The following is a 72,089-nucleotide window of genomic DNA, read 5'->3' as shown; positions in this document are numbered from 1 at the left end:
AATTAGACATATCCAAAAATTTGAGCATTGGGGATGGGAAACTCTAAATGGGCGTGTACTGAATGCAGAGAGATCTGATAACTTGACCACTCTTCAGGTGATTGACCTTTTGTTCCATTACTTATGGTAATGCACACTGCTTTGCTGAATGTTTAAGCAGCATCCTTGCTTTGCTGAATGTTTAATGGAACATCCAATTAAGTTTCCCATGTATCAGGGCTGAAGCTAGAACATTTTAAGTTTTTCACATGTTAAGACTGAAGCCTGCGCTTTATAATTTTTATGCAAAAACAATTCAAGAACTTTTAGACAATTCATTCTTTTCTTGAATGTTAATAAATAGGCACTTCCTTTTGCAGTTAAAACTTCTAATAAATGGTTTTAGGCTATTAAGAGTTGGGGGTTCACTGGTCTACAGCACTTGCAGGTATGTTTTCTAGAAAAATCCCCACGGCTTGCAAGAACATATGCATAAAGACACTCAAAGTCAGTTTTCATTTTATCTAAATCAGCTACTTGATTTTCAGTTTGACAGTTTCCCAGAATGAAAATGTGGTCGAGTGGTTTCTCAAAGAAAACTCTTCTGCTGGTAAGGTTACTATGGTCCTCCGTGTAGTGAAGATCATGAGTTGTTTATTTTATTAATTTATTGATTTTGTTGTATTTTTTTTGGAAATTCTATTAAGACCATGCTGTGGTTCCATGATTTCATGAAGCACATTGGATTTATGTAGAGCCTTAGTATTTTGACAATCAATGTACCCCAAATGCCTTCCAAATTACCACCACTTTTCCTGGATATTCAAGTCACATATCCCTGAATCTTCTTTTTGAGTTGTGTGATTGCCCTGAATGCTCAATAAGAAAATTATTTTAGGGGAACCCTGAAGAAAAATGAGATGGGATTTCGTAACTCTCTCCAATAGTGCTTGTAAGTTTTAAGTCTTAGTTGCTCGATGCTGCAACTGTGTATGACTGTAAAATCCAATTTCACTGATGCTCTTTAGTTTTGCTGGGCCATTCATAAACAAATATGGTTGTTTAATCTTTGTGAGAATTTTTTTTTAATTACCATCTAAAGCCATATTTTTTATTTATTTATTATGGCAAGCCTTATCTTCTCAACTTTTTAAGTGCAGTAGACAGGGATCGCGAAGTTGATATTTTATGTTTGCAGTATAGTGATAGTTCCATTATCTCACAGCATTGCAGGAGATAGATGCTGCCAAAGACTGGCCATGCAAGAGTGGACAGATACCCAAGACCTTGCGCTTTGATCCAGTGACATCAAAAACTAGTGGACTTTTTGTAGCGAAGTTCACAAAACTGGCTGTTTAGTCAAGAACATGACCTGAAAATGCCAATAAATTCAAGGTTAGTAGTTTCATGGTCAATGAATATGCTGTTTCTAGTTATACTGAGTTCTCTCGGTAAATCATTGCCTTTAGCGGCACAAGGAAGAACTTTCAATTTGTTGTGATGCAGAATTTAGTTTGATGTCATCTTTGGGAAAATACTGGTTTTCAGGCAAAATTCAATTACGAAACAAATTGCGTAGTGAAGTATGCTATCAAAGGCCAAAAGTGGCAACATATTATTTATTTGGTGGCGGTTCATGCTGCTTAGTTACTTCTCCATCAAGCAGGCATGAGGAACCCCACAAGGCTGAACATTCTTTGTCAAACGAGTGGACCTTCTCCAGATTTAAATTAGATTGCACTGCTGAGACAAACAAAGAGTTGAACATTGTATAAGGTATTGTGTTTTATAAATGAATTTAAAGACCAATGCCGATTTCATCCCCTTCAATCACTGTCTTTGTTGTTTCCTCCGATTAGCAGGATTTTCACAAGAACTGCCTCCTGTAATGCCCATCCACCGGATTTGTATAATTTTCCGTTTGCCTATTCTTTTCAAGTTCAAGAAAACAATGTCACTTAATTTTTTTTGAAAAAAGAAGTTTGGACAACATCGTCTTATGGATTTTTTTCATATCAGGTTTCGTAAGAATGTTATTTTACTTCTCGAATATGTATGAACAATGAGTTTCTATTTTACCTATGATATTTCCCCTAAATAAAAACATCATTAATAGGTCTTTGGAACTCTTGGAATTGAATTCCAAAGTTTAAATTAATTTATGTGTTTGGAATTCAATTATAAAAAATAGACAAAAGAAAATTAGAGGGGAAACCCTAAAATGTTTTTTTTTTTTATAAAAAAAATTCTGATTTAGGAGCAAAATAATCAAGATTACTAATTTAATTTAATTTCCAGAATATTCTAAACATAATTAAATTTAATTTTTTAGTTAAGTATTTTAATAATAATAAAAAAAGAATGGTATCTATTGAATTGGAATTGAATTGAAAAATATATCTAGTCTTGAAATCAATGGACAGTTCCCACACACAAGTGCCATCTATATTGGATAATTTTCTACTTTTCTTCTGAATTTTTTCCCTTGAACATAAATATCATTAAGGCTGTGTTTTTTGAAAAATAATTTTTGAAAAACTATTTTTTTATGTTTGTTTATCATTAAAAAAGTTGGTCAACGAAAAATATTTTTTAGATAAAGAAAAATTTGGCATGGTTTCCAAAAAAGTTTTTTCTTTTTATTTGGACGGAAAACACTTTTTTGAAGTTTTGAAAAATTTAAAAATATCATATTATTTGTTGATTATATCAAATTTGATCCTCAAATTTTTTATTGCTATATATATTTTGTTTGGAATATTTGTTTTTCAATTTTATCCCTTAGAATTTAATTTTTATATTAATTTTGGTCCTCATTTTTATAATTATTATTTGTTTTTTCCTTATTATTTTTTAATTGAAATTTTTTATTTATCAAATTTGATTCTTATTCTTTTGATTGTTACTTATTTTATTTGAAATAATTTATAAAATGTTAATTATTATTATTTTAATTTCTTCATCTTTCAATTTTTTTTTATTTTTTAGATTTGATCTCTATTATTTTGATTATTATTTATTTTATTTGAGATAATTTATAAAATTATATTTTTTTTCAATTTCAATTTCATTCTTATTCAACTTTTTAATTTGTAAGATTTGTTTTTTATTATTTTAATAAACTTGAAAAAAATAAAACATTAATAAATTATTTTCTAACTTATTTTTCATGACATAACCAAATACTAGAAAGTGTTTTCCAATTTATTTTTCATTATATTATCAAAAATCAAAAAATATTTTATTTTTCAGAAATTTATTTTTTAAAAAAAATTTTATTTTTCGGCAAACAAAGAAATGTATGCAGTCCTGAAATCAACCCAGATACGTGGTCACTGACCTCCAGGCATCGGCGCATGGGACATCCCAAGTTTAGGTGTACAATTTGTCGTCACATACTTTATTTCAACTAGTCAACAAAATAAAATATCATCGCTGATGCAATTGAAAGATGCTTTAAAAATAAAAAAATTGGAATCCATTGTCATTTAAAAATAGAAAATAGAAAGTTGGAATCCATTATCATCATCTTCAAGCTCTTCATAGAATTTAAGGGATATTTTACTGGCTTTTCAAGTTTGAAAATGTAGCCCATGTAATTCGTGAGAAGAAACTATAGAGAGTTCAACACGAAATCTAACCTTGCAGCAGAGAAGGTTGGAAGCTTGTGTTGACTTTTCAAGTCTATAAACTAAAACTAAGGGCTTTTGTCCACAGATTTGCGAGTGCTTAGTATTAATCAATGCTGATCTCTTGGTTTAGCCGTGGTGATTTCGATCTTTTTATTCAGTATTTAAGTTTAATTCTTACCATAGATGGGGTTAGTGTCATCTCTTCTCAGACATAGATGCTGTGGACTCCCTTGAATAATGAGTCTAGTCCTTCATGTAAGATCCAGATTTCTTGTAATTTATTCATAGCTGTTGGATATTAAGAGCAGAAAACTAATAAGAGTGGAGGAGATGACTGATACCGAAGAAATCACAACTCCTCTAAGTAAGACTCTCACTCTCTCTTCTTCTTCCTTTTCCCTCATATATTCCCTCTTTTTCTCTCTAACTTTCCCTCTCTCCAAACACCCCAACAGTTCATCAACACAACAAGCAGCCCTCTTCCAGTGTTGCCAATTCCTCCTCCACTTCAGCGGACTCCAAGGAGAACTCTCCAATCGAGCAAGTTGCACTTACTGTACCAACAACAGATGATCCTACTCTCCCTGCTGTCACCTTTCGCACATGGACACTTGGCTCTCTCGCCTGCATCCTCCTCTCCTTCCTCAACCAGTTCTTCTGGTACCGCCGCGAACCACTCTCCATCACCTCCATCTGTGCACAGATCGCAGTGGTCCCTCTTGGCCACCTCATGGCTTCCACCATAACCAATAAGACATTCTTCATAGGAAAAAAATGGGAGTTCACGTTAAACCCCGGACCGTTTAATGTGAAGGAGCATGTGTTGATCACCATATTTGCTAATTCGGGTGCTGGAAATGTTTATGCCATTCACATTGTTAGTGCTGTCAAGTTATTTTACAAGAAGGAGTTGACGTTTTTTGTGGCGTTGCTAGTAGTTTTAACGACGCAGATGCTGGGGTTCGGATGGGCTGGTTTGTTTAGAAGGTACTTGGTAGAGCCTGCTTCTATGTGGTGGCCGCAGAATCTTGTTCAAGTTTCCCTCTTCAGGTATGCATTTTGATTGGGTTTGATAAATGTTAGCATTAAAGTAGTTCTGTTTCATTTTGACAGTGTGTGCATGTTTAAGAATATAAAAAATATGAGACAATTTGTGGTAAGAAAATGGTTACACGCACTTTCCCCTTAGTCTATAGTCTATATCACAAGTCTGCTGGCCATAAGGATTTAGAATTTGCTAGTAGTTTTAGTCTATAGTCTATATCATTTATTTTTTTGATGAATTAAAAATATAAAAGCTGTACAAGTAATGCAAAAAAAGAAGGAAAGAACAAATCTGTACAAGAGACAATGCAACTACAACTATGATCTGAATCCTACTGCAACTAGAAAGAAAACTTGGAAACTGCAGTGATCAATCCCCTATTGCGTTGCTGATGATATTCACATGCTGCTGCATTTCTATAACTGACTGCAAAATTCTAGTCTTTAACAGTCTGCAATGAACTAACATTTTAATTGATTCCACATTCTAGTAAAGTAAGCCTATCATCTGATTTCTCTCCATTTAATGTAACTGAACCAAGCTAATTACGTAATACCTGAAATGAAACTTCGCTTCTACAAGCTCAGCGTGTGAATTTCTTCTAGACTTTATTGCCTTGGTTTGCTACCAAAATAGCAGCTATTTAAGTTCTACTGCTTAAATATACTGTTTGTATCTACTAACATGAAATTGCAGGGCATTGCATGAGAAAGAGGAAAGGCATAAAGATGGATTAACAAGGAATCAGTTCTTCATCATTGCCTTCATTTGCAGCTTCGCCTATTATGCCTTTCCGGGCTATCTTTTCCCCAAGTTAACCTCTATATCATGGCTTTGTTGGATATTCCCTTCTTCCATCCTAGCTCATCAGCTAGGATCAGGACTCCATGGTCTTGGGATTGGTGCCTTTGGATTTGATTGGGCCACCATATCCTCTTACCTTGGGAGTCCCCTAGCCAGTCCATGGTTTGCAACTGCCAATATTGCTGCTGGTTTTGTGCTTCTTATGTATGTTATTGCTCCAATTGCATATTGGCTCAATATTTACGAGGCCAAGAACTTTCCCATATTCTCAGATGGCCTGTTCACCTCCACTGGCCAGAGTTACAATATCTCAGCTATCATAGACCCAAAATTCCATATTGACTTGGATGCATATGACCGTCAAGGCCCTCTCTACCTCAGCACTATCTTCGCTATGATTTATGGTCTCAATTTTGCCTGCCTGACAGCCACCGTAGTTCATGTTTTCCTCTTCCATGGCAGGTAAGTCATGTATATTCATGTCAAATTGTTGCAATCAGAAGCTTGGATACCTTCTGTTTATTTTGATATGCATATATTTGTTAAGCTAAGTTGTAGTTGCCAAGTTCATGGTTATACTCGAGCAAATTGTGAACCCCTTTTTGTTATGTTAAACCGCATATAAACTCTATTATTTTCTTTGCATTCCAACTATCCTCTAGTATCAAACCATAACTACAATCAAGATTGGGCAATTAGAGGCAGGTTTTGTTCTGCAACTGATATCTTGCGTTGCATATTGATATCTATATCATGTTCTTTTAAGTTGAACTCACATTTTTTTTTTTTTTTTGAGGATGCAGAGATATATGGCAACTAAGCAAGTCTGCTTTCAGATACAAGAAAATGGATGTGCATACAAAGCTAATGAGGAAATATAATCAAGTCCCTGAATGGTGGTTCTTGTGCATCCTTTTCCTAAACATAGCAGCAACCATATTTATATGTGAGTACTACAATGAGCAACTCCAATTACCATGGTGGGGTGTCTTGCTAGCCTGTGGTATTGCCGTATTTTTCACCCTTCCTGTTGGAGTGATCACTGCTACAACAAATAAGGTACACTTGTACGTTATTTTTCTGATCAACTCTTTCTTCTGTAATTATGTGAAATATGTTGTAGACGTGGGGATGCCTCTACATTCTGCCATGTTTCCGCTGTCATCATTTTCAGCTTAAAATTTCTTAGATGACAAATCCTTTAAGAGCTTCCAATAAGTATAGGCAAGTTTAATTCCAATGGCGGAATGCTTTCAGCATTTGTTTGAGCTTCTTGTTTTCTAACATGATGTTTTCTTTTGCAAGCAGACACCAGGCCTAAATGTGATAACAGAATATGTCATTGGCTACTTGTACCCAGGATTTCCTGTTGCTAACATATGCTTTAAAGTGTACGGATACATTAGCATGAAACAAGGTATCACCTTCTTGGAAGATTTCAAGCTTGGTCATTACATGAAGATTCCTCCGAGAGCCATGTTCATGGCACAGGTTAGCTCCACTTATGTTCCTCTTCCCCATATAACATTAGCAAAAGGAAATTGCTCATCTTCATGGTTTTTTTTTATTCATTGAGTTTCTTGCATACATTTATGATTTTCAAATTCGTTAATTATACCCATCTATGGTCCTTGCTGCTTTTTATGAGATGATATTTGTTTTATCCAGGTGGTTGGTACTATAATATCTGCGTTGGTACATCTAGGAACTGCATGGTGGCTGATGGAAACCATCCCAAATATATGTGATCGTGAATTGCTTTCACCAGGAAGCCCATGGACTTGCCCAAGCGACCATTTGTTCTATGATGCATCTGTGATCTGGGGTCTTATTGGTCCTCGCAGAGTTTTTGGAGATCTTGGCCATTATTCAGCCACCAACTGGTTTTTCTTAGGCGGGGCAATAGCTCCTATCCTAGTCTGGCTGGCACACAAGGCCTTCCCTAACAAGGATTGGATTGGACTTATCTCCATACCAGTACTCTTAAGTGCTACACTCAACATGCTGCCAGCTACCGCCGTGAACTACACTACGTGGGTTGTAGTCGGATTCGCTTCAGGCTTTATTGCTTATAGGTACTATCGCGACTGGTGGAGCCGCCATAATTATGTGCTGTCAGGGGCGTTGGATGCTGGATTGGCCTTCATGGCTGTATTCCTTTACTTGTGCTTGGGAATGTGGCATGTTAGCCTCGAGTGGTGGGGAAGCGAGTCGGAAGGATGCCCGTTAGCTTCTTGCCCAACAGCACCGGGGGTTTTTGTTAGAGGTTGCCCAATTCTTGAAGGAGAAGTTTAAAAGAAAGAAGCGTGAAGAAGTAGTGGTCTGCATGCTTTCATCCACAGCAAACTTGCAGAATAATTTTTTTTTTAAAAAAAAAAACTAAAAGGCATCAAGGTTTTTCACTAGCAAATGCTTTTCGGAATTCAAACTCTGAAAAACAAAAAAAAACTAGATTTAATTGTATTTGTGTATTATTTGAACACGATAATATTTGTTTTGTAGAAAAAGATATGATTTCAAGAAAAGTCATTAAAAATAAGAAACAAGAATTACATTTAATTACTCTTAAATTTAACTATAAATAGAAAATGTTGAAGGTTGTTCAAAAAATTTTTAGGGGGTGTGGGACCTCAATAATTCACTTTTTTTTTTTTTTTGTTGTAGTTATTGATCTTTCTTCTGCTTTGATTAAGTCCTTTTATGGTCAATTGCTTATAATTTGTTAACGAAGAATAAGGTGAAAAAATTGGAAATCAAAGTGAAAAAAAGAAGATACCGGTTTCAAATTGGAGCACAAAGATTTCTTTAGTCCTTCTACTTTTCTAATTATCACTTTTCAAACCCTTAGTTTTAAAATTTTGATTTTAATCTAAAACTTTTTTTTCTTTATTTTTAATTTGTGATTTGAGAGAAGAGAGAGAAAGTCGCTGAATTTAGTGGTGGAGAAAGAAATAGTTGTTGGCATTAATTTTAGCCACGAAAAGATCATTCTTTATATTAGCTAGTTTTATTTGGTGAGTAGAATTTTACTGAGGTGTTTTTTAGCATTTCCATCACCTGAGATGACAAATATGAGTTCAAGAAATATTTTGAATTCAATTGATTTTGTTTTTTATTTATCCATTTTAGGGTCATTTAAGATCATAAATGGATTTATAAAGGTTTATATGTGTTTTGAGGTCAAAACATAGTTGAAAATATGAGTTTTTGCCATAAAATACCCATGGCCTAATTTTTTGTTGACAAAATAGTTGGAAACTAGACTAATAGATGACATGTCATTTATAATATTTTGTTTTTTTTTTAAATTAAAGGCAAACAATAAAACATTCACCATTTAATATTAAAAAAAATATTAAAAGACTTGACATGCTGGTTCAAGTCTTTTTTTAAAAGGCCACGAGTGCAGGTCCATACATGTTTGACCTGTATTGTTTATTTTTTTTTGTTTTTTGTTTTTTGTTTTTTTTCCATGTATTTTACACTTTGATCAACGAAAATAAATGGCCTAAAAATAATTTGATTTTTTTTATTGAAAACTATTGGAATTAATTTTTTATGAAATCATAGCATTTGTTTTTATTTAGATTGAAAAAAATTGTGTTGATCTTTATTTTCTCAGTCCAACATGCTTGTCAAATTTTTTTCTTTCTTTAAAGAATTTTTTTATTTGATAAAAAAAAAAAGAATATCATGTGCTTGGTTGTCATATGACTAAATAGAGAATAATATAAAAAAATAAAAAGTTATTAAATCAAATGGGTTTTATGATCATGGTCAATGTTTGATAAGTTAACTCGGGTTTATTCTGTTTTTTTTCTTTTTAATTGAATATTTTGATTTATGATTTCTTTCTTCTACATTAGATTGATTGAGAGTCAAACATTTGTTTTTAGTATTTTTTATAGGGTTATCATAATCTCATGATTTAAATTGCGAATATGATTGGTCAACCTAGACTAACCAATGTCAATCTAATATATTGTTATCTTAATATGTTGTCATCTCAAATTTTTTAAAAATATGTTGTCCAATATGCATCCTATTTTGAATTTATGATTAAAAATCAATGTCACCGTCTCAATATTTATATATATATATATATATATATATATATATATATATATATATATATATAAAATAAATGTTGTTTTGAATTTGTTTTAGTCAAGTCATGTTTTTTACTAATATTTTGTGTTTTTTTTAGATCCAATAAATAGATGTCAATGTCAGCCGAAAACATCCTATTTTGAATTTATGATTAAAAATCAATGTCACCGTCTCAATATTTATATATATAAAAAATAGATGTTTTGAATTTGTTTTAGTCAAGTCATGTTTTTTACTAATATTTTGTGTTTTTTTTAGATCCAATAAATGAATTGGGTCTTACCAGGTCAACCCTCTCATGATTTTTTTTATAACCTGGGCTAGGAATGAATTCAATTCAAAAGATTTCAAGTATGACTAATTGAGCTAGGTTTGATGGCACTTGTGAGGAGTGCCCTTTAACAATGTGTATTGTATTATTCCTTAAGTTTTTTAAATACACCAAATTAAATTATTAGGGTTTCTTTTTTTAAATTGAAATTTGATTTAGAGATCATTTTTAAGAATTTGTTTGTTTGTATTTTTTTCTAAAAACATGCTTGCATGCCTAAATAGGTTTTTTATATTTAAAAAACAATTGATGTAGCTTGTAGTTTAGCAAAAGCGTAATATAATTAATTTAATTGTATTTTTTTTATTGATTATTAGTATGAGTGATGATGCTGTAACATTGTAAATGTGCTTATTTGGTTATCATTATTAATAGTGATTCTTTTATATTGTATTATGCTTCAGCCGAAAACAGGAAAAAAAAATTCTCTCTCTCTCTCTCAATGATAATCAAAGACTAAGAAATGGGGGGGGGGGGGGGGGTGCAAATCTAGATAGAAAGTAATAAATTTGAGCTAAAATTGCCGAATTAGCGTTGATTATGAAACAATAGCATTTTTATAAAAAATTTATATTTTTCTTAATTAATTTTTATGTTTTCTTATTTTGATTTTTTGACTTGAAGAAAATAGTTTTCCTAGATATTTTTTTCTATTCAATATTATTAGAGGTTTCTAGGATTTTTTTTTTCTATATAAAAAGTTATGATAGTTTTTTGGCAATGCTAATTGTGATGGATAAAAATAAAATATTTTGATAGTTTTGACTTGTAACAAATTTTTATTCTTCATTTCCATACGCATCAATTGGTATCAAAGTCCAACAATTATTAGTGATTTTAGTTATAGGTCTTTGAGGACATGTATCATATCTTATTGGTTCTTGGTGATTGGTTATTGTGTTTTGTTGATTAACTATACTTGGAAGAGATCACAGACCGAACATGCTTGTGTTGGAGGGGATGGAAAGGTTCCCCTCAAACAAAAAATATCCTGGATTTAGTGTATTGTTTCCATCTACATCAATTGTTGTTATTGAAAACCCTAATTACGGGATCCACGGTGGAGCGATTTGCATAAATGTGTTGTGTTAGAAATTCACAATGGGTGACATGCACAAATGTGTTATGTTAAAGATCCTTAACGAGGTGACATGCACAAAGTTGTTAGGAATTCATGATGGGGTGACCATATATAAAAGGATGTTTATGATGTATGACGGTTTGTGACTGATGTCTAAATTCGAGGATGAGTTTCTTCTAACTCGAGACTAATGTAGGAGCTTTTTTTAGAAAAATAAATATTTTTCTTGGTTAATTTTATATTTTTCTATTTTGATTTTTCTATTTTGTATTATGTGATGTTTTTCTATTTTTCCTCAATTTAAAAGAAATAGTTTTTCTAGTTTATTTTTCTCATTCAATATTATTAGAGTTTTATAGTGTTTTGTTTTTATATGATTTGATTGTTAAATTTGGTGCAGGTTGTGTGAGGAAGTAATGGTGTTGTCTAGGTTTTGGAGTGATGGTTTTTTTTACCTGGACAATCAATTTTATTGGTTGGTGGATGAAAGAGGGGTTGCTGTGGTTGGTAATGGTAATGGATGAAGAGGAAAATGGGTGGATGTTGGATTCTTGGTTTTTGGTCTTACTATTCTTGAGAGATTGTAATAGAAAAAAAATAACTAGAAAATATATTGGTTGGTATTGAATGAGTTATTGTCTCTATTATGAGTGTTGGAGGAATTATTGGCCCATATTGGAACTCTTATTTATGGGAACAACTGAAAATATCTACTTTGATACAAAGCAGATGTAAAAAAAAAAAAGCTTTAAAGAAAATATAAGGTAGGAAAGGGAGAAAAAAGAGGAAGAAGAAGAAGCTTGAAAAAAAAAAGATATGAAGAAGAGAAGAGAAAGATGAAAAAGGAGTAGAAATCCATATATTTTTCTTAATTCATTATAAAACTAAGTATAACGTAACATAATAATACATATAAATAGTGAAACCTTATATAACAAACAATTAGACAAAAGACCTACTAAAAATAAAATAAAATCTAAAATAGAATAACATTAATCTCAATAATAAAACTCAAATAAATGTCTTAAGTTCGATAATAAACATAAACCTGATGTCCTAACTAAAGAGTGATGGGTCTAGCTCGTGGATTCATTAATGTATTTTTTTTGTTCTCTCACCAATATTTTATGGATTTTTCTAATGTATTATATCTTGTCTAGAATCAGAACACTTACTCTAGTATATTGTTTTTACTTTTTTTCACTCTCCATTGTAGTTCTTGATTGCCTCATATTTCAGTATCACTTCACATCCATTATGTTATTTGCAGGAAATTTAGGACACCAAGACCTCTATGGATTGCAGCTTCTCAAGTCCTAATGACACAGGATTTGCCATCATGGCATTGGTTTTGGCTACTGAGACCTATTTGATCTCAAGTATTATGACTTGTTATACAACACCCTTGTTCTCAATCTTTCATTTGGTTCCTTCCTCTTCTCTGGCATGCTTTCTGGTTATCTTTATGATGCTCAAGCTACTAGTAGTCCTGCCGGTGCTTGTATTGGCCCTGATTGTTATTTTCCCGTCTTTAAGATAATGGCTTTTACCTGTGTTGTTAGGCTTGGATTGGATGTGTTATTGGAAATTTGAATAAATAAGGTATACCCCAAGATCTACATAAACAAGAAATTTAGTGCAGCAGTAGAAGTTGCTTAGGATTTTGCTCATCGAAAGCTTATTCGTTAAGGACCTGAAATTAGAGTAGCTGACTAATGCTGGTAGAGTTTGATGTCTGCTACTGCTGTGCTCTCATATCATAGTTGTTGGTGTAAAACACTTGATTTTTGTGTCTCTTTTGATCATATAAAAATTCCAACTATTCAATCGTTTGAAAGAGATTTTATTGATCAATGTTCATTTCTATAACAAAAATATGCATTTCTATAACAAAAGATTAAGGGATGGAGTAAATATGATAACAATATCACGTTAACTGTATAAGAACAATATCAAAGCTTATTAAAATATATAAATAGAATCTTGAAAGGTATAACTTAACTGGTCAGGTGAGGTTGTTTTATAAAAATTATCTATTTGAATTCTATAAATCTCAGGATCATTAGAGATTTAAATAATCATTAATTTCAGGGCTCGTAGAATTAGTTAAGGTGTGCAAGTTAACATAAACACCTACATTAATAATAATAAAAAATAGACATATTTTTTCATGTTTTTATAAGAAAACATCGATTTTTATTAAAAATATTAGTTTAGAGAGATAGAAAGTCAACATCACCAAATGATAAGTTAAAGTTGGAGTCCTCAAATAAAACAACATATAAAATCAAAGGATTAGAAGAATGAAATCCTGCAATAAAACCATGGAGCCATCTGGACTTGAAACGTGAATCAGATGGAAGCCAAAACAAATACAAAACCATCTTCTCTCAGATGGGCAATCTTACGCCAAGCCCTTCTTCGCAAAACTCGTGAAAGTCTCGGTACTTCCTTAATCTCTTCTAACACATCAACTAAAACATAATTTTGGAACATCATTAGTTTTTTTGTAGAATGAATGTTAACTTGGGCCGATGTCAAAAACCAATTATCTTGCAGATAATCAATCACCAAGTGCTATCAAGCGCATTTCAAGAAAAACCCATCAAGGATTTAACTTGATACCAGGCCAAGTGGTTGAAGATCATGTTAACGAAGAATCAAACTTTAGAGATGTTTGCATTTGCTACACTTTGCCTGTTGATGGAACTCCCAAAATTCTTGTCAAGTAAGTTATGTTGCTTTTTCTTTCAGTCATTTTATCGAGCAGGTAGTGTCATTTATGAGATTTGAATTGAAATCTGATATGGGTTTTTTGGTGATTGATTTGCATGAGTGGGATTTTGTGCAGGCAAAGAGTAAATAATGGTGTTGATTTGAGTGATTTTGAGGTTTCTGATAGATACAATGTCGATCACACTGGCCTAGTGTGTAAGTTCTGCTTGTCATTCTTGAGTTTCTTGTATCAAGTTGTTTGCTTTATCTTTTTGTAAGAAAAAAGTATATAAGGCAACTGAGTACTTGAAAGAAAGATTTTATTTTGATGAACATTTTGGATATCTCTAGTCAACAAATAGATAGCACTTTTCTTACTATTCCTTTGATTTTAAGATATGTATCTTATATGTGAAGCTCATCATTTATTCAGTTTTCGCAAGAATGTTGACTTAAGATTGTCTTAACCCAATCTTCAATTCATTCATTCATTTCTTATATATATATATATCGCGTCGTAGATAAGTTTATCATTTATACAGATTCTGGAGGACACTTTTGTAAGAACATGGTTGTATGGTTAAATATGAATTCATAATGGCAGTTGGTAAATGCACCACGATCATTAGTTGTTTAACGTGGTTTTTGATTGGAAGGAGGACTGAAACTTGAATGCTTCTGGGAAGAAACTTAAATGGTATAAACTTTAGATTGGTTATCTTTGTTACTTTCATTATAATGTTGTTGTTATATACAGGTCAGTGGCCATCTGAAGATGTCCTTGCATATTTTTGCTTGTCACATGCAGACATGTTCAGGTTTGTGAATAATTTTAACTATGTGCTTTTGGTGATTCTATTCACTCTTGAAAAATAATTAATCAGCTGTAATTGTCTGTATTCTGGTTGTTTTGCTGGTGTTATTTTGAAATCTTCTTTGAATCTGTGCTACTTATTTGATTTGTGCACACTTGTTTAATTTTTCAGGTCTAAAAGAGTTATTGAGCTTGGATCGGGATATGGCTTAGCTGGATTAGTTATTGCAGCAACAACTGAGGCATTGGAAGTTGTAATCTCAGATGGAAATCCAGTAGTAGTAGATTGTATCCTTTTGATTAGCTAATTTTAGTTTTTAACATGTCTACAAATTAATGATTATCAGTCACATTTAAAAGCAAAATGAAGCTAAAGTTTTAAGCTTTGAAGAATCTATCAATATCCTTTTCCCCTTATGCATTTGCAATGTGAAGAAATATACTATGATGTGCTGAGAAAAGTAAAGAATTTTTACTTTGAAATGCTGTCTGTTGGCAGATAAGACCTGCACTTCACGACGTGCAAAACCAGGATAAATTGTTCAGTCAACTGTTTCTAGAGACCCTTTTCATTCAATGTCATGAACTGAGAGTGATTCTGAGTTTTCTAGTTCCCAGACAATTGTTCTGATAGTTGGGATAACTTGGTAAGACATGGTGTGAAAAGTTTAAATTTTTGAAACTTTTCTACGACATGGGCAGTGACTAGCTAGTGTCTGATTGGGATTATTCATTGTAGAAGAGTTATGAGAAGATTTTATATCTACAATATTGAAAAAGTGACATGTCAATGGGAAGCATGCACCTAGATTGTGAGTTTGAAGTCTATTTGCATTCTCTTACTAGAACTTCCAGTTGCTTGTGGCTCCTTATTCACTTGTTTAGAATTTCAGTTAATGTTAAGCTCTAAATTTCTCAAATTGCTAGTGATGGGCGGTTTTAAGGGTGACTCTGGTAATGAGAATATGAATCAGGTTGGAAGTCTTCAGCTTGTGCTATCCTTGCTTGCTTTCATCTTCCTTATGATTGGAAATTACTCTAAACACCCTTCTTTGTTGGATAAACTTGTTTGCTTAGCTTCTGTCATCAAGATTCAAGATGTTTTAAGTTGTTTTATGTTCTCTCATTTATAAAAAGAAGGATTATTCTGTATGATAACAATAGTATTTTAATTGAAGTTTAAATGTGGTCTGTTAGAGATATAATTTATTGATGCATTAGAGATATAATTTATTGATGCTTAAGTCATCGCATAGTCATATAACAGGCTTAGCTCTGTGTTTGTGCTGGTGATTAGTTGTGCCAATGTAGAGCTAAATTTTTGTCAGTTTGCTGGGTTATGATTCAAAACTTATATGTTCACTTTATGTGTGAATGCAGCATTGCTCCACTTTCTCTTTATCTTTTGTTTCCTTTTAACATCCAGATATTCAGCATAGCATAGATACCAACTCCACAGCATTTGGTAATACAAAAGTGAAGACTGTGACATTGCATTGGGATGAGGAAGTAACTTGTAATATCTCCAACACTTTTGATGTCATAGTTGCCAGTGACTGGTAAGTCCTGTTTCTATTAACTTTCTGTTTCAATAATCTATGCTGCATGGCTATCTTTCCATTAGCTATAGTGAAGTATCACTAAATTTAGATCAATAGATGTTATACTTCATGTCCATCAAATTTGTTATAGCAGCAATATATTCCCGGGTACTTTGCACCTTGACAACACTAGAGTGGCAGTCATAATATATCCCATATTGTGTGAATGCCTCAATTCACATCCTGTTATCCACCAGACTAGTGTTTACTTTCCTATCAACGAAGTTATGCCTGATGCAATCTGATGTGGGCTTTTTGATTATATGGTCAACCAACCCCCAACGAAGTAGATAACAACCCGAAAAATCAAAAATCAGATTTGTTTGAATCTTGACCCAGAGATACCCTGTATCTAAGAACCAAAAGTATTGGAAAAAGACTTGAATTCAAAGTTAACCTTGTATCTAAAAACCCTAAGTATGTAAATAATATCACGAAACCAGTTAATATTTGATAAGTCAGTATATGATTTTTGTCCCTGTAAAGAAATGTTGTTTTGCCAAAAAAAAAAAACTCATATTTATTCTTAAACTTGCTACTGAAATTTGCAGCTACAAAAAACATAATATAGTCTCCTCTAACTAACTTTAATGGATTCCTTTTGGGTTGCAAGCTAATAGGCCTAAACTAGTAATCAACTAATATAAGTTCAATAATGAAATAAACCCCTAAAAAATGTTTAATGGTCCAAAAAAAACCCAAATTAAAAATAATTATTCAGCATTAAATAAATAAATAAATAAAATAAAATAATAAAAACAAAGTCTTCATGCTAAAATTCCTTTATGTATCCCGACTCTCAAATTTTCGTACATTCTTGGTAGATTTCAATCATGATTTCAAATCTGTCATTCTCTCTTGTCTAGATGAATTATTGAGCCTACCATATATGGTTGAAAAGCTAGAGATATCTAGTTTCCAGCCCAACTTGAATTGCAGCAAAAGTCCATTTGTAGCTCCAGATATGTTCCAATCAGTACATAAATGTCTAGTCTGACAGATTTGACAAGATTCATCTAGTAACTTCGACCATATAAAATAATATGTTTCTGAACTCTACTTGATTTGGAAATTTACCACAATATATTTCCATGTGTTTAGTATTTGCATGTAAAATTCTAGCTCAATTCGATGTACAGGTTGAGAGATATGCTTAATCTTGCAAAACTAGTCAGTAAATATTTTACAGCTAAATTTAAATCTGACCAGATTCATGTCAAAAATCTTGTCATTGACAATTTGTTATTGGTTGAGGCTGTGTAGATTCATAGGTTTCCTTCACTAGTCGGCAAAAGGTGCCTGCACCCAATTCTAAATGACAGATACATATATACATGCAATCAAACACTCGTTTTTTCTCCTTTCATGCTAAAGCTTATCTTCCTTTATACTCAGTAAATGGATGTGCCATTTGACAGCACTTTTTTTAAGGAGTTCCACAATGCCCTTGCTTGTACCATCAAACTCTTGTTAAAAAATGTTGGGCGCTCAGAAGCAATATTCTTCAGCCCTAAAAGAGGAGATTCATTGGACAAATTCCTAGAGAAAATTGAAGAAAATGGGCTGCATTTCTCTATAACAGAGAATTATGACTCTGAAGTTTGGAAGCGTCATCAAGGTTTCGTGGCTGGTGACGACACCTGGCCCAGCTATGAGAAGCAGCACTGCTATCCATTAATGGTCAGAATTACATTATAAAATCTTGGAGCCTTTTCTTTTTCATTCATAACTTTGTAATTTTAGGCCAGGTTATTATTGCCCCATTTATCTGTGGCATGCAGAAATTACCATGTAGAAAAACACTTTTTACTTGCTGAATGCAGTGTTCTATCTTACTATCATAGTGGGTCCGAAGGTCACGTTGGACTAACTGCTTTCTTGCTATTATTTCAAATCGGCGTAGGGTTTCGCCCTTCTTTTATTCATGAAAACTACCATTATTCTTCAGGATCTGTTTTTGTATTTTCAGGTTAGGCATAGTTATTATCACCCTTCTTTAGTTTGCATACAAGCCGGTGGTGCTGGCATCCCTACTTTCCCCTTGCCATTTTGAGACTGTTTGCCGTGGATAATTTGGCAATGATATTCTCTTCGGATGTAATCATTCTTTTCTCCTGTATTAATGATGCATCATTTAGTACAAACCCTTACATCTTGAAGAGCACCGATGAAAAAGCATCACATCTGATGTTCTCTTAACGCGAATCTACAATGGCCTTTGGGCGGCAATCTGGATCCTACTTGTATTGGCTGCTTCAGCTTTATTTCCTTCTCTAATAACAGGACCATGCAAGATAGCCTGATCATCACAGATGCTTTGTTATTTGATAGCAAATTTCCATTTGTGCTGTCCATTCCTGTCATCTATTTGAAATCCGTGACATCCCACCAGTTCTTGAAAAGAAGGGCACAGTGCAGAACCCTACCTGTCTGTCTGTGAAATGTTAGGATATGAGGTCAAAATCTCAGTCATGATGAAGTAGTCGATTTGAAGCCATCATCTCCAGGCATCTTCTTCTTCATTCTACAAATTGGGGTTACGGAAACCAAATTCCAGTGATGGCAGGGCCACCTTGCGACATCAACTACCTTCGTCTCGCATGTATGATCAGGTTTTTTTAAATATATATTTTCATCACAAAAGCTCTGGCAAAAGTGGCAGGTTGACCCTGTCCATGCCCTCTAACGTTAATTTGTCACCAGCAGTCAATCCATTGGATCATACCAAATCGCAGTTATATTCAAACATCATTCAAGTGAATACAGGGTTTTGTCAAATTGCAGTTATTTCGATATTATTTATAAAATTGAATAAGATAATAAAACACAAGATAAATTTATTTATGAGTTGTGTTGATTATTGTCTCATCTTCTTTCATTCAGATCCTTTTTTTTTATCAGCAAATATAATTTTGATCAGATTATAGAATGCTAGGGTATTTTTCTAGAAAGAGAAAAATTACCAAAAAAAACCCCCCAAAAACTCTTATATTGTCTTGGTGAAGATCATGCAATCAAACAAATTGGTCACTAAGCTTCATCCTGAATTTACTGAAGGGTACATGCAATAGAACAAGAGTACTATATTTGGATTTTGTATTTTTTTTTAAATGAGAACATTTAAAAAAAAATTAACAACATAATATAGTTTGAAAAAGAATGAGCCAAATAGCATGACTTGTACATGTAGTGATTGGAAAATATGACACTCAAAGTTGTCGCTATTTAAAAACATGACATTTCAGATACTATTAAATATCTCAACAAGATAAATCAAACGATACTAAAAAAAGTTGTTAACAGTGATTGGAATGGACTATACTTACAGTCAAAGGTAAATGAGTCATCCATCGTCTTCGAGTTGAAAATGTAACTCTCTTCAATTATCATTGGTGACTTTTTATAAGTTATTGGATTCGTTTCATTAAGATTTTTTAGACAGCTCCAATGATGTAATAAGACTTTTGGTGTACCTCTAAGAATATTTTTTTCTCTCCTTTCGACTTTGAGCTCATCATAATTTTTGCAATCCATTTCATAATTTACTTGAAATGGGACAATAATTTTAAATGTTGTGTTTTTTATTCGACGAGTATAAATTATTCTATTCCACTTTTTCTTTTTTTAAACTGTTTTATTTGACCTTTATAAAAAAAATAATAATGTTAATAAGAGAAATTCCCCTATATTTGGGTGGTTGGGGTTGAAGCCTAAGTAGCTAATAGCCTAATGTTACTACAAGCATTGATTCATTTAAAAGAAACCAAATCACCTGAGATTCTAAACCAAACTAGTTGGTGTCTTGACCTCCTCAGTAACCAGCCCTTTCACCCACAACTAAAAACCTAAAAGTCAAACGATCTTTAGCCGCCAATATCTGTTACAAAAGATAATTGCCACCAGTAAAAAAAAAAAAAATTACCTACAACACTAAAAAAAAAGGGGTTTTATAAACAGTAAAATATTTTTTAATCAATTCATAACAAATTCAAGTGCAGCTAAAGTTCGTTGAGGCGCCCATGGAAACCTACATGTTGCAGGTTTGAGAGATGGAATGACAACTTACTTTTCATAATTGTAAATGACAACATTTCAAAACAATAAGGGCATTGCCCTTTCTTCTCTTCTCTCTCTCTCTCTCTCTCTCTCTCTTTTACTTTTTCAAAAAGTTTCATATTATTATAAAATTTTTATTTAAATTCTACGACTTTGTTTTGCAATTATTATGTATTTGGTCTGGAAATAAAAATACTAATAATAAATGGTTTATAAAATCTCAATTAAAATCAGTTGTTAATGTTTAAATAAATTTACAACATAATTTTATTAAATTTATGATTTTGATAACTTTCAGTCACACAAAATAGAAATATATTATTTTGAAATTTTTAAAAAAATTGCTTTAATAATCATAATTTTGTTTAACAAAAACAATGTATCTAGTTTAAAATATTGTATTGGCTAAGATAAAAATATATATTAATAGAAAAAAATTATAGAAAATAACAAATATATATTCAGGTTTAATGATAATTTCATAGAATTTTGATGAGACTTGAAAATTATATTTATATTTTAAAAAAATTAAAGTGCTCCCGCAAAGTGGCAAGGGTATAAAAAATAAGCATCACACTAAAAAAAGAGAGCATTTGATAAGATTAAAAAAATAGAATTAACTTTTCACCACAAAAAAAAAAGCTTTTGGGAATGCTTTTTAAAAATATTTCTAAAAAAATTTGAATTTTTTTTTTAATTTTGAAGAGTAATATGTTTTTGATATTTTTAAATTATTTTAATGTGCTGATCTTAAAAATAATTTTAAAAAAATACAAAATATTATTAACATGTTTTTCTAAATAAAAAACACTTTAAAAAAAACCACAATCACATTTCAAAACACCCTTACAACTGTCATTAAAGAAGACAAGATAAGCAAGTGAATGCACAAAAGTATTGGTAGAGAGAGAGATTATGAAATTAATTAACTAATAATAATAATAATAATAAAATACAGAGTGCAATCCAAGAAACCATCATCCCCTGGTATTATTTATTTATTACAAAATACCAAAAACGAATAAAACAAAAATAAATGAAAATTAGTTAAAATTTATTTTAAAAAAACTTATGTTTTTTAATTTTTTTTAATGTATTAATGTTAAAATTAAATTTTAAAAGATAATTTTTTTTAATATATTTCTAAAAAAACAAAAAAAAAAACATTACTAAGATATCCACAACTTTGCAAGCAAGTAGCTTCACTTCATCAGACTACACAACTTTGCGAGCAAGTAGCTTCAGAATCTACAAAGACTCATTGTGGGCCCTGGGCTCCACCTGAAACATCCCACGAGCTGCCAAATTGCCACTGCAAGACGGCTGTGACTCCAGAATCCTAATGACGGCTGCGTCGTGCCGAGCAGACTGTAAGGACCTCGATTTTATCAAAAGTCAAAGAAATTCAATAACAATCTTAAATGAAACTGAAAAAACACGAAGAAGAAGAAGAAATCAACAGAAATGGTAATGTTACCTGGTGATAGGTGCGGGCAAAAAGTAATAAAGTAATCGGCTCCGGCACAAGTGAAAGTACTCTTAAAAAATCGGGAGTTTATCCGGAGTCGCATACGCATCGCGGCAGCAATATTCCGGATTTCCAAACGCACCACAATTATTGGCATTGTTTGGAAATGGAATGAAATTATTTTTTAAAAATATTAAATTTTTCATTTTTATTTAAAATTAATATATTTTTTATATTTTCAGATCATTTTTATATACTAATATTAAAAATAAAAATATTATTTTGATATATTTTTAAATGAAAAACACTTTACACAATAAACACCTTATCTTAAATACTTTCTATATTCCTTTCTCTTAAATACTTTCTATATTCCTTGGACAGCCGTTGCCATGCAATTTCCTACTGTACCTCTCTGTTATTTGTTTAAATTTAAAAATATAATATCGATAATTTTTTAAAATATTTTTTATTTAAAAATATATTAAAATAATAATTTTTTATTTTTTAAAATTTATTTTTAATATTATCATATCAGAATAATTTAAAATATTTAATTTCGGTGTCTATATCCATACACAAGGCTAACATAATAAAATTCTAAAATTTTAAAATATAAAAAAAATATTATTTTAATATATTTTTTAATAAAAAATACTTTAAAAAAACAACAAAAATATTATTTTAATATATTTTTTAATAAAAAATACTTTAAAAAGACAACGACTCTCAAATAAACAAAGGGGCAACACCTCCACTGGAAAATTGTGTTTGAATTGGTATATACAATTTGAAGTGGATCTTTTACGGTGAAACAATTTTCACATTTGCAGGAACATTTTTCAAGAAACCAAGGTTACATTTAACTAGAAAGAATTACCCCATATCCAAAGGAAATCCATCCCAACATGTAACAAGTTTGATCTATCTATCATCAACATTCAAAAGCCAAAGAAGATACCTTCAAATCCTCAAGGCATTCTGTGATAAGTGAAAAGGTCATTCAATGCACAAGGAGAGCTTACCTTTGCCGCACAACAATTCCAACATCAGGGCCTGCCTGAAGCTTCATCATTCGCACCGCAAACCCTAAAATTGTATAATTGAACAAACTGAAATCCATTATATGTGCAGATCAACAACTAAAGCCAACGAATGGCGGCATTCACATTCTTCCTTATGACTCCATGCAATTTCACAGCCCAAACTCAGCTCTCAACAACAGCAAAACTCAAATATCCCTAAAAGCTTTCTCTACTTGAAGCATGCAAGTATCAGATTTAGTATAGAAAGCACCCTGCTGGATGTAAGAAAAATATAAACTGTAGAATCATATCATTCTTCATTCATATCGGATAAAAAAAAAATCACATTAAGTAATCAACGATATCAACCAAGAATTAACAGTATTTTGGAAACATGGGAAATGCAATGCATGAAAACCCATCCAAGCCTGCCATGGACATGAACATTGACACTTGAATTTCATGCTTGGTTGTCAAATAAACTTCTGTAAATAAAACCATCTCACATAGAAGCTCTCTGCAATTCTCATTCCCTTTCAAAATTAAACTCAACAATCCATAACATCGGGAGTTGTAAATAGTTATTCCAAGTTGTCAGTTCTATACTCACAAAAAGAAAAAAAATGCTACATTAAGATTCTCAGGTAGGAGATAATGGCATCAAAACCTATCAACTTATCTTGAATGGGGAACAGATACATTTCAACAATCGCCCAAGCAAGCAAAGAACGCAAAAAGCAACTGTGGTCGGAGCATTCATATCATTGAATCAAACAAGAGAATTTAGAATGAACTCCCCATAACAACAATACCAGAAAAAACAAGCTTTAAACCTTCGCATTAAAGCCCATAGTTCACACTTGACAAAAATAAGAACCGCTCAATTAGAAAACTACTCAAATGTCACTAACAGTAATAGAAATTAGAAAAAAAATTAACTTTTAATCCGAAACGACCATGTATATATTGTGTCAAAACTGGGAAAAAACAATTTCCCCTAACAAAAATAGGAACCCCCAACATAATCCTATCTATATCATAAACCCCCAAAAAACAAACAACGAGCCAAAGATAAACCCAAGATTAACAGCAACAGTTACCATCATCCCTCTTTTATTCAAGACTGCTCAGGACAATCCCTAGCAAAGTGCCCTTCATTACCACAATTAAAACATCCACCACTATTACCAACGCCAAACCTTCCACCACCAGTTACTCTTGCACTGGTGCAATCCCTAGCCAAATGCCCATACCCACCGCAGTTATAACAAGCTCCACTCCCACCCGGACAGTCCCTTGCCACATGCCCAATCCCTCCACAACTGTAACACCCATTGTTATTCCCCTTCGTGCACTCCCTCGCAAAATGCCCACTGCTACCACACTTGTAGCAACCAAAATCGGCACCGCGATTGTTGTTGTTGTAATTATTGTAACTCTTACTACTGTTATTGTTGCAATCCCTCGCAATATGGCCAGGATTCCCACAATTGAAACAGCCAACACCGTTGTTATTGTTGTTGCGGCGGCTGAAACCACCGGAGGTGGTAGTGCGGCGTTTGATAGGTCCGCCACCGGGGGCAGTAACTTCAATAGCTTGGTACTTGTCTTCAGTCAGTAAAATAGTGAACTCAACGACGTCGTCTTCGTAAAGAGTACGGTAGCCACCGTCAGATTTGATGGCGGAGTGGTGAACGAAGAGATCTTTGTCGCCAACATCAGGTTTGATGAATCCAAATCCTTTCTTGTCGCTGAATCGAACCACCCTGCCGGTCGATCTCTCCTCCTTTGTCGCCGCCATATCTGCCGCTTGCTCCTCCGCCATTGATGATTGATTAAATCGAAGGAGAGAGAGAACTTAGGGTTTCTTTTTTCTTTAGATCTAGAAGATTTACAAAGGCATGGGTGCCTTTATCGAGAGAGGAGAGTCCCTTTAATATAAGGAGAAGGAACCCTAATGGCCTGGTTAGGACAAATTTAAGAGTCTATTAGGCACCGACCTTCGACCATTAGTTGTTTTATTTTTTATTTTTTATTTTTTATGAGCTTATAATTAAGCCCTTAATCACAATAAACTTGTAAAACAAGCTATGCTTGCCATAGGAAATAATGGTATTTTATGAAAATATTTTTCTCTAAAAGTCTTATAATTATTAGGTATGTGAGAGCAATTTACGGGATGTATTCATGTAATATTAAAAAGATATATTGTAATTAATTATGCTTACCATATTTAAAATATTGAAGTGGGAGTAGCAATTATGACGGAAGTATGATTTTTTTAAAAAAAAAAAAACTTTTTAATTTAATGTTATTGTTTGGGTGAAGTGATAGAAGAGGATTTACGCATTGTATTTTTTTAATTTTTTAAAAGTATATTTTAAAAAATTTAAATTTTTTTATTTTTTTCACTTGGAATTAATTTTTTATAGATATATTTTCATATCATTTTGATGTGCTAATGTCAAAAATAATTTTTTTTTAAAAAAATTATTTTAAAACATTTCCAAGTGAAAAACACTTTGAAAAGCAACCACAACCATACTCTCAAACACGTTCAAGATGTAATTGTTTGATTAATGCAATTAAGGTTATTTCTCATCATTTATTATTAAATTTTTGAGATTCAAAGGTCCAATTATATAATGGAAAGTAAATTTTAGTACATTTCAAATTTCAAAATTCAAAATCTAAAATATATCTATTGCATTTAAAAAATTGATTACATTATAATATGAGTAATGTTATTCTTAGTGAAATTTAATAATATTATTTCTCAATTTCTAGAGTGATTTCAACTTCGTTGAGTTTTTATTATTACTAGTTTGTTTCTTAATTACCACTTTTTATATAAGAAAAACCATTAAAAAATAAACATGGCAAGTTTTATTGGAAAAAAATTGTCACTAATTAAAAATTTTGAATAATTGATTTGTTCAAATATCAAGGATAAGGGATTAGTCATACAAAAAATTGATAACAATCACCCGATAATATTCTATCCAAGGCATGTTATTTTCGATGCAAGTCAAAACATATACATAATTGGTTTTTTTGTGTTGAGCTATCACAAGAAAAAAAAATTAAATGTTCTCGGCTTTTCACTGTAGACATAAACACTTACTGTTGTGGACTCACACAATGTCTTATTATTATTGTTATTGTTATTTGCTTTCGGATCTAAAGCTACATGGCTTCTCTACCACATGTTTTTATCCTTCTTTCATGTGAGAGCAAATCATTTCCTACTTTTCATCTAGAAAGAAAAAAATATGCCTACTTCTCTCTCAATTCAACTAATATTTTTCAGCTAATTGAGATAGGAAATGACTGACCATGCCATAAGAGAACAATATAGTGCATATGATAGGGAAAAGAGGGAGAGGAGGGAAAAAAAATGGAATAGGGTTTAAGGGTGTCACAATTTTATTTATAAAGGTGGTGGTTGTTGTGGTAATGTTGAAGACTCGTCCATCATAACCTTATTTCACCAATAACATTGGCAAGGACAATCAAAACAACAACATGATAGGTTTGTTCTTATTATTGATTCTCCTGAAATATAAACACGCAAGGGAAACAATAAATTGAAATTTTTTTGGGAGTCCCAATGATCTCGTTAGACAAATCTAGAGTTGTTTAAGGTTTATGTGAAGATTACCTCAAGATTATATATTCTTTTTTACTTTGCATATTTGCTTTAAAGCTAGGTTGTCACAAACCACAAGTCATTCAAATATTCTTCTTCAACTACTTTGAACTCAAAATAAAGGAAGAACTAAGAATGTCTTTGGAGAAGCAGTTAGCCAAAGAAAAGGCTGTAAGAAAAATAGTTGAAGAAGAAATGGACTTTATGGGTCAAGACTGGATGAAGGCAATAGATGAGTTGGAGGCATAAAAAGCAATCGATTAAGACATGACATCTTATATAGGAAAAACAAAGTATTGGGAAGAATTAGCTATCAAAACCCCAGCTACACTGAATATGTGTTTGACAGATCTGGATAAACTTAAATAACAATTAAAAGAAATTGAGGCTGAATTATTTAACACCAAGAAGACAACTAAAATCCATCAAGATCTGAGAGCTGAACTGAGCAGTAGTAAGATTGAGGCAAAAACACTAAGAACTAAGCTGGCTAAGGAGAAGTTGAAGACTGAGTAGTTGATAGAAAGCCAAAAGATATAGAAAATCACAATCAAACACTAGATATTGCTAATAACTCGCTATTTAGAAACAACTTGATCTGTATTGAAAGGATAAGAGAACTACAAGAGCTAATTGATCAAGTTGGTGCAAAAGCGCATTAGTTATTAATGGAGGCTTGCCAAGTTGGAGGAGACATTATGAAATATCGAAGAAGCATGGATAACACCGATCTTTTCTTAAAAGCTATAACTAATAAAGGCAATGCCTTTACTCTTGTAATAGATTAAAATAATTTTTCATTGTAAAAATTTTAGATGATTAATAAAAAAGCTGAGACCCCTATTTTCAATTCCAAAAAAATATGTGTACATGGCTGAAAGCCCAAATGACAAAAAGCTAAGCAGATTTCCTCCCAGCATCATGACAATGATATCAAATTCTGGCTTGACCATATATCTAGGGTATGAAAACCATTTGTCACCCCTAAAAAGTAAATCCATATCCAATATGCTACATCCATACTCATGCATCTTAGATATATGCTTATAAATTGCCATACTTATGCATCTTGGTGAAATATAGGTCCCTAATTGAAACACATCTATAATACTCGTTTGTATAAAAGACAAATGAAAAAAAAAAGCCTAGGTAGACACCCATCACCAAAAAGAGTTAAAAAGTTTAAAGGAGGATGTAACAAGGCTTACTAGTCTGCTCGAACAAGCTTTGAGGTCTAGATCTAGAGAAGGAACATTTTCTCAACCAACATTTACAGCATAGCTTTTGCCAATACCTATAACTCCTTTCAATTCACCAAATATAGGGGTAAATATGATGTCACCTGAACCTTAACATACTGCTAATTTCTTATCCACTCAACTAGTATATCCAATAAAGATCCCTCATACTGTTGACTTGACAATGGAGGAATCTCAAAGGGATAAAATAATGGAAGAAAATGGTATAGAAAAACTGGCTCCTCTAGAAGAAAGAACAAGGGCAATCAAGGGGAACAACTTGTATAATCCTATAAAGGCCATTGAGATGTGTTTAGTGCCTATTGTAGTCATTCATAAAAAGTTTAGAGTGCCAGAGTTTGGCAAGTATACTGGAACTCAGTGCCCGATAACCCATCTTAAGGTGTACTGCAATAAAATGGATGAGGTAGTGTATGATGAGAAGTTGTTGATTCACTTCTTTCAAGATAGTTTGAGTGATGATGCTGTCATTTGATATATGCATTTGGATAATATCAAGGTAAAAGGATGGAAGGACCTGATGGACACTTTTATTAGGCAATATAAATTCAATATGGATGTGACCCTAGATAGATCAAGTTTACAAGTTATGGAATAGGGTAACAAAGAGTTTGTAAAGGAATGCACCCAAAGGTGGCGTGAATCTGCTGTACAGGTTAGCCCTTCATTGCTGGAAAAAAAGTTGATAGGTTTATTCTCCAACACTTTCAAAACACCGTACTTTGAATATTTGGTTGGAAGCTTCACACATAAATTTTTCTAATTGGTTGTTATAGCTGAAAGGATCGAACATGCCATTCGAATGGGTAGGATTATAGACCCTAGTGAGAAAAGGGATTTTGTTGGACGAAGAAAGGAAGCTAAAATTTCACAGTGTCAAAATAAGAGGTAAAGGAAAGAAGAAAACCTACCAAGACAACTATGGCTTCAAAATAATTGCACTTACCCCTTCCATATCTAACATAAATTTTGCCTCGCTTTTTCCTAAAAACCAAACAAACACCTAAAATAATCCAACAAATAACCAGGCCAACAATTCCTATCGCCCACGAAGAAATTTCCCTGCAAACCAAGAGTAACTTCCACTGCTACCTATACCTCTTAGTGAAATATACTAAAGGCTGCTCAATATTGGCCAGGTGGTGCCTGTTCCTGTAACACCTTTACAACCATCATTCCCTCATTGGTACAAACCTGATAAAAAATATGATTACAATGCCAGTGTCACCAGTCATAATATTGATGGATGTGTTGCATTTAAAAGAAAAATCTTTCAACTCATCAAAGCCGGGTGGATTTCCTTTAATGAATCTTCGAATGTGAATTCAAATCCTCTACCAAACCATGCTTTTGGAAGTGGAAGGGTTAATACCTTAGAGATAGAAAAGGAAGGTAAAGCAATTCTAAGGGTAACAATGGAGAGATTGCATGGGATATTGAGACAAGCTAGGCATCTCAAAACACCAGTCAAAATGCAAGTTGTAAGAGATGCAAATGATATTGTAAGTCTCATCAGCATTAAGGGCATGGTATTGATTATTGTGAAGAGTTTTATTCTGAGGTGGAAGACATGATGACATTGGGAGTTTTGAGATTTGTTGGACCCATGGAAAATGACCTTGTAGGAATGGTGACTAGTATTAACAAAAAAAGTTGAAGTTTGTAGATATGAGCCAACTAAAAGGGGACCCCTAAAAATGATTATGATCAAGCTTGCAAATACATCTAGTAGAAGCTATAATGCCCTACCTCTTAACTATGATTATTCCTTTTTCAACACGAATTCTACCCCTATTTTTCATGCTGAAATATGAGGACTCACTTAGAGTGAGAGATGTTTTACTCTTGAAGAGTTGGAGGATCATAGGAAAGCCAAAGGAAAGAATGAAGTGGAATTGACAAAAATAGATGGGGTTAATAAACCAGTAAGTGATGAAGAGGCTAATGAATTTCTGAAGTTAATGAAGCATAATGAATATAGCGCGGTGGATCAATTGAAGAAGATACCCGCTAGGATTTCTTTGTTGTCATTAGTGTTGAGTTCATAATTGCATAGAAATGCACTTAAGAAGATTTTTAATGAAGCATAAGTTCCTCAAGATATCACACAGGATTCCATAGAACATTTGGTAGGAAAGATTCAAACCACCAACTACCTGTACTTTACTAATGACGAGCTTAATTCTAAAAGGACTGGTCATAACAAACCGTTGTATACCACAGTAAAATGCAAAGATTGTGTGATTACCAAAATACTCATAGATAATGGTTCTGCTCTAAATATATTGTCAAGACATGTACTTCATAAAATGCATGTTGATGCCTCTCATATGAAGTCGAGTACCATGACTACCAGAGCATACGATGGGTCGCTAAGGCCAATTATTGGGAATATTGATGTTGAACTGATCATTGGCCCTCAACCATTCCAAATAACATTATAAGTGATTGATATCGATCCCTCATATAACATGTTGTTAGGAAGGTTTTGGATCTATGCAGCTCAAGCTGTCGTACCTTCTTTACATTAGTGGGTTAAGTTTATCATCAATGAGAGTTTGGTGATGTAAAAGCTGAGGAGGCTCTGTCTATGGTGAGGTGTGTTGATCCCTTACATAGAAGCTGAGGAAAGTAAGGATGGAAATCTGCGTGCATTTGAGGTTGTAAATGCCGAATGAGTACCTAAAAATACAATATGAAGAAAGCTGGAGATTTTTTAACAACAAAAATGGATGTTAAATACTTTTTGAAGCATGGATTGCCATTCCAATACGACCCAACCACAAGAATGCCTGGGAAGGTTAATGTGATAAAAATGAAGTGTGCTGATCAGATGTTTGACTTAAGTTTTAGGCCAGGAAAGACAGATTTTAAAAGAGCAGTTGAGGTTAGAAAATAAAAGAGAGCAACCCGGATTGAAGGGAGGGAGCCCAATGAAGATCGGATAAAGATCCTACCGATTCATGTAACGTTTCCACAACCCACACATGTGATAAGGGATGAAGTGGAGAGATTAAGAAAAGAATTCAATGGCACTACTATCAATTATCTTAAGAGGATCAACGAATAAGAAGAATAAATGACCAATAATAGCTGCACATATATGATCAATAAAGCCACAGATTGGTGAGATAGGTTTAGATCCAGGAAAACAGACTGGTGAGTTTGATCCAATAAAGCTATGGTAATAAAATAGTAAATGACCAATAACAGCTGCACATATATATGATCAATAGAGCCACGAACAAAGAAGATGAGCAACAGGAATGAAACCTAAATGGCACATCATTAACATCTAACTAGAAAATCCATAAAAGGCCACATATTCAGAAGAATGAAACCTTAATCTACCAAAAAAAAAACAATCAAACATTGAATAGTTGAAAAGACAGGAAACGCAACAATGCGTGACTGCAAACAAAAAGAAGCAAATTGAACAGCACTGAGTGAGCAAAAAAAAGATCGGTTAGAGGATAGCAATAAAAGGGGCCACACTTAAAAATCAAAGACACCCCACCAATCCATTTTCCTATAAATTTCTGCCGCTAATCACACCCTTGCTTAGATGGTTGTGGCTGCAGCAAAAAGAACAACACATTCATAATTAAAAAAAGCTATCTAAATCCAAGGTATTATGAACAATGAATGTCACATGCTGCAAATAGGAGCATAACAGAAGATGAAGAATGAGCAAGGACAGGGGTAACAATTTGAATCAGTGGCCATAGCGGGAAAACTCTAAGATAACCAAACACACCGTTTCATTTTCTATTTTTGTAATGTGTCAATAGACACGTGTAATAAAACCTGTCATCCCCACTATTCTGGATGAGCACCTTGTGTGTTTAAATTGCATTGTAACATAATAGGAAAGTAGAGAAAAAAACAATACACAATGTATGTGTGAAGAAAGAAATTCAGGTGAATTTACTCCCATTCTATCCAAGTTTCCTTCCGTTTCCTTTTTCATCTACTGATCTTGGTCTCTGTCATTAATTATACACCTGCAACCATTCATCCATTCCTGTTTTCTATGATAGTTGGCAGCATTTCAAATTATATCATAACAAGTGGTATCAGAGCTAACCTTTTTTGGACTGGGAATATGGCACCTGACACAAGAACAACAAAGATTAAAAGGCTTGAGGATTCTATTAAGTTAGCAAAAAGAGAAGCCAACACCAAGTATGATCAGCTAGTAACTCTTATGAAGGATAAAGGCCAAAAGTTGGATCATACCACAGACAGTCATAAAGCTCAAATTGGGGACATAAAGAATTTGCTCCATGGCTTGACGCAACAACTGGAGTCTATTATGCAAAGATTTCCTCTCACCTCAAGAGAATCCAACCAGGGCAGAGATAAGCATGCTGCTTATCAGAACGAATTGACATTAAAGCCTAGCTACTCCATTGAAGGAAGGCCAGCTGCTTATAGGGTACATCGACCTAAACATCTTTTTCCAGTATTTGAGGGTGAGTATGTGCATAGATGATTGTACAAGTGCAATCAGTACTTTGAAATAGAAGACATTGATGACTTAGAGAAATTGAAACTGGCCTCTTATTACTTAGATGACATAACCCTTTATTGGCACCAAAATTTTATGCGAAGCTTAAATAATCAGAGAGTGAGCTGGGTTGAGAATGTAGAAGCTCTTTGTTATAGGTTCGGGGGACAAAAAGACCTAATGAAAAACCTGATAGACTTGAAATAAGTAGGGACCTTGGAGAATTATATTCACGACTTCGATGTTCTATGGAATAAGGCTGGCATTGGGGGGAGGCAAGCCTTAGTTATCTTCTTAGGAGGCTTGGAACTGGAAATTAAAAACACTATGAAAATATTTGAACCCAAAGACTTTAGATAAGCCTACAACCTTGCTAGATTGCATGTAAAAACCTTAACCCATAGACAAACTCCTGTGTATCTACCAAAACACTCAATGTACACCACATCCCACAGCCTTCCACCGAAACCCATACACCAGCCAAATCCTACTACTACTACCTTTCCTGTAGCAACCAACTTACTAAAAAATAATCCCCTATTGGCCAAACAACACTCAAAACTCATTCAATAAGACTCCCGTTAAACCCATCAAATCTATAAAAAAACCAGGAGTTTGAAGAACATAGACTGAAGGGATTATGTTTTTGGTGTGATGACAAATTCATGCTAGGTCATAAGAGCAAAAACAAACGGTTATATTCTCTAAGTATTCTAGAGGAGAAGGAAGAAACTAATGGGGAGGAGGCTTATAAAGAAGAAGTAATACCTCATATTTCATTGAATGCTTTAGAGGAAACAATGGGGTTTCACACTATGAAGGTGACGGGAAAGAATAGGGAAACAAACCCTCCACATTCTAGTGGACTCTAAAAGCACTCACAATTTTCTTAATTCCTCTTTAGCCCTTAAACTGCAGAGTGAGTTAACTGCCATCAATCCTATAACTGTATAAGCAACTAATGGAGGGAAGATGTTGTGTGAGTTAGTCTGTAAAGGTCTCTAATGGAAGATACAGGGTGTGTGTTTTGAAGCTGATGTGTTTATCATGGACTTGAGCAATTACGACATGGTGCTAGGCATCTAATGGCTATCCATGCTAGGAGACATTTTATGCAACTACAACCATCTTTGGATGTCATTCTACTGGCAGGGCCAGATAGTGTTGCTCAGAGGAGAAAATCCCATCAAATTTCAAGCTATTAAGCTTGAGTAACTTAACGGATTATTGAGCAATCCGAAACAGTTGGCAAAAGTCCATTTATGCAGCTTACAAATTTTGAAAGAGGATGACTTCGCTTTTAGTTCCTTGACAGTTACACAACCTCCTTATCACATCAATGATACCAGGCTAAAAGCATTTCTGAAGGATTACCATGACCTATTTAAGGAACCTAAAGGACTATCCCCACTTAGAGGTCACAATCATATTGTTCCCTTGAAGAAAGGAAGTCAACCTATTAATCTGAGACCCTATAGGTACTTAGGAATGCAGAAGGACATGCTAGAGAAGATGGTAGATGAAATGTTGGGAACAAATATTATAAGGCCTAGCAACAGCCCTTTTGCTTCGCCAGTGGTGTTAGTTAAGAAAAAAGATTCCACTTGGAGGCCATGTGTGGATTATAAAGCTCTGAATAGACTCACGATCAAGGACAAGTACCCCATTTCGGTGGTTGAGGAGTTACTGGAAGAACTAGCAGGAGCAACCATCTTCTCAAAAATCGACCTTTGCTCGGGGTATCACCAGATCAGAATGGGTTTAGGGGAGGAATTCAAAATAGCTTTCAGGACATATAATGACCACTACAAGTTTTTGGTTATGCCTTTTGGGTCGACCAATCCTTCCGCTACATTTCAGAGCTTGATGAATGAGGTTTTTAGAGCACACATCAGGAAATTCATTCTGGTATTCTTTAATGATATTCTAGTATACAGTAAGATATCTACAGCTCACTATGAACACCTACAAACTGTTTTTGACTTATTGAGAATACATTGGCTGGTTGCGAAAGCAAGTAAATACAGTTTTGGCAGCGAGCAGGTCGAATACTTGGGCTATATTATCTCTAAATATGGAGTTGATGCTGACCCAACAAAATCAAAGTGATACTCGGTTGGCCTTTACCTAGGAACCTGAGGCAACTAAGAGGGTTTTTAGGTCTTATAGGCTGCTATCGAAGATTTGTGAAGGGGTATGGGTCCATTTGTAAACCTTTGACACAACTTTTAAAAAAAGATGCTTTTGGCTGGAATCTTGAGGCTACCACTATGTTTACCCTACTTAAGGAATTAATGACCATTCCTCCGGTACTATCCTTACCAGACTTAGATAAATTATTTGTTGTAGAAAAAGATGCATCTATGGTTGGTGTGGGGCAGTCCTTATGTAAGAAAGCCACCCTATTGCATACATCAATAAATCTCTAGGCCTAAAACAACAAGCTAGAGATGTTGGCTATCATGCATGCAGTTCACAAATGGAGGCACTACCTGTGGGGAAAACATTTTAAGATTCGCACGAACCACATGAGTCTTAAATATCTCTTGGATCAAAAAATAATTATTCCTATGCAGCATCAATGGCTAGTTAAGTTGATGGGGTATGATTATGAGATAGAATATAGAAGAGGGAAGGAAAATGTGGCAGTAGATACACTCTCCAGAACCACCAGTCATGAAATCTACATAATGGTTGTTTCCTCCGTCTCTTCCAATATCATGGAGGCAATTATAAGGTCTTGGCAAGGGGATCCACATTTACTAACTATCATTCAAGACCTGCAAATCACTCCAGGATCACATCCTCACTACACTTGGGTTAATGACCACCTGAATAGGAAAGGTAAGATTATGGTAGGACATGATTTGGAACTACAATCCAGGTTGGTTTCACTATATCACAACTTAGCCATGGAGGGCCATTCAGGAGTGACTACCACTATAAAAAGAATGGGAAGCTTGTTCTATTGGAAGGGGCAATAGAAGCACAACTGTTAGTTTGTTAGAGAATGCTCAACTTGCCATAGGAATAAACACGAAAATGTAGCCATACCAAGGTTACTGCAACCCCTGCCCATTCCCTATGCTCCATTCATTGACATCAGCATGGATTTTGTTGAGGGGTTACTTAAATTTGAAGGGAAGGATGTCATCATAGTAGTAGTAGATTGTTTTAGCAAATATGCTCATTTTGTGAGTCTCAACCATCTATATACAGCTCCTATCGTGGCTAAGGTATTCATGGACAATGTGTACAAGCTACACGGCCTGCCAGCATCAATAGTTAGTGACAGGGATCCTATATTTTTTAGCAGGTTTTGGAAGGAGATGTTCAATATCCAAGAGGTAAACTTGCTCTATTCTTCGGCATACCACCCCTAAGCCGATGGCCAGACAGAGATAGTGAATAAGTGTGTTGAAAACTATCTCAGGTGTATAACTGGAGACAACCCAAACCAATGGGCAAGATGGTTGTCATTGGCTGAATGGTGGTACAATACGAATTTCCATTCTTCAACCAACTAACCCCTTACGAGGTACTATATGGTTTCTCTCTTACTATACATATTCCTTATTTTCCTAGAGACTCTACGGTGGAATCAATTGATGACTTTCTGACTAGAAAGAGGGAAATAATTAAGCAAGTCAAGGGCAATCTTTGAATCGCACAACATCGGATGACACAAATCGCCAACAACAAGTGGAGAGAAAGGAATTTTTCCATAGGAGACTATGTGTATCTTAAGCTACAACATTACAAACAACATTCAGTGGTTCGCAGAGCATCACCTAAATTATCAGCTAAGTTTTTCGGGCCTTACCTTGTGATTGGCATAGTCGGTAAGGTAGCATACAAACTGGAGCTTCCACCCTTCTCTACCATTCATCTTGTGTTTCATGTTTCCTAGCTCAAGAGGCATGTCGGGCGTCAAACAGTGCAAAGTACCTTGCCACACATGCCTCAAGCTCTAGAATTACAACCACAAGCAACAATGGATAGAAGAATAGCACGAAGGAAGAATCAATCAGTTACCCAAGTATTAATTCATTAGAAAGGCCTCTCACCTGCAGATGCTACCTGGAAATTTGTGGATGAAATAGCAGCACGTTTCCCTGATTTTCACTTTAAGGACAAGGTGGTTTTAATAGGGGAAGATTTGTCACGTGCTGCAAATACAAGCATAATAGGAGATGAAGAATGAGCAAAGACAGGGGTAACGATTTGAATCAGTGGCCATAGCGGGAAAACTCCAAGATAACCAAATGCACCGTTTCATTTTCTTTTTTTGTAATGTGTTAATGGACACGTGTAATAAAACCTGTCATCCCTACTATTCTGGACGAGCACCTTGTGTGTTTCAATTACATTGTAACAGAATAAGAAAGCAGAGAAAAAAGCAATACACAATGTATGTGTGAAGAGAGAAATTCAGGTGAATTTACTCCCATTCTATCCAAGTTTCCTTCCGTTTCCTTTTTCATCTATTGATCTTGGTCTCTGTCATTAATTATACACCTGCAACCATCCATCCATCCCTGTTTTCTGTGATAGTTGGCAACATTTCAAATTGTATCGTAATAGTAAATCACCCAGTTTCCTTTTTTTTTTTTGTTAATTTAATTATTCTTATTAAGGGATTTGATTAAGTTTCACTAATCCCTATTTGGCATCTGAAGTTCGAACAACCATTGGCCTAATTGAGTTGCAAAGGAAGTCTTAGTTTTGTGAATATAACAACCACATCAATTGTTAATAATAAATGAATATTATTTATATTTATGTTTATAGAGTTTTTAAAATTCCTTTTAAATATAAAACTACATCTATTATTTTGTGCGAGAAAAAATTATATAAGATAATTTTTATAGAAAAAACTAAGTAAATACAAAATTAGAGTCAACACTTTAGCCTTAGCAAATTCTTCTCTCCTAAATAGGGATTTAAGAATTTTTTATTAATGGTTCATGTGAATTACTATTAGAGGTTGGACAATTAGATAATTTATGGTTTGCAACAACCTGGATTGAAGAATATATTCAAAGCCGAAAAGAAGTTTAGATTTTTAGGTAAACAACTCTAGATTTGTCAAACTAGATTCTTGGAACTCCCGAATAATTTTTAAATTTACTATTTCTATTATATGTATGAATTTCAGGAACCCAATAATATTAGCATGGTTTTGGGCTGAGATTTTTTTCACTTTGCATGCTCTCACATATGTGAAGTGCCATAGTATATTCTAACGTTAAATCAATGAACAATGTTATGAAATATAGTTTAGTTATAGTTATAAAAAATAATAAGAACAATAACTAAATTTAACGAAAAAAACTAGATCTTTTTTTTTTGTTTTTTATTGTTAAAAAATGCATACAAAAATTTAAATTGGTCCCTTTTATTTTGTTATTTTCACGTTTCAAGCCTTAGAAGTTAAGAGAGAAAAAAAAATCATCGGAAAAGGTTAAGGAGAGATAAAGTGTACAGACAATGATATTTCATTCATAAAATATCATTATTTTTGTCAATGAATTTATTTTAAAGGCCAAGTTTAAAGAAAAATGACACTTTGTATAATCTATTAAAAAACAAAATAATTTCAAGTAGATAACATGATGTTTGTTATTTAAAAATAATAATAGATACTTGAGCTTATCCTTACAAATAGAGACGCACATAACTTGTTTGTTAAATAACATTTAACTTTTTTTTTCTTTTTTAATTTTAGAATAAAACTATATCTAAGCAAATTTATTAAAATGATATTTAAACAATTATCCATTTTTTTCATAGTTTTCAAAAAGATTAGGCTTTTATGGTAATATTTAAGATTTTTATGAATAATTATATATCAACATAATATGTTGATTTTTTTAATTACTTATTAGTATTCAATAAGAATAAAATATCTATTTTATTTTTTAATAATGTTTTTTTTTAATTTTATCAAACTTATTATTTTTAGATTTATTCATATATAAGTACGTAAAAATAATCAATTCATGAATTTTTTTTTAATGAAACTCGTTTTCATGATCATAATTAATTTTTATTTGAAAAAAATGCTCACATAAAAAGAAAATATTTATATATATATAAAAAAATACTTTGTTGATAATAAAAAAAGACAATGTCATTGTATAAAAAAATGTTACATGAATGAGCTGAGAATACAATCTTGACTAAAAAAATATATTTTTCTCCGGAATTTTAATAATTTCCTTTCTTACTGATATTTATTTTAATTTTTATATAATTAAATAAAAATATATTTCAAATATACCATGATTCCTTTAGAAATAACAACTCCTGTCATTTGTAAATGCATGCGATGACATTACATTGCCTTCATTCATAAAAAAGGAAAAAGAAATTTTTAGCCAAAAATTACGAACATGCATCTTAATTATATCTATCTACAACAACGCAGCAGGAGGAAGACGATTGCTTGTAGTAACCAAAAAAGAGGAAATATTTGTACAAGTAATCACATTAATAGACCTCCACATTCCATTGCCCTGCTTTCTTCAAGCTTCTTTTGTACTCAAGCCAGTCAATTTCTGCAAAATAGAGCAAAAAACCAACGATGGTATTGGAAGCATGTTTCATGTAGAGCAGAAACCATCAGTGTGTGTGTGTGTGCAGAGTGGTTTGTAATTATTTCTCACCCTCTTTAGCAGCCAATGACACCATTATATCATCAATCCCCTTCTCCATTCCTTTCAATCCACACATGTAGACGTAGGTGTTGTCTTTCTTTAGTAATTCCCATAGCTCTTCTGCATATTGTGCCATCCGGGTTTGGATGTACATCTTTTCACCTTTGGCATTGGTTTGCTCTCTACTTACCGCAAAGTCTAGCCTGAAGTTGTCAGGGGCTCTCTCCTTCATCTTCTCGAATTCCTGTCCATAGAATAGAGGCCGATATGCCATTAGCATTTCAATGTTTCGTTTCCATGAGGTCTGGGAGTAATTAATGTAAGGTCAGTGAAATGATTTGTTTGCCTCACCTCCTTGTAAAGCAATGAGCTACTTGTTGGGACTCCCAAGAAGAGCCATGCCAAACCATTGAACTGCAAATCATTGCAATCAATAACTGAAATCCTTGCATTCTCAAGAAAAAAAGAGGAAAAAAGAGCGGCTTTTGTTTTACCTTGTAGTCATCATGCTTCTCAAAGAACATTTTCCACAAGAATGACCGGAAAGGAGCAATACCAGTTCCAGTTGCAAGCTGCAGGTTCAATACTAAAATGCATAAGAAACTTAGATTGAGGAATAGTTCAAATGGATAATATTCAAGTACTTGCTTAGTATAGAAAAAGGGGACGATACCATAATGACAGTGGCATTGGGATCTTTAGGCATGAGCATTTCTTTCCCAACTGGTCCTGTAATACTAACTTCAGCTCCAGGTTTCAAGTCACCTAAAATGTAATTCATTTCATTACTGGGATGTTAGATGAGGCATCTTGATTCACTGTTCTTACTTTATCACAACCCTTCTTTTCATTATACATGCCAACGATCTTTGATACCAAGCTACTTCCTTTTAAACTTAAACACAAACAAAATGCTTTCATAAATATATAGTCTCTGATCATTCAGCCTTACACAAGAAATTTGAGCAAACTCCTTTTACAATTTCTCCTTGGTCATTGGTGTACACAAGCCTCTTCACACACAAAGAAACCTGAACAAGGACGAATCATCCCCACCGGAATGTGTTAAACTTAATCCTGACATCACTAACAAAAAGGATAGCAAGTGGAACATTATGACAATTAATTGAGCTTGCAAAATTGGCATCTGTTGATCATTCATCAATTTTTACATAAAATCAACATCTCTTTGAGAATAAATTAGAAACTAATATGTGGAAAGAAAAATATGAAATGGAAATTGGACGAAAAACTCACAGTTTTGGAGTCTCCAAAGTCACCGATAGCACTGCTAGCAATTGAATATAATCTTAGTTTATGAGGCTTCCCATTCTTATCAATTCCATCTGGAATCACTCCAATTGATTGCCCTTCTCTATACGGAACCTCTCCTAAACCACCCCAGGTAACCAATCAGCCCAACATGATCATTTCATATATACTAATGATTCAGCTAAAACCAAAAAAAAAGAGAGGAGGAGATTGCTTTGTTAGATTTTCGTTACATCATATCCACATTCAGCAGCTTGATTCCTCAACCACACTTGCATGTAAAACGAATGGGCAATTCAGCAATTATACATTTGCCATATCAATCAACCTTAAATGATTGGCAGATGATTTAGCTAGATGAAAGTTGAAGGGCATACGTAGATACCTTCAGTGCTGAAGACCATGTGCCAGGTTTCACCAGGAGCATCATCACCAGTGATCTTAGTGTTCAAAAGACATCTTCCAATGTAAGGGTTCTTAGGCTTGAACTTGTTAACAACCACTCCCTCCTCATTTTTCTTTGATACCTTCTCAACCTTAGCTGGAGCCTCTGTTGTAACTTGAGCTCTAATGGAAATCACTCTGCCACTAGCAGACACATCCCTGAAGTGAACTGGCACCTGAAGATATAGCCAACCCAAAAAAAAACCTCGGATAATTAAGTTCCCTGTAAAACATGAGGAGTGCTATGTCAAAAGAGGCAGTACCTTTCTCAAGGTGATTCTTTCTGATGCAGTGAGAATGGTTCTTGAAGGAAGAGAAGTAGACTTGGTTGAGGAAGGAAAAGAGACCGCAGCAGTCACTGCAGCTGCCATGGTTGAGATGATGGTGGTGGTTGTGAAGAGAGGGAGGTTTTATCAGTGGAGGAAGCGAGAAACAGAAGAATGCAAGTATTATGGCTTGTGTTTTTTACTTTCTTTTTGGGGGGGATGATGGGATTTGAATGGATGAGATCTTGAAGCAAATGCAGTGGCTGATGTGAGGATAAGTTGTATGTGCAACGTATGACTCCAATTATCCTTTTGCCACAAAAGTCTGCCTGCCACTATCTTTGTTTTGATGTATCAGAGCAATGAGGCCTCCCAAGTCCTAACCCAACAAAAGTGAAAATATATGAATTCTGTCGCTAATGGGCTAACTACGGTTTAAATTATTGCTCCCTTCAAGATGCGAAGGGGAGACACAACTCCATTAAAATAAAAAAAAGGATTTTTTTTTAATTAAGGAGAGAAATAAAAAAAAGAATTTTTTAATCCAAAATTTCTTAAGAAATAAATTTATTTTAAAATAATTTTAATCTCAAATAAAAAAAATAATGAACCATTTAAAAAAGACCAGACACAAGTTCTTGTCTGAGTGAGCCTAGAAAACTAGGCTTACACATGATATTTTTTTAAATGAGAGAACAACATGTTGTTCATTGAGGTTTTGTAAATGTATGACGTGTCATCCAGTGGAACAAATTTTAGTCATGTGAGATATTGAAAAATTAGAGTTTGATTTGTAAGATCTTTAAAATCTAATTTTCAATTTGTTTTAACCTAAAAATATTCTTATAAACCTTAATAACCCTATTGTAACTTGATTTTGACCCCTTGTTTGGACAACATTATTTTTTTTTAAAAAAAAGAATAAAATTTCTATAAGAAAATATATTTGCAATGCACTTCAGTTAATTCTCAGTCATTTTGTGATTTTTAATCCTTTTAGTTATCATTTTTTAAGTTAGAAGTATTGACAAATTGAAAAGAAAAAAATAAATATTTTGTTTAGTAGAATATTCTCTTCTTTATTCGGTAATATAGAAACTCGAATACACCTCGGCTTAGACAATGCTGGCGAGACTCTCTATCGACTTCAAATTGGAGAGGTGAACAAACAAGTATCAAGCAATGTTGGAGGTGTTATTTCTAGAATACGTGAGCAGTAATTTATGTGGTAGGTGATACTTGTCAACAATGTTTGGGTAGTTCAGAGATCATTGTTGGTATGTTTTTTCTTTATTGCATAGAACTTGTATAAATACATGTACAATAAATCCTTTTTAAGGATGAAAAACTAAGAATAGAAATATATCAAAACTTTTCCTAAACTTGTTCTTAATTTCTAGTTTTCCTAATTTATAATATTTCCCAAACCAAGAATTAATCATTATCAACACTTCCCCTCAAGTTATTGCAAAGATATCTCATATGCCCAACTTATTGAGAGAGCAATGAAACACTTTACTTGATACTGCTTTAGTAAGTATATCTGTCAATTGATCCTCAGATCTGACAAAAGGAAAAATCATAATCTTCTCTTCGAGTTTCTGCTTGATGAAATGTATATCTGCTTATACATGTTTAGTTCGATCACGTTGAACTTGATTATTGGCTATGGTAATTGCGGCTTTGTTGTCACAGTACATCTTGATCTCAGTCTCCATAGGATATCCTAGTTCTTTAAGTAGCCCTTTTATCCATAGTATTTCACATAATCCTTTAGTCATCCCTTTAAATTCTGCTTTAGCACTAGATAGAGCAACAACATATTTTGCTTCTTACTTTTGTAGGTCACCAAGTTTCCTCCAACAAATGTAAAGTATCTTGAAGTAGACTTTATGTCAGTCAGATTTCCTGCCCAATCTGCATCAGTATAACCAGTGATGTTAAGGTGATCATTCTTTGAGAAAAGAATTCCTCTTCCTGGAGAGGATTTTAAGTATCTAAGTACTCGCAATGCTGCCTCCATATGTGTTTCACTTAGGTTGTGCATGAATTGGCTAACTAGAATGACTACATATGCGATATTAGAACATGTATGTCAAAGGTAGATGAGTCTTCCCACCAATTTCTGATATCGTTCTCTATTTGTGGGTACCTGATTTGGATATTCTGCTAAATAATGATTTTGTACGATTGATGTATCCACATGTTTGCAATCCAACATACCTGTCTTGGCTAATAGGTCCAATACATACTTTCTTTGTGAGAGGAATATGCCCAGTTTTGATATGTATACTTCGATGCCCAAGAAATACTTCAACTTACCAAGATCCTTCATTTCAAATTCACTTGCTAGATACCTTTGTAATTCTGAAATTCCTTCTTCATCATTTCCTGTGACTATCATATCATCAACATAAATAATCAAGGCTACTGTTTTCCCAATTTCTTTTCAGAAATAGTGTATGGTCCGAGTTGCTTTGGCTAAATCCATGCTTTTACATTACTAGACTAAATCTTTCAAATCATGCTCTAGGAGACCGTTTCAGTTCATAAAATGATTTTGTAAGCCTGCACACCACATTTTCTTTTCTTCTAGTAAAACTAGGAGGAACATCCATATACACTTCCTCCTCTAGATCTCCATGAAAAAATGCATTCTTTACATCAAATTGATGTAAAGGCCAGTCTAGGTTTGTTGTAAGTGATAGGAGTTTTGAATTGTGTTTAGTTTGGCTACTGGTGAGAACGTTTCCTGATAGTCTATACCATATGTCTATGTATATCTTTTAACTACTAATCTCATTTTGTATCTTTATATTGTTCCATCTGCTTTATTTTTTCAATAAACACCCATTTCCATCTAACTGTTTTCTTTCCATCTGACAATGTAGTTAGTTCCCAAGTATTATTATTTTTTAGAGCCTTCATTTCATCATAAACAATTATCTTCTAGTGTTCATCTAACATAGCTTCTTCAATGTTTCGTGTGACCTATTCTGAAGATACTTTTCCCATGAAGACCTTTGTTGCATCTAACATGTTATGAGCTAAGATAAAATTTATAATGGAGTATTTGGACTTTCTTTCTTCTGTTTCCGGTGAGTACTAGTTTGGGAGTACTCCCTGATTATGCTTGTGAGGTAAACTATATGTCATAGAATCAGGTAATATAGGAGAGTCAGGAGATCTTACCTCAGTTATAGTGTTGGGATTGTCTTCACGATACTGATTTTGGTCATGTTGTATATTGGAGAGGGGGTTATTCGATGTGGCTTGAGTATGTAAGTCGGCGTGGTTGATCAGCTTAGAAATTTTTGATTCTGTTTCAGTATGGTCAAGATGAACCTAATCCAAATATGTTGTTCATGTCTATTCTCCCCCTAAAGAACAAACGAGGATGGTTCATTAAATAAATATTCAATCTCAAGAAAGGTTACATCTATAGTAACATAGAGTTTTCGTGTAAGGGGATCATAACACCAATATCCTTTCATATGAGAAACATATCCAAGAAGGACACAAAAAACATCACATGGATCCAACTTGGATCGTTAGTGCTTCAGAACATGTACAAATACAACACAACCAAATAACTTTGGAGGTATATGAGGTGTTGAATGTAGTTTAACATACTGTTCCAAAGTCTAGAGTGGTGTGTGAAAATTAAGTACTCAGGATGGCATGTGGTTGAGAAGATAAATAGATGTACCTATGACATCAGGCTAGTATTGTTGAGGCATATGGGCCGTTCTTATAATTGTCCATACTGTCTCTAGTATGTGTCTATTTTTCCATTCGACAATTCCATTTTGCTGAAGAGTATGTGGACAAATAGTCTCATGTATGATGCCCTTGCTATCATAAAATTATCTAAACTCTTGGCTAATATATTCACCTTCATTATCAGATCAAAAAGTTTTAATATCCATTGAGAACTGAGTTTGTATAAGGGTGATAAATTTCTGAAAAACTAGTAAGACATCTTTCTTATGTTTCAACATATAAACCCCAGAGACCCTTGTACAATCATTAATAAAAGTGACAAACCATCTAAAGCCAGCATTAGTCATAACGGATGCAGGGCCCTATAAGTCAGAGTGAATAATCTCAAATGGTGCATTGCATTTATTATAACTGATGGGGTAATTTGTTCAATGGCTTTTACCTAGGATACAATTCTTGCATTTGAAACTAGAGAGTAGTACTTTTTCAAATAAAATAGGGAACAAATGTTGTAGATAGCTAATTGATAAGTGTCTTAACCAGTAATGCCATAACCAAATATCTTGTCCTTGTCGCTGTGATGATTGGGCGAAATGAACTTTTCCAAGGTCTAAATCATCCACATAATATAATCTTCCCCTCTTAGTACCACGACCAAAAATCTTCTTCGTGAGAACATCTTGAAACAAACAAAATGAGGAGTACAATGGTACGTAACAGTTTAAATCTTCTATTATTTGCCTTATCGATAGTAATTTAGTGGAAAGTGAATGAACAAAAAGAGTATAAGGGAGAGTGAATGTGATTGATAATTCCATTATTCCTCTCCTTGTTATCGGATATATATCACCGTTAGCATTTGATATGGCCTTCCATTAAGGAACTAACTTTGTTTTAAAGTCATTATGATCATAAGTCATATGATATGTTGCCCCCTGAGTCACTAATCCAATTGTTTATTTGTTCACCATTGGATACTAAGTTTGTGGAACCAATAATACCTGGGTCTTGAGTTGAAGATTGAGGTTGACTGTCGAGTGACATAAGTGTATTTGGATCTGTATTAGTAACAAATGTTGCATGGCCATTTTGTTCATCCTCTTTTCCCTTCAGTTCATACCACCACTTGGATACCCGTGTAGCTGAAAACATGTCTTTGGTGTGCTTATTTTCGTCATAATGAGTCACTCACCCTCCTGGGCTTTCGGCCTAGAAAAAATTTATCTGTTGTAATTCAACCCATGTGGTCTAAGCCTGGGCCGAAAGGTCTGTTTATTGAAAGATGACGAGAGAAAAAATGGATTGGATGAGTTGCCACCAGGTCCAGCCCGACTGTTCAGGCTTGTGAGGGTGAGGCCATTGAAATCATTCCAACCCTCATTAGTCATCTTGTCATTCACACCGTTCTTGAGACCTTTTTCATTCTGTCATCCTAGATTTACCATGCCTTCCCTTCTCATCTCACCCCAGTTTCTATCTTTGCCTCTTATTAGTAAACCGAAACTATCTCCCCCTTCCTTTTCCATCATCACTGTTGGTTTAGTGTTTTCTCTTCTTACTTGAGCGAAGGCTTGCTCGATCAATGGCAAAAGGATCTGTTGAAGAATGTATCGGTGGGTCTGATCAACTTGATCATTTAAACCATCCAAGAAGGTATAAATTTGATCTTCTTGAATTAATTTATTGTATTTCTGTATGTCCTCATCGCATGTCATGAGATTTGGGTGTTTGTAGTCAATCTCTCGCTAGACAGATTGTAAGCCAGTATAGTAGTCTTCCAGAGAACCCCTCCCTTGTGTGGTTCAACTGACCTTTTGTTTTAGGTTATATACCTGGACATTATCTCCTCCATCAAAGTAAGTTGTGGCAACGGCGCCCCAAACACCTTTAGGTGTAGGAAACTTGATAAAATTCCCAATTAAATCTGGGGTTAGGGAATTGATAATCCAACATTTAACAATTGCATTTTTTGTTCTCCATTTACCGTATGTTGGGTCGATAAGTATTGGCTGTCTGATTTTACCGCTAATTAATCCAAGTTTGTCTCTGCCAAAGATGAACATCTCCATGATTTGTGACCATAGTTCATAATTCTGGCCATTAAGTTTGATTCCAGGGATGGTAATTGTCAAGTCAGGGTTTTGGGTAAAGTTGGTTTGAGTGTCGGTTTTGGAATTTGTGTTTGTAATCCAAGTATGGTTTGGTGGGTTCGGTTCTGCTATTGTTTAGGTTGTTTGTGATTTGAAAAAGGTTTAGATTCAGATCATTTGCTCTGATACCATGTGACACGACCAAAAGATTGATGTCTTCTCTCAAGTGCAGGAGTGTCGAAGTAATAAATAATCCGACAAGACTGGGGTCGAACCACAGGGAGGTTAATTGTATAAATTATAAACAACAACAATAATAATAATACTAGTAGTAGTAGTAGTAACAATAATAATACCAATAATACTATTAATAATGATAATAATAAAGATGAAGAAGAAGAAGTTGATGAGAACTTTGAGATGAAAGATTAACGTAAGGATTAAACAATGATAACAATAAATGTCAAGGTTAGAGGATCCACTAATGGTATTTCAAACAAATATAGTATAAACTCTTATTATTCAATTGGAAACCACACACAAGGAGGTTCCAATCAGATTATAAATTGTTAACATGATTACATTAGTTATCTTATTTGAATAATGCTAATACTTGTAAATGTTGTCAGGCATTCATGATTATAACTTATGTTAACAACAAATCAAGTTCCTTTCATAGCTCAGGTGTCGGTTATACCATACAGTATGGGCTATGAAAGTGCCAAGTATTTGTTGTACCAAGTGTTATACAACATAAATCTAGATTAACCATTTAACAAGCAAAGTATTAAAAGTGAACAAGATAACAAATACAAAGCATGTTAGTATCCAACATTAAGGTCCATGTTAAGTTTATATTATATTTATTCTTACACCATTAGTGTATCCTTTTCACCTTGACATAATTAACTTAGCTACACATAATGAAAGAAAGAAACATAAACAAACAAGATAAGAACATAAATGAGAAAGAAGTTAACTAAGTAAAGAAAAGGAAATGAAAGGCATAAACTAGATATTAATGAAAGCAAAACTTAAACATTACAAAAATACAAAGAGAGAAAGCAAGAGCATGATTTTGATCTGAATAATAAGATGCCTAAATGCATGGTAAATGCCTCCTTTTATAGGCCAAAATTTGAAATTATTGATTTGTTGACTAATTGATGAATGGGTGGCCACATCTTGACTTGGTGACAATCCTTATCTTTTTGTCTGCCAAAAACATTATTGATGATGTCAGGATTTGAATAGATTCTCCAATGAAGGTTCTAGGAAATTGTCTCAGCTTTCCAGGAAAAAAAAGATGAGGTCATTTGGACTTCTAGAACTCAAGATATAGGCTGAACACTGAACAGTGTCTGGGCTGCAGGACAGATTCGGACTTCTCTATTGTTGCTACAATTTGGACTTGAAAAAGGCCTTTTTAAATCTTGGGCTCCACATGAAAGTTGTAGGCCTATGTCTTATCTTTCCATCCATATAAAATGGACCTAAATCCAAGATCTATAGCTCCAGATATGACCCAATTACCGAATAGTGTTCCAGTTTGGACTGCACCTGCATCTCTTTTCTAAGTTTGGCCATCTCTTTGTCCTTTCAATTTCTGTACTTCAACTCATCAATCAATTCTTTCATTTATATGATAGGTCTGTATTTAAGATGAACATTTACCATAAATTAAAGGTATTTTATATAATTAGATATGTTATTATAAAACATGCTTTAGTTAAGGAGTTATTGATACTTCAAGTGTAAAATGATGATATAAGACCTTGATAAAAATGCACTTTTAAGTACTAATCACCATGTTAATAGTGTTTGGGTAGTTCAGAGATAATTGTTTGTATCAATTCACTGTTTTTTCTTTATTGTATATATATATATACACACACACACAATAAATCCTTTTTAAGGATGAAAAACTAAGAATAGAAATATATCAAAAACTTTTCTAAACTTGTTCTTGATTTCTAGTTTTCCTGATTTGTAATATTTTCCAAACCAAGAATTAATCTTTTTCAACAATACTGAGATAATTGGAGCAGCCAAAGAAGAATTTCATTCAATTTTGGAGGAAGAATTGGAAGGTGCAGTTGTCCTCATTGTTTGGGTAATGCTCTCAAATCAGGAGATGGCTAATTTTGTTTAAGCAAGTTTCAGAACAGGCATAATCTTAGGCACACAAATGCTGGAGTGATAAGTGTTATAATCTCAGGAAAATGAAGCCAAAAACACATCCTTTCATTCCATGCAAACATTATGCATTCTGCCAAAAATATAGTTCTTACACCCTTTGTTATGTTTTAGAAACATGCCAAAGAAATACACCATTGTAGCCCATGCAACAATTGTACTTGCAACTACAAAAGGACGTCCTTTTCAGGCCTTATTTCTTGCTGCCAACTTCATAAATTTTACCACATAAAAAATACAGTCCTTGCACCTTGTTTACATTTGTAGACTGAAGCCGAAACACACTTTTTTTTCCCTTATTGCTGTTGTAAAACAACCAGAAGAGAATGCCCTCTTCAAAACTCGAATCTTGTTGTACACATATGACAAAAACAACCCAGCTAGCATATTGTAAAGAATCAAGGTCATTGATGATGTCCCAAAAAATCCAAGTAGTATATTTATGTATTAGTTAATCATTTAGTCCTAACAATCTGCTCTACTGTCCTAAGCTAATATAAATGGGTGTAGCTTGATGTGGAAAGCCAAGTACTTGCAAAACATCCCCTTTGGTAGATTAAAGGGACTCTTAATTGTTTAAATATATTTGTAGTGAGAGAAAGATGCTCTAAAAATATGTATAAGTTCAAAAATGAAGAGATTCAAAACCCTTTAATTAGGTGGTTCAAGGGGTAGTTATACCCTGAAACCTTTTCTTTTTGCTATGGAAAGGGGGGAGGGTAATTTCTGTTTTAATGAGTCGTGAGTTATGTTCTACCCAAACTACCCAAGTAACTACAACTATACACTTATATTCCATTAAAATATAATTTTAGAAACGTATATCTCTTAAGGCCCATTTCCCCCATACCAAAGGTGCAAGGGTTAGGAAAAACCCTAGGTTTTAAGTCCCAACTCGAAAATCAGGTTTGAGGCTTGGTAGTGTGTCAAACCCGCGTGATAGGGCTTAACAGCATACCGGCCCAAAATTAAGACTATTGCGTGCAAGTCAGTGCGCTCAGGCCAAGCATGCACCTGCCACTGGGTTCGGGCTTAATAAAGAGTTAGGCCTAACATGTGTGGGTTGGCAAAATAACTAACCTATAAAGAATGTTCTTGGCAATGTGTCAGGCCTAGGCGCTAGCTTTTAGGGCTCAACTAGGTTGATTCGCGCCAACCCAGTTTGCTCGTGGGATCATGGGCTTCAAGTTTGGAAGTTTATTGTGAGAATAAAATGGGAGTTGGTTGAAGAGAAAAATTCAAAGGAAGGAGCTTTTTAAGTCTACCAAGAGAATCTGTAAAAAAAAAAAAAAAAAAAAACAACAAACATTCATTTTTGCAACAACAACATCATTACCAAGCTCTAGATGGTGTGAAAAAAAGGCTTATTTCTATACAACCATGTTTTTTTTTTTTTAGAGTAGAGATATAGAGAATAGTAACTTTGAGCCTTATTTAAAGGCCTTTTCGACCATAGATAGGTATAATATTTAAACCTTTTAACAAAAATTCTTTTAAAATCTCTGTGAAAGTTTTCAATCTGATCCAATGATTGAATCCAAAGTTGTACCTATTAACATAATACTATATGTTTTGGAAATTATTTTGTAGTAGTCTCTTTAGGTTGGAGAAAATCCATCATCAAGTTTAAATTACACTTGCCTCGATCTCTTGAATATCCAATCAAAAGTTGCCAATGTTTTACATGTTGAACCTTTCCATTAATGGAACTAATCTTAAAGTTACAATGAATACTATGTTGAGCAACTCTTGCATCATTCTTCTCAAACTCTAGCTCATCTAGAGACTTAGAACTATAAGGACTAAACAATCTCTCCCCTATATCTTTTTTATCATCACTAACAAGGTTTATTTTAGTTTCTGCTAGGAGGTAGTATTGTTGCAGAGGGTAACGGTGGTGTGTGTTTTGTCTTGTTTGGCAGAGAAAACAAGTGTTAAATGATCTTGCAAAAAAGTACAAAAACAGCTGCCCATTGTTCTTTCTTACATGAGGTTGAAGACAATCCACAATGCCTTCCTAAAATGGCATCGTTTCCTCCTTTATTTATTAATTAATTACTAAAATAACATCATTTTATATAAAACATGTCTTTTTATTTAAATGAAATGGTGTTGTTTTGGCACTTTAGATTCAAATTAGGTTTACAAACTCCTATCTCAATTTCAGTCAATTTTCAAGTTATCTAATTAGGTCTTTAATTAAATTTTGATTTTAAGGATCAATTCAATTTTACTCTTGTCAAGTTTTTAAAAAATCCCCTGATTTCAGTGCCTTTTACATCTTAGTTTTTGGTTTTGAATTTAAACAAATTGATCCTCAATTGACCATTCAACTTTCAAATTTCTTCAATTTCACCCTTGTTTTCAACTAAATTTGGATCCTGAATTCATGCACCTTTTGCATAAAGGTTATTGGTCTTGAATTTCTCCAATCTAACCCTTAATTGACCACCAAATTTTAATTTTTTTGCAATTGTGTTTTCAACCAATTAAACTTAAAAACAAAAAATCTAGTCCTTTAAAATTCCAATCTTCTTAATCAAGCCCAAATTAGGCTTTCAAACTTAATTTTCACCAATTATATCCTTACACTTAATTAAATATTTTAATTTGATTCAAATTAATTCTTGAACTTAATTTTTATGCAAATTTATCCGATAATAATTTGATTTGACCATGTATCTACATTGTCTTTTGAAATTGGGTATAATTAGGTTCTCAATTTTGTCCAAAACTCCAAGTTGGTTCCTCTATGCATTTGAAACCTTCTTAGTATGTTCTTTTCAATTTGCCAGTCTTTTTTCATTTTCATCATTATTATTATTATTTTTTGTTGCTTTTCATTTTAAAAGAAAAATGGTAATTTTGGGGTAAACCTAAAATTGGGTTATGACAATTATGGATTCACTTTTCTAGTGTCATTGTAAACACCCAAAAAAATTAGTATTAGGCTGACCTATGCTAGGAGGAAATTTGAGGTAGTAGATTGGCCTGCTCTAAGGGAAATGGAAAACCCAACAAAAATTTAAGTAAAAGGCCAGCATATTCTAAATAAAATCTAGGGGAATAAACCAGCGTACTCTAGAGAGGACTTGAGAGGAAAGGGAAACCGGTTCTGGGATAACCTAAAGAGGAATAAGGACAAAGAGGAACAACCCCAAACACCCCAGCACATTTATAGGGGATATAAATGCAAGGGGGAGAAAACATGGTGACCCTTCATTTCCCTCAGAAACAACAGCAGCTATTATTGCAGTTGACCCTTTTTCGCAAGGAGAACCTGAACCAAACCTACTTGCATGCAAGCCTTCTTGAGTGTAGAGTGAGGAGAGAGTTAGGAAAAAAAAAAGGAAATTGAAGCCATAAAAGAATAAACGAAATAGTAGGTCGGCTGGGACAACAGGAGAGGAAAGAAGGAAAACCAAAAAAAGAGAGAAGAACAAACCACCAGAACCTTCACAAGGGTTGTTAAAAACATGAGGAAAGATTAATATCATCTCCTTGGCTGAGTGTGACCTCACGGTTTGGGCAAAAGAGAGGGGGAAAGAGCTTGAAAATGGAAGGGAATAATGTTCTTGCAGCTACACTCAAGAAAATTTGACATAGTAGATCGACCTTAGTAGAACAAAGGATGAATGAACACATGTACAGACCCTTTACTCAAGAAACATGAATGATTTTGAATGCATGAACCTAGGGAAGGACCGAACATAGTGAAGGCTAGACAGAATACAAATTAATATGATGAAATGCATAGATTATGATCTTGTTAGAGTCTTAAATCAAGCTGGAACCAAAATAGAATTTATGTTGGTGTTAATGATGTGATTTCTGCATATGTGATTGAAGAAATTATGTAAAAATGTGTTAGAATGATGCTATGTACATAATTGTGTTGTCATTGAACCTTAGAAACATAACTAGAGCTGAAACATAAACCATATTATATTGATGTCTTGATTCTGTTATATGTTTGATGAAATTACATGGTTATAAACCAAGTGAATGAAGGTGTTTTTATAGAATGTTTGATATCCTTGTTTGATGTGCACTAATTGTTGGTTTGTGTTGATGAATTTAGCATTATAAAATTGAAAACATAGAAAACATGATTGTGTGTGCTGATGAATTCATGTGTTGGCCATAAAAACAGTTGTGTTGATGATTTCTGAGTCGGCAGTGACTCAGTTTTCGTCAATGATTTTTTAGTCAATAGTAGTTTATGTGCGCTGACAATTTCAGTATCGGCCGTAGAACTAGGTTGCGTTGATGATTTATGAGTCAGTAGTGACTCAGTTTTCATCAACGATTTCTTAGTCAACAATAGCCTATGTGTGCTGACGATTCCAACATCAGCTGTAGAACTAGGTTGCATTGATGATTTCTAGGTCAATAATGACTCAGGCTTTGTCAATGATTTCTGAGTTAATGAAAAATTAAGTACGCTGACAATTTCATTAATCTGCCGTAAGAATGGGTTATGTTGACGACTCTATATTACCAACGAACTAGTCTTCATTGGTGATTTTACATCTCTAGTAAACCGGTTTTCACTGCCAAATCCTTTATCACTAGTGAATCGGTTTTCATTGTTGAATCTTGTATCACTAGCAAATCTGTTTCGCTGTCGAATTCTAGGTCATCAGAGAATTAGTTTTCGCTGTCGAACCCTATGTCATTAGAGAATTAGTTTTCGCTGCTGAATTCTAGGTCATCAGCGAATCAATTTCTGCTACTGATTTTTTATGACAGACATCCAAGTCAGAAATAACTTAAATGCTTGTAATGATTTCATTGTATGATTGTGTAATATGTGGAGCACTTAAATGTGAACATGTGCATTCTTGGAATATATATGGTGACGAGTTTTGTGATTACCAAATGCATATGTGTTGATTTGCGATCATTGATGTGTTAGGTGGTGCAACTGGGATCAGACCTGCGACCGGATAAGGACATTACACTGGAGGAACAAGTAGGTGGCTTCCAGCCCTTCTAACATAATGTTAATTCCCCGAAGTGAATTTATTACAAAGGGTTTTTTATGTGTTATAGCTAATATTAAACTGTTATGTAATGTTTGTATGACTATCATGAAGGATCTACTATTATGATATAATGAATGTTAAATTGTTACAAAAATTTTGTACTAGTACCATGAAAGATTTTTATTGTGTTATAATGAATACTAAACTGTTATGGAATGTTTGTATGAGTATTACGAAGGGACTATCATTGTGTTATAATGAATGTTAAACTATTATGGAATGGTTGTATGAGTATTATGAATGGTCTATCATTGTGTTATAATAAATGCTAATTCATTATGGAATGTTCATATGAGTATTACGAAGGATCTACTATTATATTATAAGAAATCTTAAATTGATACAAAACATTTGAATGAATATTATGAATGATCTACTATTGAGGTATACTGAATGTTAAACTGTTATAGAATATTGAATGAGTATTATGATTAGCTTCGGCTAATGACATCCTAAAGGGATGGCCAGCATGAATTGATGATTAGCTTTAGCTAATGACATCTATGATGGATAGCAAGGTTGTGTATGATGATTAGCTTCGACTAATAGCATCCTAAATAGATGGATATGTTGCATTAATGATTATCTTCGGTTCATGACATCCTAAATGGATGATCGGGTTGCATTGATAATTAACTTCGGCTAATGACATCCTAAATGGATGGCCGAGTTACGTCGTTGATTAGTTTTGATTAATGACATTCTTGAAGGATGGCTGGGTTGAATATGACGATTAGCTTTGGCTAATGACATCCTAAATGGATGGCCGAGTTACGTTGTTGATTAGTTTTGGTTAATGACATTCTTAAAGGATGGTTGGGTTCAATATGACGATTAACTTTGGCTAATGAGATCCTAGATGGATGACCGAGTTGATTATAGTGATTGGCTTCAGCTAATAGTATCTGAAAGAGAATACAGGTTTGATTTTGTAATTAGTTTTGGTTAATAGCATTTAAGACGGATGACCAAGTTTGGATGTTGTGATTAGCTATGGCTAAAAGCATCCAAGGTGGATGACCGAGTTAAAGTGAAGTAATTAGCCCTGACTGATGTTTAAACTTTGGCCTTACCTATGGAGAGGTTGGGGCGTATGAGTGAGAATAATAAACTTAACGAAATAATAAGGATTGTACAATGCATATGAGAAGTAAAAGAAGGATTGTACCCATTTTAAGTTGATAACGAAAAGTAACGATAATGTTCTTCTAGTTGTTTATTATCATGTTTAGATTATTTACAATTCTTGTATCCATGTTATTTTTGTAACAAAGACATCACACAAATCAAAGTGCGTAGGAAAACCCGTTCCATGAGTTCATATAGTTTGAAAGGTGCTATGTAATAGCATGTTTTAGGTGTTATGTATTTGATAGGAATGAATGTACTAGTTGTATAGTTGCCGATGGGTACTTTTATATGAACTCATAACGATACAATATTAGATTAGGAACGCTAGTTTATGCATATGTTAATGGGATGAAATGTAAACTTACAAATATGTAAATATAATATTGTGGGTATATGTAATGAACATTTTTTATGAAGATGATGATCCTCACTATTATATTTGTATTGTGTAATACTAATGAATGGAATCCATCTATCAATTCCCATAATGTTATTATGAAAAGCATTGAATGTATTAGTTGTGTATTGTCGTTCGATACTTTTATATAAACTCGTGATGATAACGAGGCTAAAACATGAACACGATCTTATAAATATGTCAACATGATGTAACATGAACTTATGAATATGTAAATATAATATTATCGGTATGTGTATTAAGTAACTATTTTATAGGGATGTTGATTTATGACAACCATATCAATATTGTGTCATGATAAGGAATGAAACCTATTATTAACCTCGGGATGATATTGTGAAAAGCATTAGGGACATAAAAACACAAAAACAAACTATTACCACCAATTTTGGCTTTAAAAAAGCTAAGCCATTACAATTATAACATCTATTTACATCAACAGTTAAAGTTTATAGTAAATGAGAGGTTGGTCATTATAAAGGCCGAGAACGCCTTATCCCTGATGAAGAATGTGTTAATTCCCTACATTAAAATATCCGAGAGCAGATATGGGAACATAAATTCCTTTAAGGTGGTGAACAAGATGTGAGTGCTTGAGAATACTATGAGAAGAAAGCCTAAAATCTCTAAAGTGGTAAAAATAGCTACAAGATGTTTCTTGAAACACAGGCCACCATTTGAGTATAATCCAAAAACAAGAATACCTAGTAGGATTAATGTGATGAAGATGAAGTGTGTAGACCAGAGACTTGGCCTAGGTTTCAAGCTTAGCAAGAAAGACCACTAAAGGTTTGCTGAGAGGAAGAAAGAAAAAAGACTAGCTTGTATTGAAAATGTTATAGAGATTCCACCAATCCATATGAATTTTCCACAACCAATTTATATGATACGCCTAGAGGAAGAATTTGGGCAAGTTATTTACTGATGTCTTAATACACAACATGAAAGAGAAAAAGAATAGGGATTATGATGGAGTCCTTACAACAAGAGAGGACTCTCATGAGATGTTGCCCTAAATTGACTATAAAAGCATTAAAGGACACCCCACCAACTAAAGAATTTGTGAGAAAATATGCCAATAGTGAAGATTGAACAACTAGGAGGCTGATACATATTGTATTTGTAAAGTAATTTCCTTTATAAAGTAATTGTATTTGTGTGCTTGTTTGCTTATTATTACTTTATCGGTAATCATGACATTAATGTTGACAAAGGGTTTTAATTGTATGGAGCTTATTTTAAAGTGTTACTAATGAAATCATGCATTTTAAATTCAATTATGTCTCTTTGCATTCATTTTGCCTATATTTACGTTTTAATCAAATTCAATTTACACACTCACTAGAAAAACACCTTTTTTTTTTCAGGAACCCTAAATACTTAATATACATTCAAACTTATTGCACTAAAAGTAATTGACCTAATTTTGATGAAAACTTAATTGCTATGGATGAAAAGAAATGGGAAGTGATGTTGAAGAATTTATTAGGATAGTTGAACAATCAAAACATTCTTGGAAACCCAACGAAGAGGAGTTGGAGTTGATAAATGTGAGTATCAATCAAAATCAGAAAGAGATAAAGCTAGGGTTGTTGATTTTCACAAATAAAAGACAAGGTTTGGTTGCCCTTATAAGAGAATATACATACATGTTTGAATGGTCTTACACCGAAATATCAGGTTTAGACACGAACATTGTAATGCATCGGTTACCCTTGATGCCAAGTTACAAACCAATCAAGAAAAACTGAGGATGAGGCCTAATATACATATCAAATCAAAGTCAAAGACGTGAGAAAAAAAAATAACATGATGGTTTCCTATAAATAGTTAAGTATTCTCAATGGATATCAAACATCATAGCAATCCCCAAGAAAGACAATAAAATCATAGTGTGTGTGGACTTCCAAGATTTGAACAAAACTAGCCTAAAAGATGATTTTCCCTCGCCACATATAAATGTTCTTACATATATTGTTGTTAGGACTTTTTTTTCTAGTATTTCATTAATGACTTTTTAAGATACAACCAGACAAAAATAGTGAAAGAAAATAATAAAAAGACTATATTTTTCACTTTTAGGGGAGCTTTATGTTACAAGATCATGTTATTTGGCTTGAAAAATGCTATGACGACTTATCAGCTAGCTATGGTAACTTTTTTCCATGACATAATGTATAAAGAGATTGAGGTGTATGTGATTGATATGATTTCCAAGACCAAAAAAGAGAAGGACCGCGTCTAAACTTTGAGGAAGCTCTTTGAATGATTGAGGTAGTATCACTTGAAGCTGAATCCATCAAAGTATATATCTGGGATAAAGTTACTAGGATTTATTATTAGAAAGAAAAGCATTAAGATGGACCCTGATAAATTCAAAGCAATACAAGTTATGCATGTACCTAAGACTAAAAAAGAAGTATGAATCTTTTTAAGGTGTTTAAATTACAAAGATTGTTTTATTTCTCAGTGAATAAACACCCGTGAACCAATCTTTTGATTACTCTAAAAAAAACACCATAATATAGAATGAAAATTCTCAAGAAACCATTGATAAGATTAAGCAACATTTGTAAAACCACCACTTTTGGTACACCATTTGTACATGAAAGGCCTCACATCTTATACTTAATAGTGATTAAAGAATTTGACGGTTGTATATTGAGCTAGTATGATGATTTTAGAAGAAAAGAATAAGTTATTTATTATCTCAATAAAAAGTTCACTGATTATAAGTCTCGCTATAGTCTACTAGAAAAGCTATGTTACAGTTTTATGTGGAGTGCTAAATGACTTAAAAAATGCATGTTATGTTACACAACTTGGTTGATCTAAGAAATGGTTCCCCTCAAGTATATTTTTTAGAAACCCTATTTGACAAACATGATAGTGAGATGACAAGTCTTATTAGCAATATATTTTTTAGATAAGTCATTGATGACTATAAGTCATTGAATTTTGGTTTTCTGGATAAGTATATCATGGTAATAGAAGATGAATGGTGTACAAAATACTTTGATAGTATGAAAATACATATGTTAATGGTGCTAGTGTAGTGATAATCTTCCCAAGTTAGAAGCAATACCGTATTTCAATCAAGTTACAGTTTGATTGCACCAACAAAATAGTTGAATATAAAGCTTGTATTCATAGGTTAGTTATTGCTTTAGAAATGCAAGTAAAAAACCTAGATGTATATAGAGATTCAACTTGATTATCTGCTAAAAGAATGGTAAAAAAAAAAAGAGTTAAGATCATATCAAGAATACCTCTTTAAACTCATAAAAGACTTTGAAGAAATAGAATTTACACATTTGGGCTGATATAAGAATGAGTTTGTGAATGCTTTAGCAACATCAACTTCTATGGTTAAAAAATATTATGGAATTAGGATATAATCGATACATATAGAGAATAGAAATTCTTGAGCTTATTGTTGCTTAGTTGAGGAAGAAACAAATAGGAAACCTTAGTATTATAACATCAAACAGTTTATCCAATACTAAAAGTACCCTTTCAGGTCATCAAATATAGATAATAAGACACTAAGAATGATGTTAATAGAATACAACCTAGATGGAGAAATCATGTACAAAATATCATTTGATGAGACCTTGTTAAGATCATTGGATGAGGAAAAATCCAAGAGAAGTTTATGAAGGGATTTGTGTCACTCATGCAAATAGGCACATGATGGATAGGCAAATATTGGGATTTGGTTGCTTCTAGATGAATATGGAAAGAGATGCTACAAATATCAGTTCTATGGTGATGAGATTAATACAACTCAAACACCTTTATTTAACATAGAAACACCATAGCCCTTTTCAATATGAAGATTGAATGTTATTGGACTAATTAACCTAAAATCAAGTAATGGACATTGATCCATCCTAATGGCAATTGATTAATTCATAAAATAGGTAGAAGGTGGTCCAACGATTTATGGAAAAAGATCTAATTTGCTGGTACAATTCACTAAAGACCATAGTAACGATCAATGTATATGGAAGAATGATTATAGATTTGAGTGAGAAGTGGAATATTAAACACTGCAACTCAACCCTTTATAGGCCAAAAATGAATGTTGTTGTACAAATAGCCAATAAAAAGATTGTTCAAAATATAGTAGTTACATACAGAGACTAGCATCAAATGCTTATGCTCTTCAAGCACACCACATTATAATAAGAACATTAACTATAGCTACACCATAATCTCTAGTATATAGGATGAAGGCAATGATGCCTTTTAAAGTAGAAATACCATCTCTAAGAGTTTTGATGGAATTAGAATTACAAAAAGGTTGAATAGGCTAAAATGATGTATGAGTAGTTAAAATGATCAATAAAAATAGATTTGTTACAATTTGTCACCATCAGTTATACTAAAAAAGGATAGCTAATGCATATTATAATAAGGTTGGACTAGGAGAATTCAGGGAGTGAGACTTGGTATTAAGAAAGATTATGTCATTGTCAGGAAAAGATTAAAGCAAATGGGCACCAAACTATAAGGGTTCATATGAAGAAAGTCTTCTTAGGAGAAGCATTAATGCTAACTTTAATGGATAGAAATGATTTTTCTACACCTGTAAATTTTCATTTTATAAAAAAGTACTATGTATAAGTGTATGAATTTTCATCATATTAATAAAATGAGTTTTTGGTACAAAAATTCTCTTTGCATTTTCCTCTTTTTTCCCCTTATATACCCACAAACACCTATAAATACCTGTAAATAAATTCTCATAACCTTGCATGATCTCATGGCTCTCCTTAAAATCAAAATGATTTTATTTTTATGAAATCTTTTTGCTAAAGAATTCTAAAAAAATTAACTTGCCTTTTGACTTCAAAAATAATTTGATATCTGCTTAAAATAGCATTTTGCATTTCATCCATAAAAATAAGATTGTAGAAGAGTTAAGAATTGGATCAAAATTAACAATATACAATTCCTTCTTTAGGGTACATCTAAATAAAACACATATCCCTAGGTTTTTCCATTTGAACCTGAATGAATTTTCTTTATGAAACCTTGACTAAGATCACACCCAAATTAATGCTGAGAGGAAGTTCAAAAGCTAATGAAATGCTTAAGGAATCCGAAATAAAAAGAGACCAAGAAATCAAAAGATGGAGGGATGCACAAATCCATAGCAAAATAACAAAGTCAAAATAAAAAATATACCCCACCAAATAACTCAAAACATAAAATTCAAAGAAATGTAGCAATGAAAGATAATAGAAAAATAAAACAAAGCAAAAAATAGTTTACAAGTTGTCCCAGGTTTGTAAGACCCTAAACAACTTTTAAGCTGATAAATTTTGTGTCTTTTGAAGGTGAATCCTTAGCCTACATTATATGACCTTATAAAGTTCTTTTTAATAAAATAGCAATCAACCAGAACCATAAATGACACTCATAAACAATGCCAAGAACAAGAAAGATAAATTACAAGAAAAAAAAAGAGGGGTTTATTTCTAGAAAGGTAAAGATCCATACATGTCATCGAACCTAAAATATTAGCATTTGTGCAATGTTTTTTTTCCAGAATTCTTATAGATAAAGATCCCTAGTGGAGTCCAACAAGGCTCCAATAGATCCAAGTTAACATATACCTAACAAAGTTTCTTCCAACTCAAATTTGAATCAAAAGGTTCAGCCCTATAACTAAAGAACACCAAGAATTTGATTTTTTTAGAAATACAATCTTGTAGAAGAATTCAACATGCACCAATAGATTTAAACCCTATTTGTTTTCAGGAAAACACTTTTCTAGATACCACTTTCTCAAACAAAGAAAAAATTAGTCTTAAAGAGAGAAAAGTGTTTTCTTTTTATTTTCAACGGAAAACATTTTCCTAAACTTAAAAAAAAACTAAAATTTCTTGTCATTTATTGATTATATCAAATTTTGTCATCAATTTTTTTATTACTATATATTTTGTTTTGAATCTTTTTTTTTTAATTTTTTTCAATTTCAACCCTTAGAATTTGATTTAATTTCATTTCTCTATTTTTTTATTCTTATTCATTTTATTGTTATTTTTTTTTCTCTTATCCTTCTTCTAATTGAGATTTTTTTATCTGTTAGATTTGGTCTCAATTCTTTTGATTGATATTTATTTTATTTGAAATAATTTATAAAATTAAAATTATTTTCTTACTTCATCCTCCTTCAACTTTTTCATATGTCAGATTTGGACCTCATTCTTTTTATAAACTTAAATAAAAAATAAAAAAATTAATAAGTTATTTTCTAACTCATTTTCCATGGCAGAGCCAAATACTTGAAATTTTTTTCAACTTATTTTCCATGACACTAATATAAAAAATAATCAACTTTTTATGAATCCACTTTTCAAAAATAAACTACTTTCCAACAAATAAACAAGACTCTAGTCTCACATCAAAATTTAACTTGTACTAAAAATCATATTCTTTTGTAAGTTGATCCTGTGTCACTAGAGTTTAAACCAGTATCACAATTCGATCCCACATTAATGGAATTCAAACCATGACAAAAAATTGTCCTTGAGTAACTGGATTTCAAACCAGTACTAAAAGTTGATTCTGCATCACTAAAATTCAAACCAATACTAGAAGTTGATAGAGTTAGTGGAATTCAAACCATCACCAAAAGTTATTCTTGAGTTGCTAGATTTCAAACCAAACCAAAAAGTTAATCTTGCATCACTAGAATTCAAACCAACACTGGAAATCGCCTTTAAGTCACTTGATTTCAAACTAGAACCAAGAAATCCAACCTGTACCAGTGAATGTAGTCTTGCATTAGACTTCAAACTGAATCTAGAAATCCTATAAAAGTTAAACCTTGCATCATTGGACTTCAAACCAATACCAAGAAGATCATCGTGCAACAAAATTCAACCGAAACTAGGAAGAATTCCATCTTCATCAGAATCAATCCAACTATCATGATGGTTAGGTAAGTCATTACTAAAACACAAGGTGGGTCACCTCTCTAAATGACCAAAATTTCAAAAAATTCCCCAACAAATTCTCTTTCCATCTTTTATAGCTTTTAAAAAATTTTACAAACACTATCTTTTTTTTTTACAATCTTACTATATAAAGATTATGAAAAGCCTTTTTTAAAAGACTAAATTCTATAAGCCTTGTAAAGAGGAGGCAACTATCATAACTTAATTTTTACCTCTTAAAATTTCCTAACAAAAAGATTTAAAAAAATATGTTTTTTAGAAAAATAATCATTGTTCGAAGAAAAGGTTTTAGGTTGCAAACAGACAAGGATTTAATTTGTACTTGGTTAGAAATTACTATTGTACTTGGTTAGAAATTACTATGTGTAAGCAATTTTGGGGTTTAATTGATGAAAGTTGGAGAGAAAAAAAAAGGTTGGAATTGGTCACAATTGCACAAATTAAAAGACAGTATCAAAATGAAAAAGATGACAAAGTATGGAAGTCCAATTCATTCAATTAGAGGCCTAATTGAGGAGAGAGAAAAAAAAGCAAAATTGGCTAAATTTACAAGCCAAATACCAAAATGAAAGAGGTGAAAAAGTTTGGGATTCTAATTAATTCAAACAGAGACTTAATTAAAGACAAAAATTGATATTTGAAGTCAATTTGATTGAAAATAAAACAATTAAATGACCAAAGACCAAAATGGAAGATATGCTGAAATTTGAAGATCCTATTAATTCAGTTAAGGGTGTAATAAAAAAAATAAAATTTAGAATCAATTTGACCAAAAATAAAAGAACTAAAGGTTTATGGACTAAAGTGAAAAGGCGCTGGAATTAGAACATTTCTTTCAGTCAGGAACTTAATTGAAGAGAATTTTAAAATAAAGAGCCAATTTGGTTGAAATTACATAATTTGAATAACCAAGTATTATAGTGCAGTGCATGTTAAAATACAAAGACCCAGGAATGAATATGGGCAAAATTAAAAAGAATTCCAAAAATAAAGCACAATTCCATACTAAATCGAATATTTCTAAAGATCGAGGATTGAAATTAAAAGCATGTTGAAACGCTAGGATCAATTTAGTTTTTTTTTCTAAAATGACTTTGTTTCATTTATTTACAAGGAACCATAATTTTAAATGCCAAATGACATGTTGTCTAGGATAACACTTAAAAGAAAACACGATCTATCGTCTAGCATGTTCTTTCCCCATTTTGTCCATCTTGATCTCTTTCAAATCATACTGTTTTTTAAGCCCCGTTTTTTGGCTGGAAAGTGGTCTTTTTGGAAAGTAAATTTCTGAAAAGTGAATTATTTTTCTATGTATGGTAATGTCATGAAAAATACATTGGAAAATATTTTCCAACGTTTGTTTATATTATGAAAAATAAGATGAAAAATAGCTTTTTAATTTTTTAATTTTTTTTTCAAGTTTATTAAAATAATGAGGAACAAACCTTACAAATTAAAAAATTGAATGAGAATGAAATTGAAAAAAAAATCTAATTTCATAAATGATCTCAAATAAAAAAAAATAATCAAAATAATGGAGATCAAATATAACAAATAAAAAAAATTAAAAGATGATGAAATTAAAATAATAATAATTACAATTTATTTTAAATAAAATAAGTAACAATTAAAAGAATAAGGACCAAATTTGATATATAAAAAATTTCAATTAAAAAAATAATAAGAGAAAAGCAAATAACATTCATAAAAATAAGAACCAAAGTTAATATAAAAATAAAATTAAATCAAATTTTAAGGGATGAAATTAAAAACAAATTCAAACAAAATATATATCGATCAAAAGTTTGAGGATCAAATTTGATATAATCAGCAAATAATATAATATTTTTAAATTTTTCACAACTTCTGGAAAGTGTTTTCCGTCCAAAATAAGAAAAATACTTTCCTAAAAATCAAGTTAAATTTTTCTTTAACTGAAGAATATTTTCCGTTGACTCACTGAGTTACTAAGGAACAATGGGAGATTAGATCTCATAGAGTTCAATTCCCGTTTTCAACCCACGACCAATATGAGCTCGAAGTTTCCTTTATAACTCCCGGAACTTCTTCAGTGACTCTATTTCATTATATTCTATCCATATCTCAATTCCATTCATTTAATATCCCTTTTTTTGGTGTTATTGACATAAAAGATGTCGTTTCTAGTCTATCTGTTTCTAATAATTTTTTTAATGACAAATAAATACATAAAAATTTAAAAAGAAAATATCTCCCCTAATGCCCTGCCATCCGCTCTGCAATCCCAACAAAAAATACCCAGCCTTTGACAGCTCTGAATCCCCTGCAATGTCATGACAAAAACCCTGCCCAAACCAGCCCTTTAACAGCTTTGATCCAATACTCCAATACAAGTTTAAATGGGTTTTTTTGGAAAGGTGGAGATCAATGTGGTTTGTTTTAAGGGCTGAGATTTTTTTAAAGGGAAAGGGTCTGAAATGTTCTCTAACTCTCTATACATGTAGCCCTAAGATAGATCAAGAACAACAACAAATCGAGAGGGGAAAAAGGCAACGAAGAGCAACAAAGAAAGAGAGAGAAAGGGAAGGAAAGATTAGGGTTTTTTTATAGTTATTTTTTTAATAGACTGGATTGGATTTGAGTTTCTCATATATGAGGATATTTTTGTTAGTTTATATAGAAATATGTGCTTGAAGGATGATGGGAAAATAAAATATTGAGCTAATACCCCGATACATTATAGCAAGTTGATTGGCTAATTGCATAAAGAATGTGATGATCCAACCAAAACCCAGTTCCAATTCTTCAGGTGATCCACAAAGGTGGCTACACGTCTGAGCTCTGGTCTTATTTCCTGCCATGAATTCTTGGCAATCAAACAGATTCTGAACTCCTCACAGGTAGTTTTGTATCCTGCCATTGCTGAAAGGAAATAATGTAAATGGTCCTGTAACATCTGCCACCACATTAGGAGAATCTATCCTTGTGGACTTCACATTCTTGTCTATGATTTGGCTCTACAAATGGGACAGCTTGAAGTTCTTGATGATAGCCAGTGATCAATACAGTCCTTATGGAACATGTGCTTACACCTAGGCAAGACCCTTATGGACTCCCCATGAACATAATCATCCAAGCAAATCGCACAGTCTCCATCAGGAAATACGAATGAAGAAGAAGATTCTGATGATGATAAATGCGGCAACGCTATGCTTGAGATTGAGGGTGGTGTCTGTTCTCCAAAGACAAAAATCGGTAGGGCTACAAGTTCCTGGTGGGTTTGTGTATTAGGTTCATGGGAACATGAGCTGGATGTTGTAGGACTTTGCTGATTATTGGAAGACAAGTTTCTTGAACTAATAGAACACTTGCATCTGGAAACAAAAAAGAGGATGATAAGAGCAAATATGACACCATAAGCTATGCCAATACCCACAAATGATCCTCCTTCATCTGCTCTTTCCTCCTGTCTTGGCAAATTAGCATTCAACAGATGTCTACTAAAACGGTGAGTTTGATCCATTATAATGGTGGAAACCTAATGGGTTGTTGGTGAATGTGGTATTCTTGTCAATTGTTATTATTTATGGAAGAGCCATGAGCGGTGGGCAACAAACACGGAAGTCGGTGAAGCTTCCATGCAGCTTCCTGGAAAGTTCATATTTAACCAGTCATTAATTATTACGAAATGTATTTGCAAATATTTATATTATATCTAAACTTAAATACAAGTAGGATGCTGATTGGAATCCACGGATTACGTTTCTGTATATCCATACTTAATTTATTATTAAACTAATAAGAAATTTAAATATTTATATTATATCTAATTAAATCCATACTTTCTTGATTACCGTAATGTACAGAGCTATTAAAAAAATAAACTTACTCATTAGTGTATGATTGGAAGAGTATTTTTCAGGTTTAAATCAAATTGTCATCTCTAATTATAAATTTAATTTAAGATGTGGCAAATACAAATATATTTGCATGGTTAGTACACTTGCCATTCACTTAAAAGAAAAAATAACACACATTTCCTTACAAACCAAATGTACGGTTGATGTTCATGTCTGTCTTGATATTGGATTCATTAAAATTTACCAACAATAATAGGTAGGCAGAGATGGTTAGGGGTACACTGTATTTCCACTATATTCATACTCTACCAACTATTAACTTGCAAAATATTTAGATATACATTTCTTATCTATAGAGTTACGAAAATCTAAATGGATAATCATCATCAACTTACTATTTATTATTTAATATGAAATAAAATAGTAGCCTGTGTGTATTAAATTATGAAACACTTACCCAAATATTGATATTTTATTCATTAGTTATGGTGTAATGTAACTATCTACAAAAACCTATTTATTAAGGTCAGATCGGATAAGTTTGTATCGTATTTAAATGAAATTGTCATCCCTTATTCATGTCTATCATGACATCAGAATTCATTAACATTTACCAATAATAATGGACAGAGATTATTACTGAAGATATACTAAATTTCCACTATATTGATACCCTACCCATAATCAACAACAAAAATATAGATATTCATACATTATTTATAGATTATTAAAAATTCATATGGTTATCTATTGTAGAATTACTATTTATTATTCAACATAAAATAAACTAGTAACATTTCAAGAGGGGTGAGTGTGTGTGTATAATAAATGGCAAAACATTTATCCAAATATTGATATTTTATTCATTACATTACAAAACCTTACTCTTTCAAATCATATCAAATAAGTTTATATTAGGTTTAAATGAAAATGTCATCACTAACTACAAAATTGATTGATTCAAGGCATGGTAGATACAAATATGTTTACATAGTTATCATACTTGGCAATCACTTATAAGGAAAATAATATGCATTTCCTTATAAACCAAATGTATTGTTGATGTTCATGCATAACATGACATTGGATTTCATTAACCAATAAGCCCTAACAAATATTCAATAATAAATATTTGTTTCTCTTCGGGTGAAAAAGTAACACAAATTTTAGATAGTGATTGACTGTCTTTGTTGATAATTTTCGGCTGCTTTAAATAAGCAAAACTGGTACAGGAAACCGAAATAAAAGGAAAGCTGGTAACTCACGATTTGAGATTACCCACGTAAAAACTGAATGTTACACGTACACAACAATAAGCATAACAACTATAACAAACTGGAATAAAAGTGACGAAAAGTTCGCAACTGCAAATGACCCAGTCCTGTAGGTGACCTAGTCCTCCCCAACACAATCTTTTCATTCTTTATGTGAACATAGATACTCTTCTGTATGCTGCCTGCATATAAACTCTTATTTACATACCTGCATACTGCCTGCATATACTATTCACATTCCAATCTTCCTGCATGGCACATGCAGGTAATAATTCACGTTCCAATCTTCCTGCATGGCATATATAGTTAACAATTCACGTTTAACTTCAACACATATATTTGGGATTTGACCTAAGGGGCCTTGCTGATCGGCGTGGCTTATCAATACCTCCCCTATTATGTGGAACCTTGTCCCCAAAGTTCATGTCTGGAAACAACTCCAGCAGCTGTTTGGTAGATACCTACGTCACCTCCTCTACTGGTAGATATTTCTAGTGGACTAAACTCTCTTCGATAATTTGGGCGCCTTGTTTGATCCAGCGATGATCGATAACAGCCTATGGTGTTAGTAGGACTTCCCTGTCTTCACTGAATGATGGTATCTTTGTGCTGTGTTCGCCATCATCCGTGTTAATGTTGTATCGTTTAAGTAGGGAGACATGGAATATCGGATAAATGCACGACTCTGCTGGTAAGTGGAGTTTGTAAGCGATGAGGCCGGGTTTTTTCAGAATTTCATAGAGCCCATAGAAGCGGTTTGCAAGTTTCTGGTATTCTCTTTTAAAACCTGTTTGCTGGTAATTAGGATGTAGTTTTAGAAGCACTAAATCACCAACCGCAAAAGACACATCTCTTCATTTTTTATCTGCGATTTGTTTCATCTGATTAATTAAGCGTGCAAGGTTGACCTAGAGTTGTTGGAGTAATTCATCTTGGTCCTGTAATTGCTTATCCACTTCATGTACTAGGGATTGTCCTTCATTGTATAATGGAATAGTGGGTGTAGCCTACCATATAGTGTTTGAAAAGGGGTCATGCCGGTTGAGATATGGTTCTTTGTATTGTACCAGTATTTTGCTCAAGATAAGTAGAAGCTCCATTTTCATGGCCATTGGTGGACAAAGCATCTAAGATATTGTTCAACGCATCTATTGATAACTTTTGTTTGGCCATCCATCTGTGGGTGATACACAGAGCTGAGTTGTAATTTAGTACCTGACATCTTGAAGAACTCTTGCTAGAAATAGCTCATAAAAACTGGATCACGGTCGCTGACAATAGACTTTGGCATGCCATGGAGCTTAATAACACCTTCCACAAATTTCACTACAACACTTTTAGCTGTAAAAGGATGTTTTAAGGGAAGAAAATACATTGATTTACTAAGCCTATCGACGACTACCATGATGGTATCCTTGCCCTGTGAGGTGGGTAACCTCTCAATAAAATCCAGTGTGATGTCATCCCATACTTGGCAAGGAATGGGTGGTGGCTGGAGGAGACCTACAAGTGCCAATGTTTTCGACTTTATTTTCTGGCACACCACACAATTCCTGATATATTCTTGGACCGATTTACGCATCCCTGACCAATATAATTGTTGTCCTAGTTTTTTATAGGTGTGCAGTGCACCAGAGTGGCCGCCTATCTTGGTGTCATGCATTTCATGCAACAGCTTTGCACGTAGGGTAGAATCTGTTGGGACGATGACCCGTTCCTTTAACGAAGTAGGCCATTATGCCACACATAGTGGCTGTGTAGTTGGTCCGTGGCTGCGTGGCTTATGGATTGTATGTACGAATCTGTCTTTGTCGCTTGTTTAATTTCTTCCCATAAGGTAACCTGAGGGAAAAAAAGATGTTGAAGAACAAGACTACCTTGTTTGCGAGAAAGAGCATCAGCTGCAGAATTTTCACGTCCGAGATGGTATGTGATCTCATAGTCATAGCCTAAGAGCTTGGCTACCCATTTTTGCTGCTCTGGTGTGGTGATACGTTGCTCTAACAAATACTTTAGGCTTTGTTGATCCGTCTAAATATAAAACTTCCGGCCTAGAAGATATGGTCGCCATAGACGTATAGCTTCAATGATGGCCAACATTTCTATGGCGTAAGTGGACCAAGATTTTTTTTCCACCCCAAGTGCTTGACTCATAAATGCCATTGGTTTGCCTTGCTGAGTTAATACTGCTCCAATATCATCACTTGATGCATTAGTTTCAATAGTGAAGACGTCTTTGAAGTTGGGCATTGCTAGCGTTGGTGTAGTTATCATGGCTTGTTTGAGCGTAAAGAAAAGCAGTTTCAGCTTCCTTATGCCATCCGAATTGGCCATTTTTAAGGAGATTATTGAGAGTCTGCGCCACAATGCTATAATTTTTTACAAACTTCCTGTAATATCCTGTCAACCCTAAAAACCCACGTAGCTCAGAAATATTAGTGGGTCGTGGCCATGCCACCATTGCTGTAATTTTGTTTTTGTCTGCCTTCACTCCATGATTGGTGATAATGTGCCCTAGATACTCCAACTCTTGTTGGCCAAAAACACATTTGTTGTTTTGACAAAGAACTGATGTTGCTTTAATATCGCCAGAGTCTGTCTTACATGCATCAAATACATGTCCCAAATAGGAGTATAGACCAATATGTCATCGAAGAAAACCAATATAAATTTTCTAAGGTGAGGCCGAAATATAAAGTTCATGATAGCTTGAAATGTAGAGGGGTGCATTACACAAGCCAAATGTCATAACCAATTATTCATAATGTCCGTTATGAGTACGGAAAGCAGTTTTTGGAATATCCATAGGATTAACCTGTACCTGATGATACCCATCTCTAAGATCTAGCTTGATGAAATATGAAGCACCAGAGCTCGTCTAACTTATCATCAACTGTGGGAATAAGGAAGTGGTCCTTCACGGTGGCAGCATTAAGTGCCTTGTAATATGTGCAGAAACGCCAAGTTCCATCCTTCTTCTTTACCAACAATACAGGTGATGAAAACGGGCTTGTACTTGGTCGAATAAGGCCAGAGTTTAGCATTTCATGGACTTGTTTCTCAATTTCCTCCTTTTGATAGCATGAATAATGGTATGGTCGAATATTAATAGGTTCGGTTCCCTCTTTAAGGGAGATGCAGTGATCAACTTCTCTGATGGGTAGTAGATCTGTCGGTTCCTTTAATAGTTTTGAGAACTCATGCAAGATTGTCTTTATGTCAGGATGAATTGTTTTGCTTTGTGGCTCCGCAGCACTAACCTGTAGACATATTACAAAAATGGCATGGTTCTGACGAGCCTCTTTAGTTAATTCATTGATTGATGCAATTTGCATGGGTTCATCGTTCGTTCCTTGTAACTGCCTAATCTGGTTCTTTCAAAGAAATTCCATGGTTAACTGTTTCCAGTTGCAAACCATTGAACTCAGCATTTTCCAGCCATTGGATTCCCAGGACTAGATCTAACCTTGTAAGAGGAACATAATAAAGAGTTAAAGAGAAATGAGTGCCTTACAGGTCCACTCTGACTTCTTCAAAATGCCCCTAACACCTCAATTTCTCGTTATTCGCTACTCGCACCGTGAAAGTTGTGGTTGGCACCACTGGTAATCGCATCTTATTGGCCAATCTTTCGCTAATGAAGTTATGAGTTGATCCACTGTCGATGAGTGCGATGACATCATGGGAACCAATCCTGGTAGTTATGCGTATAGATTTGGGTGCAGCCCATCTTGTCAACACATGCAATGTAATTTCTGGTTCAGTGGTTTCATAATTCTCTTGAACTAGTTGTTCTTCACTATCATTATCACATAAAAGAGTGTTGCTGCCATCATAACCTTCCAACATTAGTATTCGTGGCTCTCGACATTTATGTCTTGCAGTAAAACAATCATTGCAGTTAAAACATAAATTTTGAGCTCTCCTCCACTGCATTTCCTCCCAGGTAAGGCACAGAACAAGATTGGCCTGGACTGTTGGTGCAGCTCGATTGACACGAAGAGGGGATAGTGTAAATCTCATTGGTGGTGTAGGTCTGATAAACCTCCTTTATCTGCTAAGTTGATCATCCTTCATCCGGGCTAAACTAATGGCTTCCTTCAAGGTTTGAGGCTTAAACATGTGTATCCCATCTGAAATCTTAGTTTTTAAGCCACCCATAAATGTACCCACAAGAGCCTTTTGTGTCCATCCGCGTACTCGGTTGGCCAAGCGCTCGAATTCTTGTTGGTAATCTCGTAGGGAACCCCTTTGCCTTATCCTTGAAAGGGCTTCATCAAAATGTTCACACTCCAAAGGGCCAAAACAAGCCCAGAGTTCGTCTTCAAAATTTGCCCATGATAGAACGCGTCCTTCTTCTTCAGTCAACCTGCGAATCCATTGCAACCACTAGTTGGCCTCCCCTTCTAAGTGGTAGGAAGCTAGAGAGACCTTCTGAGTTTATGAAGTATTCTAAAATTTAAAAAATTGATTCACATGATTAAACTACTATGTTGGATCATCTCCTCAAAATCTAGGAAATTCAAGTCGCGCTGTCTTGGAAGAGACAATTAGTCGTCCCCCCTTGTAGCCTTCACGTTGTTGGTTGTCTTGGTTTGGAGGCTCTTGCTTTGCAAGCAACACATCAGAAAGACAATTAAGCGTTTCTTCTAGATATTGCAGTCTATTAGCCATGC

The 72,089-nt window shown here is 33.4% G+C and overlaps 6 protein-coding genes across 9 annotated transcripts in view; 3 read left to right on the top strand and 3 right to left on the bottom strand.

Moving 5' to 3' along the window:
- LOC133672668 (rRNA (cytosine-C(5))-methyltransferase NOP2C) overlaps positions 1-1,969 on the top strand; it is a 3,947-nt gene extending 1,978 nt beyond the window's left edge. Inside the window, exons 6-10 of one of the 4 annotated variants that reach the window (XR_009834884.1) lie at positions 1-97; positions 360-427; positions 528-589; positions 1,205-1,755; positions 1,842-1,969. The exon at positions 1-97 is cut by the window's left edge and continues 35 nt beyond it. Coding sequence is in view for 3 of the 4 variants with exons in the window: in XM_062093150.1 (XP_061949134.1) it covers positions 1-97; positions 360-427; positions 528-589; positions 1,205-1,338 (361 nt within the window). In the remaining variant the exon portion in view is untranslated. Of the gene's footprint in view, positions 98-359; positions 428-527; positions 590-1,177 lie in introns of all 4 variants that reach the window. The other 3 variants (XM_062093150.1, XM_062093149.1, XM_062093151.1) reach the window with 3 other exon arrangements.
- A 1,485-nt stretch (positions 1,970-3,454) lies between these two features.
- On the top strand, positions 3,455-8,019 carry LOC133673252 (oligopeptide transporter 7-like). The gene is made up of 6 exons (XM_062093992.1): positions 3,455-3,975; positions 4,067-4,661; positions 5,353-5,922; positions 6,264-6,519; positions 6,769-6,951; positions 7,129-8,019. The coding sequence occupies exons 1-6, from the start codon at positions 3,942-3,944 to the stop codon at positions 7,753-7,755; spliced, it is 2,265 nt and encodes a 754-aa protein (XP_061949976.1). The 5' UTR covers positions 3,455-3,941; the 3' UTR covers positions 7,756-8,019.
- Positions 8,020-13,285: 5,266 nt separating this feature from the next.
- Positions 13,286-17,953, top strand: LOC133672605 (calmodulin-lysine N-methyltransferase-like). Its single transcript, XM_062093062.1, has 7 exons — positions 13,286-13,426; positions 13,542-13,710; positions 13,834-13,913; positions 14,455-14,515; positions 14,684-14,799; positions 15,938-16,070; positions 17,531-17,953. The coding sequence occupies exons 1-7, from the start codon at positions 13,339-13,341 to the stop codon at positions 17,808-17,810; spliced, it is 927 nt and encodes a 308-aa protein (XP_061949046.1). The 5' UTR covers positions 13,286-13,338; the 3' UTR covers positions 17,811-17,953.
- Positions 17,954-23,475: 5,522 nt separating this feature from the next.
- Positions 23,476-24,622, bottom strand: LOC133672625 (cold shock protein 1-like). The gene has a single exon (XM_062093092.1). It carries the CDS (start codon positions 24,484-24,486, stop codon positions 23,779-23,781), a length of 708 nt encoding a protein of 235 aa, XP_061949076.1. The 5' UTR covers positions 24,487-24,622; the 3' UTR covers positions 23,476-23,778.
- A 13,749-nt stretch (positions 24,623-38,371) lies between these two features.
- On the bottom strand, positions 38,372-41,006 carry LOC133673590 (ferredoxin--NADP reductase, leaf isozyme, chloroplastic-like). Its single transcript, XM_062094466.1, has 9 exons — positions 40,718-41,006; positions 40,396-40,630; positions 39,996-40,129; positions 39,691-39,769; positions 39,412-39,503; positions 39,233-39,310; positions 39,090-39,152; positions 38,748-38,982; positions 38,372-38,639 (listed from the first exon to the last, which is right to left on the bottom strand). The coding sequence occupies exons 1-9, from the start codon at positions 40,823-40,825 to the stop codon at positions 38,572-38,574; spliced, it is 1,092 nt and encodes a 363-aa protein (XP_061950450.1). The 5' UTR covers positions 40,826-41,006; the 3' UTR covers positions 38,372-38,571.
- Positions 41,007-64,966: 23,960 nt separating this feature from the next.
- LOC133672267 (RING-H2 finger protein ATL39-like) lies at positions 64,967-65,820 on the bottom strand. The gene has a single exon (XM_062092639.1). It carries the CDS (start codon positions 65,800-65,802, stop codon positions 65,284-65,286), a length of 519 nt encoding a protein of 172 aa, XP_061948623.1. The 5' UTR covers positions 65,803-65,820; the 3' UTR covers positions 64,967-65,283.
- Positions 65,821-72,089: the final 6,269 nt, after the last annotated feature.

The sequence above is a fragment of the Populus nigra genome, chromosome 14 (genome assembly GCF_951802175.1).
Source record: "Populus nigra chromosome 14, ddPopNigr1.1, whole genome shotgun sequence".
Classification (NCBI taxonomy): domain Eukaryota; kingdom Viridiplantae; phylum Streptophyta; class Magnoliopsida; order Malpighiales; family Salicaceae; genus Populus; species Populus nigra.
Note: the sequence above shows the minus strand (reverse complement) of the source record. Positions and strands in the feature narration are given on the sequence as shown.

Excerpts from the sequence above, each read along its gene's own strand:
- LOC133673252 (XM_062093992.1), top strand. The coding sequence starts at position 3,942 with ATGACTGATACCGAAGAAATCACAACTCCTCTAA. Across the intron at positions 3,976-4,066 it reads AGAAATCACAACTCCTCTAA|TTCATCAACACAACAAGCAG; the intron begins GTAAGACTCTCA and ends ACACCCCAACAG. Across the intron at positions 6,952-7,128 it reads GAGCCATGTTCATGGCACAG|GTGGTTGGTACTATAATATC; the intron begins GTTAGCTCCACT and ends TGTTTTATCCAG.
- LOC133672605 (XM_062093062.1), top strand. The coding sequence starts at position 13,339 with ATGGAAGCCAAAACAAATACAAAACCATCTTCTCTCAGATGGGCAATC. Across the intron at positions 13,914-14,454 it reads CGATCACACTGGCCTAGTGT|GTCAGTGGCCATCTGAAGAT; the intron begins GTAAGTTCTGCT and ends TGTTATATACAG. Across the intron at positions 14,800-15,937 it reads AAATCCAGTAGTAGTAGATT|ATATTCAGCATAGCATAGAT; the intron begins GTATCCTTTTGA and ends TTTAACATCCAG.
- LOC133672625 (XM_062093092.1), bottom strand. The coding sequence starts at position 24,486 with ATGGCGGAGGAGCAAGCGGCAGATATGGCGGCGACAAAGGAGGAGAGA.
- LOC133673590 (XM_062094466.1), bottom strand. The coding sequence starts at position 40,825 with ATGGCAGCTGCAGTGACTGCTGCGGTCTCTTTTCCTTCCTCAACCAAG. Across the intron at positions 40,631-40,717 it reads AAAGAATCACCTTGAGAAAG|GTGCCAGTTCACTTCAGGGA; the intron begins GTACTGCCTCTT and ends CTATATCTTCAG. Across the intron at positions 39,770-39,995 it reads ACTTTGGAGACTCCAAAACT|GTTTCTTTGTGTGTGAAGAG; the intron begins GTGAGTTTTTCG and ends GTCCTTGTTCAG.
- LOC133672267 (XM_062092639.1), bottom strand. The coding sequence starts at position 65,802 with ATGGATCAAACTCACCGTTTTAGTAGACATCTGTTGAATGCTAATTTG.